General features: G+C 36.9%; 1 protein-coding gene across 1 annotated transcript; it reads left to right on the top strand.

The window, feature by feature from the left end:
* The first annotated feature begins 12,277 nt into the window (after positions 1-12,277).
* LOC105874782 (aldehyde dehydrogenase 1A1-like) lies at positions 12,278-53,823 on the top strand. Its single transcript, XM_076008628.1, has 13 exons — positions 12,278-12,419; positions 17,311-17,415; positions 23,057-23,197; positions 25,038-25,167; positions 26,853-26,914; positions 29,256-29,384; positions 31,059-31,172; positions 37,621-37,723; positions 39,359-39,543; positions 44,264-44,428; positions 46,629-46,786; positions 48,336-48,410; positions 53,230-53,823. The coding sequence occupies exons 1-13, from the start codon at positions 12,357-12,359 to the stop codon at positions 53,300-53,302; spliced, it is 1,503 nt and encodes a 500-aa protein (XP_075864743.1). The 5' UTR covers positions 12,278-12,356; the 3' UTR covers positions 53,303-53,823.
* The last annotated feature ends 18,266 nt before the right edge of the window (positions 53,824-72,089 follow it).

Genomic DNA, 72,089 nt, shown 5'->3' with positions numbered 1-72,089 from the left:
ACTGTTGCCTTTGGCTGGTATAATTGCAGTCACCTCCTACAGGAGTCCCTACTCCACCCTCCTCCCTGCCCCAGGCTAGTCTCCATTCTGCAGCCAAAGTGAGTGGTTAAAATGTCAGTTTGATCATGTTGCTCATGTCCTCAACACGCTCTGAGTTTTCTCATCTCACTCAGTGAAAGCCAAGGTTCTCTCTGAACTTCTTTTCCTACAGCTTGTTCATGCTCACTCTGCTCCAGCTACAGCAGCCTCCTTGCTGTTCCTCAAAAAACCAAGGTATAAACAAACTCACCCCAGGGCCTTAGCCGTTCCCTTTTCCTGAATCACTCATCCCTAAGTCTTTGCAGCTGACTTTCTTCATCTCTTGCTAATCTTTGCTCAACAAAGTTTATTTGACAGCCCATATAAAATTCTATCATCACCCCCAGGTCATTCTGAGATCCCTGCTCAAGTTTGTCTTTTTTATGAGAATTATAAACTTTTAAAATATTCTACAAGATATTTATTTTTAAATATTTATTTGCTTTTATGCTTAATGTTTAGTCTGTGTAAGCTCTAGAAGAGCAAACATTTTTTTTAGAGATGGGATCTCACTGTGTTGTACAGGCTGGCTTAAAATTCCTGGGCTGAGCTATCTTCCTGCCTCAACGTCCTGAGTAGCTGGGACTATGGGCACACACCACTGGGCTGGAGCAAGGATTTTTCTCAGTTTTGTTCAATAATGTATTTCCTACATCTAGAGCAGTACCTGTAGATGCTTAATAGTATTTGTTAATGTATAAAAGTACAAAGGAAGGAAAGAGGAGGGAAGGAAGGAAGGAAGGAAGGAAGGAAGGAAGGAAGGAAGGAAGGAAGGAAGGAAGGAAGGAAGGAAGGAAGGAAGGAAGGAAGGAAGGAAGGAAGGAAGGAAGGAAAGGTGATCTGGGAGACCAAAATAGATGGCTCTTTATCGACTAAGATGAACCCAAAAGTTACCTAGGAGTAGAAGGCTTAGGACAGGGGTCCTCAAACTTTTTAAACAGAGGGCCAGTTCACTGTCCCTCAGACCATTGGAGGGCCAGACTATAGTTTAAAAAAAAACTATGAACAAATTCCTATGCACACTGTACATATCTTATTTTGAAGTAAAAAAACAAACAGGCAAAAACACCCACATGTGGCCCGTGGGCTGTAGTTTGAGGACGCCTGGCTTAGGGTATAGCTGGCTTGGCATATTTCTAAATTCTTATGGCTACAGGAAAAACCACACTTGTATTAAGCTCTCCAACATTAGGAGCTATCAGGCAAATTATCCGAACTCTGATTATAACCCAGGCCACCAAAGCTCTGAATGGACAGAGGATTGGCCTTACAAAGATTCTTTTCTGATAAGCAACTGCAGACCTTGAGGGAGTTTCAGCCAGCGTACAGAGGCTCTGCCCAAATTGCCTTTGTGTCCTACAGTTCACCTTTGACTGAAAGAGCCAAATTGTCCCTCATTTTAATGCTAAAATCCTGCCCCAAAGTGAACATAGGATGTATGTTACATACATGTTTATTCATTGTGTGTGTGCTTGGCTCCCTCATTAATATGGACAGCTTGCCCACACAGCTGATAAATATGTATGACTCTATTGTACGATAAAGACCTGCAAAGTATAAAACCCACTAAGCCCTTCTCCTCTCCAAGACAGAGCACTTTCCATACATGTCAGAGACTATCTCTTCCAAATTTGCAAACCAATAGTGCCAATAAAGCTGTCTTTCTTACTGTTCAGACATCCTGGTGATCTTTTGGAGGATAGAAGGAGAGGGAAAGAGAGAAGATAGAAAAAGAAAGAAAAGTTAAGAAGGAAATGATTTGCAGGACCTCTTCCCATGGGGCCTGTAACTATAGTTCTCTAACCCTCTGGACACAGTAATCCAGTTTCCTGCTGAGAGAAAAGTAATCTTCCATCTTTCTTCCTCAGTGTTTTCCTCAGATTTGGATACTGAACTCAATCCAGCCCAGAGTCCATCGTAAGGCAGGGTTCAGTGAGTCAATAAAGTTTCTTTTTAAGTCATATCTCTGACACTTACAATAAAAAAAAAAAAGATTAATTTCCTTCACATATGTGTCCATACACACACACACTGAAGTAGGAAATATTCCCATATTATGTATGGAAGTATAGGCTCCGAAATTTGGATATTATTACACTTCCTCTCCCCTGCACTGCCATGTGTTTGATATATAGTACACCACTTTTTAATGTTTTGGCAGCTTCATCTGTGAATAAAAGAAAGGGATGGGGCAGGAGACAACAGTAATCATCACAATTTATTCTTTCTTGTCACACGAAAAGGAACAAATCTTTTTGGATAACTCAATACTTTCAAGAATGGCCCAGGTACACAAGTAAAAGCTATCAATGGCTCTTCCAGCCAAAGAGGCCACAAGAACAAGGGTGTCCAACTTTTCTTTTGAAGAAAGTTTTAAATTCATCTCACTATTTTGGAATATGAGAAAACTATTTTTAAATGCTTCTCTTTGCCTCCCTTGTTTGGTTTTGTTTCCTTCCTGCTGATCTCGGGGAGTATGAATGAAGAAGAAGGAATAAATGAGAAGGACAAATCAGAGAAGCATTTTCTTTTCTTGAGTGTTTTGCCACTAAAATGAAAAGATTATAATAATAATAGTCACTATTATATACTGCTAGGCACATCATGGTTTCATTTAATCCTTTTAGCATCATTCAAGGAAGTTATCATATTAATATTTTTCTCAATTTTACAGAGAAGCCTGTGGCTGGGGAGGTGAGCTGGGAACTTGCCCAAAGTCATGGCAGGTCTTAGCTGCTGGAACCATTTTCTAAACCGGGCACTGCACACGGACTATCATGTGAAGTCTCCAGAGTATCCCTAGAATAGATGCGGTAATATCAATGTTTTTATAACTTGTAAGAGGCTGTGTGGTAAATTCAGGGCAGAATTCAAACCAAGGTCTTTTCAAAACATGTGCTCTGTCCCACGAACTGTCTCGTGCTTTGTCAGGAGAAATGTTCTAAGTATTAGCTCAGAGTTTCTGGTAACCATGTATGGTGCACAGTGATAGATTTAACCTTTTACTATGGAGTTTCTACAAAGCAGTTTTAAAACATCCTTCAACAAGCATTTTTGAGGCCTCCTCTGGTCCAGGCCTTGGGCTGGACACTGCAGGCATGGCCACAGTAGAGATGACCCAGAACTTGCCCCCAGGGAGCTCACAGTCTAGGAGAGATGGGGGAGGGGCGGAGTGTAAATTAGAAAGCATAACACACAGTCACACAGTTACACAGCACACACTCAGTAACAAAGAGGCCACTAACCCCTAGAGCAGGGCTTCTCAAACTCAGCACTGTTAGCATTTGGGGCTGCACAAGTCTTTGCTCTGAGGGCTCCCTGTGCATTGTGGGATATTTAGTAGCATCTCTGAATTCTACTCACTAGTTGCCAGTAGCACCCTTCGTCAACCTGTGACAACCAAAAGTGTCTCCACATATTGCCAAATGTCCCCCGGGGAGTTGATGGCAAGGCAGCCCCTAGTTAAGAACCACTGCCACAGAGGTACAATGTGGCAGAGATAAGCAATGAAGTAAAATCAGAGGCTGCTAATACGCTATGTGGGTTTTCAATAAGGGTTTATTTACACACGGAGTAGTTTAGAAACCTGATCTCATGCCACTCATAATGATTTTATGGTGTGTACAAACTGAAATTATGCCCAGTTTATAGGTCAGAGCACTGAGGCACAAAGAGCTTAATGAACACATAGCTACAGGATAGAGACTGACAGAGCTGGCATTTGAACCCTGGCGTGTCATTTTATTCAGAGTGTTAAGAATATAAAAAGCATTTCTAAAGTATTGTTGGGCTCTCTCATTTTTATTACATATCCACAGATATGTAATCTAGCACTGAATCTAGAACTATCAACATAAGAGAATGATTATAATTTTATATGTGGTCTTATCATTTTGTGATTATTCTATTTTATCTATACGGGGCCTAATTAATCTAGTTTATTTTGAATGATTTGGTCATGGGTGTCTTGCTCATATATGCAGCAAAAATATTTATTAATTCTGGAGAATGTGATAAGTTTTCTCTCTTGCTTTATCATTTGGCAGTCTAATTACTAACTTTGTGGGAGCAAAAAAAAAAACCCATAAAGATAATAATATGCAATTGGCTAAGACCAAATACAGCCAACTGTTTCTGTGACCATGTACTCCTTAAGAGAAGCAAAGAGCAGCTCCTGTTCCAGCTAAGCCTTGACTATATTTTATTTCTGTTCCAGATGTGTGTATGTAATTTTACCTGTATATTTATGATAAAATTCTTTTCTCTTGAGCCAGCTAGAATGAGTCTCTGTTCTTTCCAACAAAAGTATCCTAAATCATAGTCAGAAAATGGGGGCAAATTGACATGAAATCAATTGGCTATACTCAGAATGAATATGGTAATAACAAGATAACATTGTAGCAAGATCATCTGAGGAAAGCAGTCCCCTCAGTATTGCTTACCTTTCCTTCATCTATTCTGAAACTAAAACCCTTAAGCAAATTGACTGCCAACATTTAACCCTTTAATCAACTGCCCTCTGACTCCACCTGGTGGAGATATATAAACTTGTGGAAATAAACTACTCCAAATGAAGATTAAAAAGGTACTAGATCTCTCATGTCTCAAAAGAAAAGACATACCCAAAATTTAAATAGATGACCTTCTGGGATGTGCTTCACCCACTCAGAGATACTGAAGAGAAAATAGCTTGGGACAATCATTTGACTGTTGCTCTCAGCGTCCATTTGTGCCTTTCTATATTCTGCAGTGCATTTTAAGAGTTCAGAGGTCCTGAATAGCTTGTTTCCTTTTTATTTGCTGCTATGGTTTGAATATTTATTCCATTCAAAACTCATGTTGAAATATCATCCCCAACGTGGCAGTATTGAGATGTGGACCTTTCAGAGGTGATTGGGTCATGCGTTTATCCATTCATGGATTAGTGGGTTAATAGGTTAGTGTATTAATTGGTTATCACAGCACCGAGACTGGTGGCTTTATAAGAGAAGAGGGACCTGAGCTAGCAGGTCCCAAAGTACGCATCTGTCTTTGGTGGTACTTTCAGAACTGGCCCAGGCAGTTCCCTTCTCCATGGTCCTGGGTCTTTTGATCCCAGCACCTCTGTTTACTATTTCAGCCAGAGGGGCTGTTGCTGTTCCCAGCAGTCATTTAGCACAGAGTTACCTGAGTGTAACCAATTATTGTGTCAGACTCCTATGTTTGAAGAACCCACAGTGGTTTCTGACCCACTTTTGGCTTAAGGCCTGAATATCCTTATCCAGATGAATTTTAGGAAATGAATAAAAATAAGCTGGTGAATAAAAGAAGTTATATATTTTTTGAAAACCACAGAAGAAAACAGAAGGAAATGAAGTAATATGTATATATGTATATATATATATATACACATATATATACTTTTTTAACTTTAGAAGTGACAATAAATTATAATGGAAGTGTGACATGTTTGCCTACATAGATATTGAAGCCTTTCAAAAATTTGAATTCAAGAAAAAAAGCACAGAATAACAAAAGGAAATCTCAGTTTGAAAAAATATCTGTGGTCACTGTGCCAGTGTAAGCCTTTACCAGTTGTGTTACAGCAAGATGCTCCCAACAGCTCTCTCTGCTTTTAAGTTTTTCTCTTTTCAAATCGCTGCATATTATTGTCAACGTTACACTTCCAAAGAGAAAATGAAATGCTGGCACTACCTTCTTTGAACTACTAATCTACAAAGAGATTTTTTAAACTAGTTAATTCCACAATCAATCAAAGAAATGCAGTGAGGTATCTGCTAACTCTTTTCTCTCTTGGATGCAGTTTAAATGCTTCTTTGTGGGGAGCCTTTCCTGACAATCTTGTCCCTATACAATTATTGCAATTTTCAAAACAATATTCTAAATAAGCAAAATAGAGAATAGAAGAATAGAGGTGTGACATAGCTTAGGTATCCAACAACCACTTGAAGTATGAAGCCAGGGCCTGGAAGATAAATTTGGATTGTGATCATAGATCTGGGGTGTGTGTATAACATAAAATGTGGGAACAAATGAAAGCAATCTAATGCAAACTAAAGTGTGGTATTGTCCAAATAAAGTGATTACCACAAAAAATTACTCACTTTCACAAATGACATTATTTATCACATTTTACCTTTGCAATATAATAAATATACGGCAACTGCAACAGAAAGATCTTCAATGCATAAAACACCCAAGAATTTTTTAATTGCAGGGTACGGATAGGAAGCTTCCCTTTATTGGAATAAGAATATTTAGACAGTAACAATAAGCCTGAACCACAGACAGGATGATCAATGATAGCATGTACTTTTTGACATCCTTGAACTTGAGCTTTCATTGGTTAGATTTCCATAGCTGCTATAATAATTGCTACAAACTTGGTGGTATAAAACAACACACATTTATTCTCTGGTAATTTTAGAGGCCAGAGATCTGAAATCAGTTGCACTGGTCAATTCCAAGGAGGGGAACAGAGCCTGCTCCCTACAAGGGTGTAGGGGAGAATCCATTGCGTGCCTCTTCCAGATTACAGAGCTTCATTCCTTGCATTCCTTGGCTTCTAGCCCCTTCCCCCAGCTTCAAAGCCAGCAGCAGAGCATCTAGCTCAGTGGTCACATTGCCTTCTACAAATCTCCTTTGCCTTCCTCTCATAAAATCTCTTATGATTTCACATATGGTCCACTCTGATAATCCAGGGTAATCTCAAAATTCTTCATTTAATCACATCTACAGACTAAGTTTTGCCAGATATGATAACATTCACAGGTTGCTGAGATTCCTTTCAGGGTCATTATTCAGTCTAGAACAATATATAATATATTATCAAGGAAATCAAACTATTTTGGACCATGCATAAATTTATGATGCCAAATATGGCACTGAAGTAGAACTTCAGCTATTTAGCTTTCCAAATGCTGGGGCTGGGGTCAGAGGCAAATTGCAGATTTTGACTAAATATGGAGGAACAAACTCAATTTCTTGGCATGCCTACACATAGCACATGGGTTTATATTCTGCTTTTAATTAAGTAACAATATATCACAAAAGTTACCATGGCCTTCCTTAAGTATTTTTCTACCTTTTTTCTGGTCATCTTGTTGCTAATCCATGATTTACCTAACTATTTGGAATTTTTCTATTTTATAAATTAAATTTGCAATACTTGCTCATAATTCACACACATTTGATTATTTCCTTAAAGTAAATTTCTAGAAGCGGAATAACTTGATCAGGGGTTTTAATATTTTTAATGTTTTGGTACAATCTTCCAGGTGCTCTTATTACCCACCAAAACATTGGTGTAGGAAAATGGCCACTTCTCTGCACTCTCACATGAACTGTGATTGGGATGAAAAAGTGATCCTAACTGATAAAATTGCTAACACATTAAATGCTAACTTATTATATTATTGCTGTTTATTTGTATTTGTTATTTTATGTTTTTTAGGGGGTAATAAATCATCATGTGGGTATATTGGGGTGAGAAGTAGCCCCTGAGAAATGTTCCTTCATACAACCATTGTTTAATTGACTTGATAAATTAACTAGCACCTTTGAATTTCTTTTGTAATAATATTCTAACTGTATAATTTGCTTATATCAATTTCAAAATCAGGAAAAACAGGACATGAGACATTAGGACTTAGGAGAGAGAGGGAGAGAGAGGGAGAAAGAGATAGTGATCAGAAGAATATAGAAGAAAGTAGACTACAAAGTGCTGATATTGCTTTATTTTTTGACCCAATTGATGGTTTTTTTGTTTTGTTCATTTTATAACTATTTATTAAGATGTACACTTATGATTTTTATCATCTTTTTATGAAAACTTTTTAAAAATTAAAAAAAACAAAAATATTTAAAAGGCAAAGGCAAAAAATGTTGGTGCTGACGGTCATGTCTATGAATGCTCAGATTAGGGCACGATCTACTCTGCTTAACAATAGTGAGATCTCTTTTCTCCAAAATCTGATTACTCACTTGTACCTATTATTTCAATTACAAAATTGAATTAAATGTTATTTTAATTATTGATTGATTGGGGTAAGGAGAGTTATTTCTATGAAAACTAAACTATTTTACAAACACTCCATCAAGTTGCTAAACACATTGTTGGATAATATGTGCATAAGACAATCGTTAAAAAAAAAAAGAAGAAAAATGTAGAAATCTCAAAATAGTCTACATTTTAGATTGTCTCTTTGATGTTTTTAGTGTCTTTAAATTCTCTCTCTACTTTATGGAAACAAACCGAAAATTGTAGACCGGTGGTCCTTAACATTTTTGGTACCAGGGACTGGTTTCATTGAAGATAATTTTTCCATGAACCAGGGGATTAGAGGGTGGGGGAGTAGGGGGGAAGGTGCAGAGTTCAGGCTGTGATGTGTGGCCAGTTTCCTAACATGCCACAGATTGGTACCAGGTGGTGGCCCAGGGGTTGGGGACGGCAGCTGTAGACAACAGGACATGAGCACCATTTATGTAAGATTGTTTCATAGTCCAAGCACCAGACCTAGTTCCAAGAAACGGCCTTGACCCATAGCTTTAACAAAAATCTGTTTAAAATAATTTTCTTACAGAGCCTTTTAATCTGCAGTTTCTTTTAGTGACCTTACCAGTCAGTCAGAGTTCCTGGTTGTATCCCATAAGAGGGGCATCCACCATATCTCAGTAAAACTAGACAGAGAAAACAATGCAAGGACATTTGAAGAGCAGGAGAAATCAGAGGTGAGGAAATTTTGCTGATGGGAGAAGAATGGCAGATGAACAGAAATTAGCACACAAATACACATGTTCACATTCTCGAATTCTGCCTTCCATTTCCATTTTGAACGCCAACGTGCCAACCAAGCACAGATTCTCTAGCCACATACAAGATCCACTTTTTCCAAAGTATTAAAACCCAAGTAGACATAAGAGCGATGCAATATCTGCTAAAATTGCAGCGATCCAAAGCATAGAGATAGACCCATGGCTGGGTTTACCAACAGGCAGACTCATCCAGCCACGCTGAAGGCAAGAGTGGATGGTCAGGGAGGGCTGTCCTGACTGGAGCAGGGCAAGTTTAGCTTCAGTAAATGGATCTAGGACTCTGAAATCAGGAAATATGAAAAAAGCTGTATCAGTTCATTCAGGCTTCTGTAAAACAATATCACAGACTGAGGGCACATAGAAAACAAATTTATTTTTTACTGTTCTAGAGGCTGGGAGTTTGAGATCAGGGTTCTGGGGTGGACAGATTCTGGTGAGAGCCTTCTTTGGGGTCACAGATTGGTGACTTCATATTGTTCCCTTTCATGGAGGAACACAGCAAGAGACCTTCCTGGGGTCTCTTTCACAAGGGCAGTAATTCCATTCCTGAAGTCTCCATCCTTTTGACGAAATGACCTCCCTAAACACCCACCCACTAACAGCATCACACCGGGGGGCAGGGTTGGAACATACGCATCTTGAGGGGACATAAACTTTCAGCCCATTGCAGCTATTTTACCATACAATTAACTTTCGTTAACAAATTTGATTTTTTTTCTTTTAATTACTTATGTGGGTGGAAGGTTAGGCTCTTTTTATCTTTTCAGTGACTGAGATTTGAACGGAGTTCTGGAACGGCTCATTGTAAAATGAGAGAGTAGTTTCAGTAATGGTTGAAGTCACAATGTATATATTTCGTGGTGTGATGCCAGCTTTCATAAAGGTCTGAATAAAGTCATATTCAAGAAGCAAATAAACTGTTATATTTCTTATCTCTCTCTCTCACTCACTCTCTCTCTCTCTGTGTGTTTGTAATTTAGCTTGTCTCTAAGAAGGAAAAGATTAAACATCCTTCATCTATTTCCTTCAAGGTAAAGTACCTGCCTCTCTTCTGCTGCATAATACTGGCAAACAATAAAAATACACAACCATGGGTCCAGTCCTGACATACGCCTCCTTGGTCCCCATGTTCTCACCAAGGCCATGTTTCCCTCTGTACAAGAGAGAAGTGATTTGATAAAGCCTTCCACCCATAACCATTGCCAGTAATATTCTACAAGGTAAATTCTCAGGGCAGGGTGATGCTTACATCAAAAATGTAGATCTCACGCCCTGTGGTTCCTGGGCACAAAAAAAATCTTCTCTTCAAGGGAGATTAGGTTGGGGAATTAGATGCATAAGTGGTCTTAGATGCATAAGTGATACTATGTAAATATTTGTTGAAAATAAATGGGCAGATTTGGTCACCTATCTCTAAAGCACCTCCTTTGCCTACATTCAAAATTAGTTTGTAATTATGCAATAAAGTACAATCAAAGCTGAACATATAAAAAGTGGGATGACATGGCAAGTGTGTCATGAAGCCTTGAGCTTTCACTGTTTGGGCATGAAATATCCGGTGCTTGAATCCATAAAAAACTGCAAACTGGAAGCACAAGAAAGCAACAAAAGACAGCTGTCTGGGCATGACCGAAGGTCCACCCTGCAAGTTACATAACAGCTGTTGTGTAATTGTGCGTTTAACTCAAAACACATTTTTGAAAGAGTAAAAAATGATTTTCCAAAACGAGAGAGATTAAGAGAGAGAAAGAGAAATGCTGAAAGAACACAGAGGTTTCTCTCTGGTCCTCAAGTGCAAGGTGAGGGGAGTCAAGGACGCTGGGGTTGGTATTGCCTTAGCATCTAGGGGGTTGGCCCGTGCTCCAAATCTGGCCTGCCGCTTGTTTTTGTAAACGAAATTTCATTGGAAAACACCTACACCCATTTATTTACCTCTTGTCTATAGTGTCTTCTGAGTGGAGTCAAGTAAGTTACAATAAAATCCACATGGCTCAGAAAGCTGAAAAAATCTATTATCTGTTTCTTTGCCAACCCCTGTCATAGGTGAAGAAAAAGTTGTGCTGAAGTGCTTGTCAGGATGACTATGCACTTACAGAAGCTGTTGATTCTTGAACCCATCCAGGAATCCTCTTGTGGAGAACAGGGCAGAGAGAGTCAACAGGAATGAGAGCCCAGGTTTTGGAGTCAGACTGGCCTGGAATGAATTTCTGGCCTTGCTCTTATTAGATCTGAGACCATAAGCAAGCCAATCACCCTCTCTATGTCTATGAAATATATAATGAAAGTAAAGATAGAGAAACTAAGGCTCCTGCACCTGATTTGGACAAACTATCCAATAATTCTCAGTTTCTCTATCTAAATCTCATATTCAGGGGAGCTGGCTATTTTCACTGGAACAAAATTGTTAGTTCTTAATAATCAGAGCGTCCAAAGTATTCTATCTTGTTCCTACTGTAACTTTTATTAGAGCTACCTTACAATGAAGTATTGTACTTAAAATGAGAGTAGAACAATTAAAAATTGTCCAGTTTGAATGTTCCCAGCTTGAAACCTTAAATTAAGAATTTGAACTATTTGGGAGTCTTGCTTAAATTTATTCATTGTACAACTGCCTATATTGGTAAAATACAGATAACTTCCAAAATCAAAGGTTCTTTTCATTTTAAATGAGTTTTAACATGATGTTGCTCTATTGCTAATTGTGGTGCCTGTGTGTGACAGTAAACACTTGAGTTCCCTAAAAGTCCTGCTGACTTTTCTGTTCACGTATAGAAAATGAAAATAATTTAGGGCTTCTGAAATCACAGTAGGTCTTGTTACCTAGCACTAAAAATACACTTGATATGATATTTTAAAGCTAACCAAGGTTACAGTCTAGATAGAGAGCATTTCTTTCCCACACAGCACTCTGGTTTTTCTGGAAGGTGAACTGTTTTCCTGACAGCCTTGTCCTGAAGACACCTGGCCAGGGTTCTCTCCTCATCAGCTTCTACTGAAAACATGTACCATTTTAGACCCTTTTTCAGTCCTTAAATTCTCCAAATCCATTAGAGAAAAGAAAGTTACTTAGTAACATACAAAGCATAAAAAGTAAAAAAAATAAATAACTGGACTCAGTGGGCAGAGCAGCTGCGCTGCATACTCTCATCACAGGTTTCTGCTTTGTAAATTAATTCATCTGCAAATAGTGTAGTGTCTCCAGATGCAACTTCAAGGTTGGAGAGCTGGTTTCTTAAGGATTTAAGTTTAAAGTCAAAGGCTTCCTGCCCCAGGTGTTACAAATAAGTAGTGTCTCTTCTTTTTCTTTTCTTTCTTTCTTTTTTTTGGCTCTGAGTTTGTTCATCCAATCATATCCCAGTATGCAAATAAACTTTAGTCCTTGCAGATAAAAAGGAACAAATAAAGCCAAGTGCTCTGTCAGAGCTAGACCGCCTGTCACCTGTGTTCTAAGAGCTGAACCAGAAATGTCCCCAGGCATGCCAGACATACCTGCCCCACTCACCAATTTGAAGATTCAATATACTAAGGTAAGTACAATTTGTATTTGCTTCTTTGACTTGGGTTCGTAAAAACTACATTCATTTAAAGTATGAAAGGTCAATTTAAGTAAACTTGTATAAAGAGTACTTTGCAAATGTAAAAATAAAGGCTGGAAAAATGCAGGTCTGGGTTTAGTGTCCAGATCAAACAGTGAACCCTAGATGACATCTTTTCTTAAAAGATTTGCAAGTGAAAGGAATCCTCTTTTGTGTGAAAGGTTCTTCTTCCAGGAATCTGGACTTTACTAAGCATCTGTATTAAATTCAGTGTAACCAGAACGAATGATAAGAGAAGAAAATACTCACTAGAAAAACTTACTGGAAAGAGCCAAACAAGTGGGAAATAATAGAAAACAAGAAAGGAGAAACAGAGCATACTGAAATCGCATCGCTTTTTCATATGCTTAGTAAAATGAATGTTCACATAGGAGGACTTAAGTCTGATAATTAGATGAATAAACTGTTTCAAAAAACTTTAAGGGGACTTGCATTATTTTGCATATTTGGGGAAAGTAAGCATTCTTATTTATGTCTCCAGCCAGGTTTGTTGCCATTGGAAAATGTGTATAATTATTACCTAATAAATATTTAGAGAAACAAGAGCAGGAGCCAGGTCTAGGCTTGATAATCTGCAGCTAGGGAGAAGGAGGACAAGGATTCTGCTTGTGCATTTCTGAGAGCATGTCTGAACTTAGCCTGTTTCACACTGCCACCAAGTCTAAATGCCTGCCTCCGTGTCAGAACCAAGAACTCCAAAATAGACAAAATAAACAAGCAAAACACAGTCTAACAAATCTAATCACTTAAAATTATCTTTATGATGTGATGCGGAAAGTAAAGTAAGAACTGAATTATTGCAATTCAGGGAAAAGCCCTTTTACTTTCTGAATTAACCAGTGAAAAACAGAGAGCCTTATAATTTAATGATGCAGTAAAAGTTTCTGCTCTTTTATATTTATTTCCGTACTTATAACCATGAATGGTTTTGCAATCCTAAAACTGTTGCATTTTCATTTTCATACGTACAACGCATGAGGAAGTTGTTCAGCTTATTGGCTGTTTTCCTTGAAGTGTCAGCAGGGATCAGATTGTGCCTTTAACGAGGTTGACCAGCAGCTATGAAGTGTATTGGGTGTTATTTCCATAGGATTTTATTAAAGGGGAAAATGTTTTCCATTTAATTTCATTATAAATGGGAACGTGAAAAATGTGGTGAATCCATACCCTCAAACGACTGGCATTTGGCAAAGGTACGCTCAAAAGATCCCAAGACTCCAGTCTCCCTCACTTTCTTATTCCAAGTTTGTCATTCACAAGAAATTTCGATTCAAAGTAGGTACTCACTAGAAAAGTTTACTCGAAAGAATCAAACAAATCGCAATTATAGAAAACAAAAATGGAGAAACAGAGTATACTGAAATAGTATCACTTTTATATATGCTTAATACATTTTTATTTCTCCTATTTTTTGTTTTGGTCACTCTGTTGTTTTGTTTCCATTCCTTTGATTGCAGTTAAAAAATGTTCCTCCCTTCTGTTATTTCCTGTTTTAATTTCCTTTTACATTTTTTGCTCTGAGTCTCAATGTTTTGCTTTCCTGCCTCGGGGTTTGGGTTGAAAATAGTTGTCAGAGATCCAACCTTGATTGTTTTAAATATTAAGACCTCACCTGACTTCTGGTCAGTCTCTCTCCTTCATTATTCATCCCCTGTCCTGTCCTTTGTCCCCCCATTCTCTTTGGTAATTTTTTAAGGGTGCTAAGGCTGAGGAAAAAGTTCACACACAACACACATGACTGCCTGCACAATGACATCACCACCCTCACTCCTCATGCTGTGACTCAAGATCTCAGGTTTGGAAATCCACACAGGGGATATATAAAGGTCACTCTCACCACCCTCTCTCTCCCTTGGAATGTGCTGAAATCCTTCCTGCATTGAAAGTGTGATCTGTTAAAATCTCTCTGCCACTTAGAAAGTATTGGCTTCCCTTACTGGATCTAGAGCTGCTGGCCCATGGCTGCCTTCCAGAGAGAGTATGATTTTAGGGCACCTGGTGTTTTCTGGGGGGAGTCAGGGGCTCTCCACTTTAATCAACTGGCTTCAAAATCTCATATCAACAGATAAGGAGAATAGATCTTTATTTTGCCCAGTAGTGAAATCCAGCTTAATCCAAGCCAGAAATATTTTGAAAAAATTACTTATTTATTTCAAATTGTAGCATTATACCAAATGCATTACATAATAGATTTTACTATGGAAAGGCAATTGTTTTACCAGATTATGACTTATTCTTGGACACAAAACTACATCCAGGAAAACAGTCACTTATTTATCAAAGATAATAGGATACATCTCTTAAAACTTGACATATCTAAACTTGAAAGAATAAAAATAAGTTTTTAAGTTGCATCAACATTCTCATTGATTAATTCCCCATATAAAAACCGCTTGAAATTCAAGAGTATGCATAGGCATCTATAATTTCCTATCAGTATTGGGAACCTAAATTGACATCTACTATATATACATATAATTCAAAAGTATCCTTAGTTTAAAATTAATAATTAAAACATAATTAATTTAATGGTTAAATAGGACCCAAGAATAATTTACTTTTATAGTATTTCCCTCTCCCCCTAAACTTGCTAAGGCAAACAGGAAATGAAAATGACATTGTTGCCAAGATAGAATATTTCTACAGGCCTAAAACAGATTTTATAATTATTGTTGCAAACATTCATTAGCCTAGACATTCTCCACGTAACCATTAAATATAACTACAGGAAGGGTGAATATGCAAAGACATTTAGTCACATAGCTAGAAGGCAAATAAATGCCAAATGTAAAGCTAATAAAGTTAAGACAGAAAAAAGGTAATTAAGGTAATTCCTACCAATAAATTCTCCATAGCTAAGGGTAGGAAAAGAAAGTATGGTGCAATACCTGGCCTAAAATCCCACAGGGCCTGCGGCCTTGGGGCTACGTTTGGCCTTCTGTATCCTTGAATGTTGCCTTTTGAATCTAAACTTTCCAAAACAGTAATTTGTTCCGTTTAGATTCGGTCAAGGGGCCACACTTAGGGATCTGGAGGGTAACATGTGGCCTTGAGGCCATGGGTTCCAAGTTCTTTTTATATGCTGAAGGACCTCTGTTTGTAGGGGAATGTACACAATTCATAATTTGCAAATTGTATTATTGCATTATTCTACTCCAAAACCTTATGACTCCATGATTGGATTATTACAGTAGTCTCTGGGCTAATCTCCTGGACTTTGGTTGCTCTACTTCAAATCAATTTGGGGTACTTTAAAATCAGTATTCATAACATATCCATTTGATGCTGTCATTCCTTTCATATCTAGAATAAAATACAAAGTTCTCACGCTGAGGATCAAGCTCCACCACAAATGCACATATTTTCATCATCAGACGTTATCTATAATTTGTTTTTGCTGGAACTCTCTGTTCTGTTAGAAGCTGATCTCTTTACTGTGTTACAGAACTTCCCAAGGTTGTTCCCCCTTTGCTCATTGTTTTTCTTTCGACCAATTCAATCCCATCCTTCAAGGATGCTCTCTTCCAGCCTGCGTCCCTCTCTACCATTTATTGACTAAACTACTGCTTTGGCCACTTTACTCTCCACCACCTTTAATTCTTTACTGGCTGATCTTGGTGTAACTACACTCTCCTCTAAGATTATAGAAACCTGGAGAGCAGTGGTCATGCTAACTCGTCTCACATTTTCCACAGTACCATCCAGAGTATGTCTCAGGTATTTACTCATTATTTCACAAACACTTTTCTGATGAAACAAAAGTGACTAGCCAGGGTTATATAAATATAAGCACAAGTTCAAATAAAGATTGGGTCTACTGTGTGCTCTTATACTAAATGTTAAAACTGAATAATAGAGAGCAGTTGCTGGTAATTTGGGATCCGCTATAGCTGATTTCTTTGGCTGCCTGCTGGCTTCCAGATAAACTTGTGTTTTGACTTTAGATTAATGCTCATTTAAAACACTTAATCTGAAGAGGGAGTTTTATGTACAGTATAGATATATGGTTTTGATGATAAAACTAGATGGTACATACATATTGTAATGAGTCTTTCACCAAAAGATATTATGGAGAGTGAAATAAGCTCTTATGTATTGGGAGTATATGGAGAACTTGAAACCACCAATTATCACAGACCTAAAGATAAGAGACTCAAGCACGAGCTGGAAAGTTTCAGCACAGGCCTAACAGAATATAATCAATGCTGCATGTTGTTTTTATTATATATTTTAGTGAAATCATACTGTAGAAGTGTGGCATTCTGGATATATCTCTGACAGAATGATACTGTGTTCTCTTAATTTAGAGATACAACGTCTGAGGAGGTAATACAATCTTCAGGGCAGAGAGAAGGTAGGAGTAGCAAGTGAGAGTAAATCTAATACAAGTTTTGAAAGGCTGATTAAGAAATCTGGGGCAAGTACTATGATATCTTTAGTTTATTATTCTTATTTTTTAAATTTGAACATGGAAAATAGAAGCAACGGTTTTTAAAGATCAAGCCCACTAAAGCCTCCACTGTTGGCTCAAATTCATGGCTATTTCAGGTAAAATTTTTCTTTTCAAGATTGTCTCCTCCAATCTGTATTTTCTAGGGTGGAAATGAGTGCATATCTTCGTGAAACTTAAAAGCAACATGTACTTTATTTTAGAGAGAGTGTGTGTGTGCGTTCATGCACAGAATGTCTTAAACAGCCAATAAATTCTGAAGGGTGAAGGGATATGCATCATTTAGGCATTGCGTAATGCTTGAAGTTTATAAAAATTTCTGAACTTTGCTGCATATTTAAATATCTTTGTACCTACTTTCCATCCCTACAGATCTTCATAAACAATGAATGGCATGCTTCAGTGAGTGGCAAGAAATTTGCTGTCATTAATCCTGCAACTGAGGAGGTCATCTGCCATGTAGAAGAAGGAGATAAGGTGAGTTTTTAAACACTAGTTCCATTTTTATGCCAGGTTTCTTGGTTTCTTGCCATTGTGAGCTACCCAACCCCATTGTAAATTCAAGAGACATGTCATGAAAATATGGCTTCTGATGCAGTCTGGGGAACTTTTCTCAGTTGCTCTTGGTCCATAAAGACACTCAGTAGTCATGTCGTGATGATGATGAGCCTGTGCTTTTGGGTGTCTTGGTGATGTTTTCATAATATTTTTCTCTTGCTTGATTTTAAATTGAAATAGTGTCTAGATATATTATATAGGCTGCCTAAGAAGGGATTAATCATAGGTTTGAAATGGAGAGAAATATTTTATTAACATAACACTGTTCTAAGTTGCTAGAGAAAACTAAGAAGTTAACAGAACTTAAAGGACAATAAATTACCAAGTTATTTCATTAAAAATCATTGAGTTAATAATATTAATCAATATTTTTGATGTCTTAGCTCTGGAGCCTTGAACATTTAGCTTTGTTACTGGAAATAGTTTTATCAGTAAAATAAATCTCTGCTTCTGAAGTTCCATTTGAGACTTTGTCAGGTGGTCGAGGACTTTCCTTGGCATAGTTTGCAGGATTTAACCTTCTTCCTAGCGTGTAGTAAGGGAAAGCTGATGATCATACTAGAAGCCTTGGACATTTTTACCACTAACTTGCTCCGTGCTTATTGACAATTACTACTGCTCAGACAAGCAATCAGGGACAGTCAGTAACATCCAGCAAAGTTTCACATCAGGTCAGGATGCTAATTGAGGTAGTTGGACATTTGATCACTGAAACTCAATTGTTTATGATACAAACTGTTCGTGGTGAGCGGCTGTGTGCTTAACAACCAATGCTTTCCTATTCTTTTTCAGATTATTCAAAACTTTTGTTTTTAAATAATTATTGATGTTTTTGCAATTTTGTTGGCAAATGTATAGGAAACTACGATAACATTACCAAATGAAAGGTACAAATCAAGTAAATTACATAGTCACAGTCAACCTGAAATTCTGAAACTGACTCTTTAAATAATGAGCCAAGAGGTTTTAGGGATTTAATTTAGAAGTAGAATGGTGCTCACAATGGGCTATATACCTCCTTTCAATGGTATTATAAAGAAAGGAGGAGGGAATAGAACAAATGGAGGTTACAAAGCAAAGAACAGATGTGGGTGGGAACTGTTTTCTTTTCACTTCAGTGGCTCTTTCAGGATATATTGACTAATCCTGAAAATTTCTTTTAATACTAAAGCATGACTTAAGAAATAATTGGTGGGGATAAAAGTAAATGTCCATTAAAGTAAGTGGTTGTGACAGGTGTAAAAGTAGAACTGGTCTGATGACTATTTTCTGCATCTCTGAATGAATTTGGTGTGAGACGCACCATGTGAGAGTGATTGAATAGTTTAGTTCTTCCTTAACTGTGCTTAACAGCCTTTTGATATCTCTGTAACATTTGAACGGTCTTCATCCATTTAGCTTGTGGCCCTTTCCTCAAAAATGGAACATTCTAAATGCCATAAATAAAAGTGGTATTAATGGTGGCAAATCCTAGTTTATGTACCAAATTGTTTTCTGGTTAATTAAAAAATTATATCTCTGGGCCGGGAGCGGTGGCTCACGCCTGTAATCCTAGCTCTTGGGAGGCCGAGGCGGGCGGATTGCTCAAGGTCAGGAGTTCAAAACCAGCCTGAGCAAGAGCAAGACCCCGTCTCTACTATAAATAGAAAGAAATTAATTGGCCAACTGATATATATATATATATAAAAAATTAGCCGGGCGTGGTGGCGCATGCCTGTAGTCCCAGCTACTCGGGAGGCTGAGGCAGAAGGATTGCTCGAGCCCAGGAGTTTGAGGTTGCTGTGAGCTAGGCTGACGCCACGGCACTCACTCTAGCCTGGACAACAAAGCGAGACTCTGTCTCAAAAAAAAAAAAAAAAAAAAATTATATCTCTGAAAATGTCAGTCCTGAAACAAAAATCCAAGAAAATCCCAGTCTTGGAATTGAAAAACAACCCTGATGCCTAATAGTTTTGAATAATGTAAAAATTTTTGTTATGTAATGAAATCTATTAAAATATGATTTATTATATAAATGTCATAGAAGATGCATCTCTATATGAAGACAGTGTAACATGAGAAGTTTGTAAGATAGGTAACCAAATTATTAAATATTTATTGACTGCCTATTGTAGGCCCTGAATAGTAAGAAATACCATAGCTTATAATAGAGACAGTAGTAAATATTGAAAGGATTTCATTATTAGTGCAGCCTTGAAGTGCTATAAGAACTAGATTTTGGAGTCAGATATGGGATCAAATTTGGGTTCTACAGCCTGCTGGATTTCATGTCTATGAGCCATAGTCTACTCACCTGAAAACCAAAGTCAGTGATGCTTAACTATAGCAATACTGGTGGGACTGTAAAGGTCTTATCTTGTTCCTGAAGCTTAGCAGGCTCTTGACTAGTAGCTGGATTACTCTGGTTAGAATGTAGGTAGATTAATATTGGAACTGGGTATTAAAGAATATGTAAGATTTTGAAAGTAAAGTGGTATAAAGTGGTGTACTGGTAAAACATTCTAGGCAAGGAGAGTTATAGGAGCAAAGGTGAGAAGGAATTGGGTCAGGCAAAGTAGAAAATAATGTGACACCAAGTTTGAATGGGTGAGGTGAAGCCCAATAATGTTGGGCCTTGAGAACTGGACAGAGGAGTTTGGCCTTCAGACTGTAGATAAAAAGGAACAGTTGTAAACATTTGGAAGAGAAAGTGATAAGATAAAAGTACTTGAAGGTTAGCCTGGTAACAATAGGCAAGACAGTTTAGGGAGAAAAGAAAATGAACTTGGGAAGGCCATTGATAAAATGAAATAAGAAGGGCCTAAATAGTGCAGGACAGTGAAAATGGAAAGGAGGATTAGAATATACTAGAACTCCTAAGAGTTACTGTTAAAGGTTGATTTGACTGCTAGCACTACAATAACAATTGTCACTTAACATCTGTCACACGGAAAATGTGTTTCAAGTGTTACCTTATTTAGTCTTCAACACAACCCTGTGAGGTAACCATGTCCCTATATTAAAGATAAGAAAACTGAACCTTAGAGAAGTCCTGCCAAAACAAAAGTTCATCAGAATGTTTTTTACTGTTTATAATAATGTATTGGGGTGTTGATTTGGTTGTATGTCTCTTTCATTTGATTATTCCAAAAGGGCAGTCTCCTTACTTCATTTTTCTGTCATTAGCAGCCTGATGCTAAGAATACTACAGAGTGGCATGTTTATTAAATCTTTAGATGGATGAATGTGTAGTCAAATGGCTCAAAGCTTACATAGCTAATAAGGAGAAACCAGAATTCAAATCTGGATTGTTTTGTTCCAAAACTATGTATTAACTACCATTATTCTATTTCTGCTCCTGCACAATATAAATATATAAGAAAAGGAAGGGCATGATCCAAAGAACATAAGCACAAGGACATCTTTCTTTAAAGCAGAATTCTCTAGGAATGTGTTTTCCATATAACAGGGTTACCTGTCTTGAAGCCAGTTTATCCATATCCCTTTGGGTGGTCAGAATTCCTAGAATGTCCCATATTTGGCAAAGGCTGATGACAGGACACTGAGCGGAAGATCCAAATGGAAGCTGTGTCACACAGATCTGTTTAAACACAGAGCAGCATATATTTTATAGGCCATGGTATCCACAAATCATACTGGCAATCTCAAATTCTTATGTATTGCTTTTCTTTATTTTTTTTCCACATTCCTTTCTGAATTTAACTTGGAAACAGTTAAAACCTATGAGATAAGACAGTGTCCAAATATAAGCAATCAATGGGATTAACTGAATGCCCCAAATATGCACGCTGTGTGTGTGTGTGTGTGTGTGTGTGTCTGCACATATATATGCACACATACACACACAATCATATATGTATATTTCTTGGAACAGGCAAGCAACAAATGCATGTATTTTATTGTATATCCTTATTGTTCTCTCAAAAGTTAGACAGTGAGATATACCAGTGTGTGATCTATTATAGAGAAAAACTCTTTGCTTATAGTCAGTAAATGCATCACTTGATCATACCATATTGCACTTCTAAAACATCCCTCTTACCCCAGATCTTCTTAGTTTGGTGATAAATCCTACAAAAATTATATTTCATTGGTAGATTTGTAAGTTTGGGGGTTTCTTTATTGAATACGGCCTAAGGAAGGGGATATTATTTTGAGGTCCATGTTTCTCCAAGGGGGAGGTGTCATGCTTGGATGTGCTTTTTTTATAACTTAAAACAGTTAGGGTAATTATTCCCCCCTTCCTCAATTCTCAAAGGAAATTATGTCTCCTGCAAAAATTTGCAAGCCACTGGTCTATCATGCCGTCATGATTTATGGAGCACACATATTCTCATGAAGCGGCCCGTCTTATGTACAAAATAACATTGAAATGATCTATGCCTTAAAGGTGCTTGTGGCTCACTTGATGGAGAACAAAATGGATATATGAAGTAGTAATGAAAGAGGAAGGTGGTGATTCTTATAGTAGGTATATTCTGTGGAGTTCAAAAGAGGTCTGAACAAAGATCTCCAGGGGAATGGAGTGGCCAGGACAACATTTTACATTTTAACTGAGGTGGATTAGGACAGAACCAGAGGAGATACCTGGTATCAAAAAACACAGGAAAGAAGAAAGAGCTTAGAGGGAGGCAACTCAACAGGGAATCAAGGAGGGTAGACTGGGTGGGGAGTCACTTTACTATTTGACTTTTGCTGGAATGAATGTAGTCTGAAGTAGTGCATTATTAATAATAAGAAAATTATTTCATTACCTGTATAGTGTTTAAAAAGATCTCTTTGTACCCAGATGGGAAAGGGGGGCTGCTGCCCCCTGCAGACCTTTTGATATACCAGGTCTGCTCCCTCTGTGCCTTTTTTGTGCCTTTTCCCTCTGCACTAAAGAAATGGGCATATGTTTATAATGTTTACTCTTCAGCAGCAAAGAAAAGTTCTTATTCACCCTTTAATAGGCCCTGCATGAGAATGGGACAGGCTGTAAAGAGTCAACAGTGATCAAAGAAGATATTCAATACTTTGGATCTTTAGCTTTTCCTGCAACTCCTATAATTCAGTCACCAAGGGAGTGTGATGTGTGGTGAGAGCAAGCGAAGGCTCTACAGTGAGATGAGCTCTGCCAAAAACTCATTTGAGCCACTTTTAGTTATTGACGTTGGATAAAGCTCTTCTCTCTTTGCTTTTTTAGTTTCTTCGTCTGTAAAATGGGGGACATGTTTTTCCCTTTAAATGACTGAGAATTAAATGAGTTACTATGTGTAAAGTTATTAGAACATTGCTCGAGACATGGCAAGCATGCAAATGATAGCAACTATTACCATGATATTTATATTCTGGGAAATCAAGCATATGCAAGATGTGTGGACTGGTCATTCTAAAGATGACTCAGCAAGTGTAACTGCAATATGGTGTAGTTGAGTGTGCACGGTGTGCTAGACTTTAGGCTATTGGAGACACAGTGCCAGCTTGTAAGGAGCTTCAGTCTATTTCGCTGAGTTATTGCCATTGGATTTTCTGATCCAGTATGCTCAGCCTACTGAATTAAATTCCCTCTGACCCACAGGAGGATGTCGACAAAGCCGTGAAGGCCGCAAGACAGGCTTTTCAGATCGGCTCTCCATGGCGTACTATGGATGCTTCAGAGAGGGGACGACTGTTGTACAAGCTGGCCGATTTAATCGAGAGAGATCGTCTCTTGCTGGCAGTGAGTATTAACAAAACTGGATAGGGAGATAGAGCTATCAAAAGCATTTATTGTTTGCATTGGCAAGTTGTTTTTGTTTTAGTGATCACTACATGCTCTCTCCAAACAAAATGAAAAGACTTTATCTCCCAGCTCTTGTGTAGGACTCTGACCATTGAGTTTATTCTCAAATATTCATCTGTACTCCAGTTCTGGGTGATGTTAATTTCTGCTCCCATAATAGATTCCATAGTCTAAATGTTGTCAAACCCCAAGTTAAACCAAATTAAAGAAATTTCTTTCCTTTACCTTGCAACTTCTTCTCAAATCCTTTAACAAGGTCACATGTAGTTTGAATCTCATGGAATGATGTACTGGGTTTCTTAAAGTACTTGACTAGTGAACTCTTTTAGGTGAAAACTCATCATTTGTGAAAGGTGCCCAAAATATTTCTCTAAAATAAATCTTATTTCTTTTTAGAGAAATGCATATCCAATAGCCCACCAAGGTATTTAATAAATAGCTACTTTTTCCCTCCCTGAAATGGCTGTTCAAAATGGTCATATTTAAATGATGTTCTTTTTACAAGTGAAAAAGACAAAGATTAAAGAAAAAAATATCCAATCATTGATGTGTTCATAAAAATTGTTTGTACTTTGTTTTTTTAATTTATATTTTAGCAATTAGACAATTCAGTGGTAATGTCCTTGTGGAAGGTATTTCCTTATTTTTTGTCTTCTCAGTTGGGCATTATAATGAAGCCAATATGACCCAAACCAATACCAAGATCAGATTCCATAGTAAATTTTTATTACTTTTAGAGTCTTAAAATGGTATTTCCAAAGAAGCCTACTTCAAAAAAAAATCAACCTTAGCAATTATTGTTAAATATCGCTAAATGGACGATTTATCATAATTCACAATATACAAAAATATGGGACCAGAAGCTATGTACAATTAAATTATAAATGTCCTGTAGGAAGAAAGCAGAATTTGGTTAAACTTGGCTTCTCTTATTTATCTGATCTGTTGACTGCCTGTCAGCATAAGATCCTGTGGGGGAAAAAATACAGTCATATAAAAATTGTATCTGATTAAATTTTGAGATGGTAGACATTTTAATACAGAGACAAGACAGCATTAACAGTTTATCACCAGGATATTCCTGCCAGGTATTCACCCCAGCAGAACATTATATCCCAAAGAGCTCTCTGGAGTTCTGCTTAAGAAGAGAAGGAAAAGAGGAGATAGGTCATCCTATAAGGGATAGGGTGCTAGATTAGAAAATGTTGAACTTCATAGACCATTCAAATGATGATTATGATAATAAGGGTAAAACTGGGAGTTTCATAATTGAAAATTCTGCTGAAGAAAATTATGAATGAAAACTCCAGGTGTTACTTAAGTGTGTGTGAATAGATTGCCTATATAAAAATGGAATGCATAATTAAAAATGATTATTGAGGCATTATTAATAGTCACTGACACTAAATTGTCACACTAAATTGGTTTACACAGTAAGTGAAATCTTGTTAGAACTCTGATTTAGGATGAAGTACCATTCTCATCTGCTGTGTATGTATCAAATTATGACTGATTCATAGAAAATTTGCTAGCTGGAGGATATTCAAATGAGATTAAAAAGCACTAGTCTTTAGAAACCAGAATCTCACAACCCTTTGTACCCAGATCTTGCTATGTGACCTCAAGAAAGTCATTTTAACTTTTTTGAGTCTGTTTTTTAAAAAGAGGAGGTTAGACATTAATTATATTTTCAGAATTCTCTAGGACACAATTATTTAAAATATTGATTATATATTTTTTAATGTAAAATTTTTATGGAATTTGATCTCTTTTTCAGACAATGGAGGCAATGGATAGTGGGAAAATATTTTCCAACGCATACCTGATGGATTTAGGAGGCTGCATAAAAGCATTACACTACTGTGCAGGCTGGGCCGACAAGATCCAGGGCCGTACAATACCAGCCGGTGAGTAGCTTCAGGAAACCACTAGGGGTGGGAGTAGCAGTGACATTACTATAAATCTGAATAATTTTAAACTCTCCCTTTTAAAGATTTCAACCATGTAAGGCAAAATTGTATCCGCTAGACTTTGAGACAACACAGCTCTGAACTTGGAAGTTCTGTTAAGATTCATCAAATGGCTTTTTCAGTTTTTATTTCTTTGCTGCCAAGAAGACTCAGAACCCAGTAACCTTGGATGTGAGCTCCAACAAATGGCTTTTAAAGTTGTTTCTGCATAATCATGATTATGCAGAAACAACACTATGCATATTTTAGAAAATATTAAAATAAGAACATGCTTATGGCCACAATTACTGATTTGATGCAATTGTCTCTCTAAGGGCTCTAACTTTTAAAAGCTGGCCTCTGGAATTATTTCTTTGGGTTTATTCCAATAACCACATTTTTTACCCTTTCTATAATGTAATTATTTGTGCCTCTTTGCATGTCCGGGATGAGTCAGTTATAATCATCCGTGCCTGGTCAAACTCACTGCAGTTAGACCAGGCTAATTAAACAAACTAATTCACATTGATTTGTTTCAAACAGCTTCAAAGCAAGAAGGAACCGTGTTTATATCATGAGTTAAGGATGCATGTTCGTGGACATGTATGTATGTAGTGAAGTATGTACAAAATTGGGTAGAAATATGAAAAACACATTATAGGAAATTTAAAAAAAAGTATCACTCTGGGAAACAGTATTGGTAGAATTTAATTCATGTAAACGTATTGACTTGAGTAATACAGCACCCTCTAGCACTGGCCCTGCTGTGCATTTCCAATCTACTTGGAACGTCCCATGGGTCAGAAATGGTAACCAGAAAGTGAGAAGAGGAGAGTGAAACCATGGCAGTACCAAGAAATGTGACTATTTTAATGACTGTCTCACTTATTCTGGAACAAAATGGTAGAAGCCATTTAAAGCACAAATAGATCTCAATAAAGAGAGTTCTTGCTGAAGCCAGAGGCTTCTATGGAAACCAAAACAGAATTGAACACAAAGCACAACGTAACTCTTGGAATGATCACACCAAACTTTGAAGCACATGAATCAGTCAAATCTAGGTTAAATATAAATGTCCTTTATTTCCGGATTTTGTTTTCATGAATTAAGATAATTTACTTTTATTATTTGACAGGCAAATAGAAAACAACATTTTAGAACAAGTGAGTAGGAAAGGATTATTAATCATAGAGAGATTTTAAGAAATTATCTTGATTTTTAATTTTACTATTTTTTAAATTATTACATTTTTGAAAAAATATTACTATTACTGATAGAACTTTGAGCTGCCAGAAAAACATCTAAATGTATTTCTTCTCTTAGATGCAGACCTCTTCCTTCCTTTGTCATCCTTTGAGAAGGATGATTTAGAAATCAGCCCTCTTAGATGATGAGAGATAGAATTAATTATCTTTCATATTATTTCCAATATTGTGTTTTGCTTTCACCTAACTCAATTTTATGGTTCCTGTCATTCCAAATTACTATTTGAGGACTCCATTTTCATTTTGCGAAGAGTTGGAGATGTGTTTTATATTTTAATTATTGTCTACACTGTTCTCTTATACCAGCCCCTAACCACCATTCTGTGAATGATGAGTACATTTGTGTATACATAATTGTGTGTGTGTTTCACTTTCTAGATGGAAACATTTTTACTTATACAAGGCATGAACCTATTGGTGTATGTGGCCAAATCATTCCTGTAAGTTGTTCTTCTATATAACTCTACATTTTTAATAAAATAATTCTAATTCTATAGGATTTAGTAATGAAGCTTCCTAAAACACAAATAGATTCCTATATATTTGTTTTTATTTATTTATTAATTTTTAATTTCAGAATATTTTACTGGGGTACAAATGCTTTGGTAACATAAATTGCCTTTGCATAGTCGGAGTCAGAGCTATACAAGCATGCCCATCCCCCAGACAGCCCGCACCACGCCTGTTAGGTGTGGATTTACCCATCCCCACCCGGCCCCTCCCACCTGCCCGATCCCCAATGAATGTTACTTTTGTATGTACAAATAAGTTTTGATCATTAGTACCAATTTAATGGTGAGTATATGTGGTGTTTGTTTTTCCATTCTGTGATCCTTCACTTAGAAGAATAGTGTTTAGTTACAACCAAGTTAATACAAGAGGTATTAGTTTACCATTTTTTATGGCTGAGTAGTACTCCATATTATACATATACCATATTTTATTAATCCACTCATGTATTGATGGATACTTGGGTTGTTTCACATCTTTGCAATTGTGAATTGTGCTGCTATAAACATTTGAATGCAGATGTCTTTTTTACAGAATGTTTTTGTTTTCCCCTTTGGGTAAATACCTAGTAGTGGGAATTGTGGGATCAATTGGTAGTTCTACTTTTAGTCTTTGAGGTATCTCCATACTACTTTCCATAGAGGATGCACTAGTTTGCAGTCCCACCAGCAGTGTATGAGTGTTCCTCTGTCTGCATTCACACCAACATTTGTTTCGGGACTTTGTGATAAAAGCCATGCTCACTGGAGTTAAGTGATATCTCATTGTGGTTTTGATATGTATTTCCCTCATGATGAGAGATGTTGAGCATTTTTCATGTGTTGGTTGGGCATTAATCTTCTTATATATTTGTTAAATATGGAGTAAATAAAGGATTTGTTGAACTTGGTCTCCCTGTGACTAAACATCTTAGATGTGAATTAGGTAGTCCAAAAACCTATCTATATCCTGGCATGTCTCTTGAGAGTATCTCAGAACTATAGTATCAACAGAATTTAATCTTTTACTCTATGGGTTGTCTTTTAAAAATCATATTATGTGCTCTCTTTAAGAGCCATGTTTTACACGTGTATGGCAAAGTGCTCATCGCTGGCACATCTGCAAGTCACCATTTTAGTGAAATGTAGTAGGCTCTGTTGGTCTCCAGCACTCTTCATCTCCTCATTGAAGCTTCTTATCATGGATAATAGTACCAACCAGAGTGTTCTAATCTTGAAAGATATTTTTAAGTTAAAATGAAAGAAACAATACCAGAGGCATTTAGAGAACTATATGGAATATACTGTGTCTTAAGATGAGGGGCTCTGATACCCCAAGTTCTCCTTAAAAAGGTACTATTTTTTTAAATTGGAATTGTGAAGATTTCCTTTTAAGATTAATAAACAGGAGACTATCTAAATGATGTCTCTTTAACAACAAAGTATATACTTCAGGAGGCCAAATAAAAATATGGTGAAGTATCTTGAAGTTCTTAGATGAATAACTGGCTATTGTGTTTCACTCCAATGAGATTGAAATGTGTCTGTATCAAAATTTTTAATGAAATTCCTCATTAATTCAAAAATTACAGGAACATTTATAAAAACTAGGTAACTGCAAATACTAATAATGGCTAATATATACTGTGTGCCTATGATGAACCAGTCACTATGTTAAGTTCTTGGCCCACTTTCTTGATTAATCCTCAGGACAATTATCTGAGGTAGAGAGGACCATTATCATCACTTAAAGATGATGCAGTTGTACATACAGTGCCATTAACTCGTGTAACTTCACATGGCTGGTGGTAATTGAGTAATTTGAACCCAAGCACTCAGTTTCTGGATCCAGGATATCTTTGTCTTTAACAAGATATTTGTCCTAGAAATAAATGCTACTAATGATATAATTAGGTAAATAAACATAATAAATCACCTGTGGGGTGGGAGAAATATTCACACTTTTTCAACACTTACAGATCACTTATAATATGCTTAATGGTATGCCAAACCATCAGTGATTTTTGTCTTTTTGATAGAAGAACTCAAATTGACAGTACTTGATTAAATTTTGGAGATCTCTCCTACTCCCTTCCCATATCTAGTTTATTTACAGAATCTTATCATTTACTAGTTGCTTTTAGCAACAAAGTTAATTAGAATACACCAGATGATTACACAACAATACGACAATTACATTTTAATCTCTGCAGGGGGTATATCAAGTGAACTTAGATTAGCAAATGTGCTTTTCAGCAATACAAAGAATCTCTTGTTATATATTGCTTTGTAGTGGAATTTCCCGTTGTTCATGTTTATTTGGAAGATAGCACCTGCCCTGAGCTGTGGAAACACAGTAGTTGTCAAACCAGCAGAGCAAACTCCTCTCACTGCACTCCATATGGCATCCTTAATAAAAGAGGTAAGTCTCCTATATCAAACTGTGCACAAGAACTCCAGTCCTAATTTACAAGAGGTGGACTTCATTTGGTGCTGCTGTAAACTACATTATTTACAAGAGTCTCCCGTCGAGTGTAAGGATGCATTTAGCATGGCTGCTGGCTGGGATTCCTGGCAGTTCACCCAAAGGAGTCTCTGCCCAAATGCAGACAGGAAGTCCAATGCAAGGGCTTGGTGTCAGTCACCTTGTGATCACTTTTTGGTTTCTTTTATCCAACTCTTGTGAACATAAATTCATATTGACATTGATATAGTATTCTTTCAAATTTTGAAACGTTAAATTGGTTTGTCCCTGCCACTAATGGACTTGTGATTTCTGCAAATTTGTTTGTATTACTGTGTTTCCCCGAAAATAAGACAGAGTGTTATATTTATTTTTACTCAAGAAGACACCCTAGGGCTTATTTTCAGGGGATGTGTTATTGTTTTAAGTACGGTACAACAATCTACATTTATTCAAATGTAGTTAAGTCATCTTCTTCTGGAACATCATCATAACTCTCCAAACCCCGAATTCCATCCTGAATTTCTTGTGACTCTATTTCCTTTAGAACCATTGGCCCCAATCTCTCATGTTGAGCAATAGAGCTCTCATGGGGCAGATGAGAAGGGCTGCTCGTCTTCTTTACTGCTCTGCGAGGAAATGCATGGGTTGTGCAGATACGCTGCGTAGCCACGCCCATCACTAGGTCTTATTTTCAGGGTAGGACTTATATTGCGCAAATGCTAAGAAATCCTGTTAGGGCTTATTTTATGGGTAGGTCTTATTTTTGGGGAAATACAATATTAGGCCACATTATTTCTAAACACATCTACCCATAAGTGGACATTTATATTCACTTTTCTAGTATTTTCTCTGCATTTGTCTTCCTGTTCAAAAGTGATAAAAGAGCACATGAAAGTGATTTTTATCAACTACCTATATTGTGTTAATATACTTTTTTTTTGCAAACAATTCATTGTCCTTTTGTTTTCTTATCTTACCAAAACTTAAAAAACAAGCATTAATTACTAGAAAATTCAATTTAGGAAATTTGAATTCATATTTTAAAAATATTCTGTATTTCAAATTACAAACATTCAAAGGAGATATCAAAATGAAATATTTTAATATTTTGATGCAATTAATATGAAATTTTAATATGCCCTACTCAGTTCCCACACTTTCTACCTTAATTCTTTAACTGGAGTTAAAATCAATCCTGAAGTGCAATCATAAATGGGATGACTATGCTTATTTAACATTTTACTGATTATATAATGCCAATAGGGCTCTCACCTCAGCTGTTATGCCCTGAGCAACTGACAACAGCTAGAAACTAGAAACGTGAGATCCCTTTAGCTTCTTAGTTTTGCTGGTGGGGCTGATAAACACATTGCTTTCCTTCTACTACCAAACACTTATACTTTCTTTGTGAGTTACTATAAAGAGATTTGAGACAGTCATCAGTGGAACCCTAATCCATAGCTTTACCCTGAGGAAAAATGGGCCTTCAGTAGTGCAACGCTTCAGGTTACTTTTATGGGGGCTAAAAATAATGTAATATATTGTTGATACTATATAATAACCATAATAACAACAATAATAATAAAAGAATGAAACCACTTAGATGAATTTTCCTTTTTTACCTCTCAGGCAGGGTTTCCTCCTGGAGTGGTGAATATTGTCCCTGGTTACGGGCCTACTGCAGGAGCAGCCATCTCTTCTCACATGGATGTAGACAAAGTGGCCTTCACAGGATCAACAGAGGTAATGTCACTTACTCAGCCCAGAAGTTAAGAGTGTCTGCATCTCCAGCTATCAGAAGCCAGAAGCATGTTTTATGTAACTGTTTTTGAGCCAATACTTCCTTAAAACAAAAGTTCCTTTTAATCATCCTTATTTTAGCCTTCAAATATGTGTACAGAACATAAGCAGATGTACTTTGGATGAAATGAAACACCTATTACAAACTTGGACTAGAGTGAACTATTTTTAACATGTTCTCATTATTTATGATGAGAAATATGGTTGTTGAAATCTTGTCCTATGATTAGTAAGGTTCACAGTAGAAAATGTAAATTAGGCCATAGGTGATTTTTTTATGAATGAATGTAATGTTATCCTGTAGATTAGGAAAATTAAATAGTAGAGCCTCACCCTTAGCTTACCCCTAGCTCCTTGTCTGGGGCTCTCTCCTCCTTAGACATTCAAAAGGGGAGCCAGAAACTCACCTTCCTTCAATGTTACTCTTGGCCAAGCCTAACTTTTCTGTCTGGCTCAAGCTTGGCCATCCAAAGGTTAAAGAACAGGGCCCCAACCATGAGCACTGCCAGGAAAAGCAGGAAGGAGAGAGAGAAAGACAGCATTCTGAAAGGTAGACTTTGGAAAATGGATCCCCCATTTATGGAGATAATTTTGTATCCTAACAAAAGAAAGTGGTGAGATCATACTGTACCAAGAAAAAAAAAATCATTGAGTCATTCTGTTAGATAATGTGACATTGTTAGATGCTGAATGCAATGACTACTGTATGCCTTTCATCAGTATACAGTATAGACCTTGAAGAGTGAGCATCACCCCATTTAGAAGGCTGCCAAGGCAAGTAAGAATCAAAGCAGGATGTGACAAGTACTTAAATGTGTACAAAGTGCTGTGAGGAGGTTCACAGGAAGGAATAATGATGTCCAAATGGGTGCTAGAACTTGCTGTGAGCTTTGAGGATTTGCTACCTTTTTTTTCTCTTAGCTCCCTGGAGATTGAGAAGCAAAAAGAACATTTCAGACAGGGAAGTGAAGCTGATTCCATTACTTTATGATCCCAATGAGCTACTCCAACATAAAGAAACATTAAACATATAGAACAGAAATGTTGGAAGATCAAATTTTCTTGATAGTTTTAAAATGAGATAAATACATATGTATTTTTCTTTGTTTTTCATAGGCATAGAGTAGTAAAAGTTTGCATTCTGTAAATCCCTAATTGAGGCAGGGGAAAGCCAGCCCCACATTCAGGATTTATTGTGAACAAAACAAATGGGAATGTTCAAGATGTGGCAATAAATTTTAAAATGGTGAAATCACAGGTTGAAGTCATAGCAGAGAAAGTAAAGGAAGTAATGAACAAATTCCTCAGCCTGGACTTCTAGCCCTTCCCCAGCAGGGAATCCATGTAGCTTTCAAGGCCTAGAACCACACCTGCTCACTCTCCAGTTCATCTGGACCAGGGGTTGCTGTTCCCTGATCCCAACTCCCGCATCAGTGCCTGTTTGTCTTGGCTCGTCCCTGAGTCTCTGTTGCATTTGGGGAGCAATTTCCCTACCTAAAACATCCCCAAATCCTGGAGATTAAAAAATAAGAAACATGTGTGTTCATATTCTGACTCTATCTCTCCTAGCAGTGTGTCTTCAAAAGTTAAATATCCTGGCTAGTTTAGTTTCTTCATTTTAAAACAGAGACGATAATATCAACCTTACCGAGTTGCACAGAATAAAACTAAGTGAGCTAATGAGTAGTGAAAGATGTAGCATCCTACCCAGCACTCAGTAAGTGTCATGGTTGTTATACGTGTCTGTACTCCTTTCCTTTTTCTCTTTCCTCTCCCACTCTTTAATTTCTCAGATAATTTGGAAGGTGTGAGGGAAGAGCTTCTTCTCCCTATAAATTGTCCCCATCTCTGCCACTCTGCCCCATCGCTTCCTGATTATTCCATGTACCTTTTCATTCCCACATGCTTTTCATTCACACGTGGTCATAACGTGTTCCAACCTGGCTCCCACCACATATTCCCTGGCTGGTTTCTCCTCTCCTCTGCAGTCGCAGGAGCTCTCTGAATTTAACAGTGCCCGTCTGTGTTCCCATTGTCCGTGATACGCAGCTATAAGAGCCCGTGCCTGTGGCCTTTTTATGTGTCTTTCTCTCCCTTCTGGAATATCCACAAAGGCTCTTGTTCATTATTATCCAGCGAAACCAGTACAGTGACTAATTCTAAATAAATATTAAAGAATTGAGTGTGAACAATATGATTTTAGAAGCCACACGGAAAAACCCATCTTAGTTCCAATGAATGGAACTTAGGTCCATGCTTTCTGGAATCTCTTTCTGGGTTCTCTTTTAGCTTCAGGTTTTTTGCTGGGCAGATAGATATCAGGGAACTTAGCAAATGCCATGAAAAAGGCAAACAATAGATTCCCTCCTTTGTGCTCATTGTAGCAATGATTTCCCTTCTAACAACACTTTTATCAAGATAAGATTTTTTTTTGAGAATTTTTAATGTCCTATAAGATTCGTATAAAATAACACTGTACCCATGTTTTGCAAGACATAGGAAGTTATACCCTCTTCATGAGCATTTGCTACTTCTGCCCCAGGTGGCAATGCCACAATATCATAGAATATACTATTTACCCTTAGTCTTAATAGTTTTTCCTTTTCTTCAATTGCAAACCTCTTTCAGAAAAATGATAAATCATTACTTTTTTCTAAGAGAAAGGAATCAATAGACAAAAATGGATGTTTCTGTAGTTTGCCTTTGGCCAAACTTTTTGGAAAATACAAGCAAGTTTTTTATTTGCCACTTAGACTTCCACCAAGCAAAAATGGGGCCTTTCTCCCTCATCCATAATTCTAACCATTCTTCATGCTAGTCGTTTTGACATCTGCAGCTCTCAGAAAAATACTTCAGGTTTTACTCCCTTCCCTAACATAAAAGTTATCTACTTTAATAGAACTTCTTCAGTAAAGCTAAATTAAAAAGAGGAGAAGAAAGAAAACTGGTACTGAAAGAAATTGGGAAACTGAAAATGGGAAAGGAAGAGAATGTTATCTAGAATTAAAAAAAAATTATTAATCACCTTAAATAAAAATCCAGCAAAGAAGTATGTTATGGAATAAAAATGGGATACAAAAGACATTACAGACAGGGTTCCCCAATGCAAGTCTATTTTTATTAATAGTTTGTTTTTATTAATCTTCTTTTAGGTGTTTGATTTGTCTTTTTAAAAATTTTTTTATTTCACCATATTACGGGGGTACAAACATTCAAGCACATATATTGCCTTTGGCCCACCAGAGTCAGGGCTTCAAGCATGCCCGTGCCCCACACGATGCACACCGCACCCATTAGATGTGAATACACCCATCCCCTCCTCCACCCTCCCACCTGCCCAACACCTGATGAGTGTTACTACTACATGTGCGCATAAGTATTGATTAATTAATACCAATTTGATGGTGAGTACATGTGGTGCTTATTTTCCATTCTTGTGATACTTCACTTAGAAAAATGGGCTCCGGCTCCCTTCAGGATAATACAAGAGGTGCTAGATCACCGTTGTTTTTTGTGGCTGAGTAGAACGCCATGGTATTCCTATACCACATTTTCTTAATCAACTCACATATTGATGGCCACTTGGGTTGTTTCACATCTTTGCAATTGTGAATTGTGGTACTATAAACATTTGAGTGCAGATATCTTTTTTATAAAATGTCTTTTTTTCCTTTGGGTAGACGTCCAGTAATGGGATTGTGCATTGAATAGTAGTTCTACTTTCAGCTCTTTGAGGTATCTCCATATTACTTTCCACAGAGGTTGTACTAGTTTGCAGTCCCACCAGCAGCGCATGAGTGTTCCTATCTGTCCACATACACAGCAATATTTATTGTTTTGGGACTTGTTGATAAAAAGCCATTCTCACTGGAGTTAAGTGATATCTCATTGTGGTTTTAATTTGCATTTCCCTGATGATTACAGATGCTGAGCATTTTTTCCATATGTTTGTTGGCCATTAGTCTGTCTTCTTTTGAAAAGTTTCTGTTCATGTCCTTTGCCCACTTTTTAATGAGGTGGTTTGATTTTTCTCTTGATGATTTTCTTGAGTTCTATATAGATTCTAGTTATCAGCCCTTTATTGGATGTGTCACATGCGAATGTTTTGTCCCATTCTCTAGGTTGTCTCTTTGCTCTAGTGATAGATAGTTTCTTGGCTGTGAAGGAGCTTTTTAATTTGATTAGGTCCCATTTATTTATTTTTGTTATTGCCATGGTTGCCTTTGGGATCTTCTTCATAAATTCTTTCCCTAGGCCAATGTCTATAAGAGTTTTTCTGACATTTTCTTCTACAATGCTTATAGTTTCATGCCTTAGGTTTAAGTCTGTTATCCACTGTGAGTTGGTTTTTGTGAGAGGTAAGAGGTGTGGATCCTGTTCCAATCTTCTACATGTGGCTATCCAATTTTCTCAGCACCATTTATTGAATAAAGATTCTTTCCCCCAGTGTATGTTTTTGTCTGCTGTGTCAAATATTAGATGGCTATATGAGGATGGTTTTATATCTGGTACTTAGTTCTGTTCCATTGGTCTATATCTCTGTTCTTATGCCAGTACTATGTTGTTTTACTTATTAAAGCCTTGTAGTATAGCTTGAAGTCTGATAAATTTATGCCTCCCAATTTGTGCTTTTTGCTTAAGATTGCTTTGGCTATAGGGGGTCTTCTCTGGTTCCATATGAAACAGAATTATTTTTTCTAGATCTGGGGAAAATTATGTTGATATTTTAATAGGGATTGCATTGAATCTGTAGATTATTTTGTGTTGTATAAATATTTTAGCAATGTTGACTCTACTGATCCATGATTATGGTATGGTTTTCCACTTGTTTACGTTCTCTGCTATTTCCTTCTTCAGTGTTTCATAGTTTTCTCTGTAGAGGTATTTTACCTTCTTAGTTAAATATATTCATAGGTATTTTATTTTCTTTGTTGCTATGGTGAAAGGTATTGTGCCTTTGATTTGGTTCTCGGTTTGACTGTTGTTAGCATATAGAAATACTGATTTGTATACATTGATTTTGTAACCTGAGACTGCTGAATTTGTTTATTAATTCTAGTAGTCTCATGGAAGAATCTTTGAGGCTTGGTTTATCTTTAAATATGATGAGAACATTAGCAGATTAATTAATGTTTTATTCTATAATGCATAGTAGCAGTTAATTCAGTAACCACATAAAATTTCAACATGCGCTTAGCATGCATTTACTTAGCTTTTGTTCAGTTCGGCTAGAAACTTTTTATTAAAATCTAACATGGGGAGTAGGAAAGGAAACCCAGAGAATAAAAGAGGCAAAATATAGTGAATTATTTTTTAAAAAGAAAAGCAAAGATCATTTTAGTGGATTAGGCTTCAATAAAAATGATAAAGATGAAATAACTATGAAATAGACCAAGTTTTAGAGATAGAAAAACAGGAATAACTTTAGAAAATAATCTTGAAGGGAAGTAATCTATAAGGAAAAAATTGAAAACAATAGAGGCAACTAGCATTAAGAAAGAAACCAGAATAGTAAGTTTCCAGCTAACTAAAGTAGCAGCAGAGCACAGATCCAATTTCTTTCTTCTAACTCCATTGTTCAAATTATGTATGTTATGGGGAAGGAAAGAGAGAGAAGTCTGTCAATCAACAGTTAAATGAGCCCACTGTGGATAGATGCTACTGAGAAGAGGTATGTAGCATTAGGGTATTGTCACTGCTACCAAAATATAAAATAACATAATATATATTATAAAAATACATAATATAAATAAAAATATATAAAAATAATATAATCTGAGGCAGACTCTGAGGGAGTTTCCATGAAATCCTTTGGAAGGACAGGAGAAGAGAGATGTTTCTACCTAGATCATCAGAAGGATTCAAGAAGAAGCTAAGATATGAGCTGGACCCCCAAAAAGAATAGAATATGGAGGCAGCCCAGGTTGGGGTGGGCATATGATGAGAAGAGCAATGAGATTCAGGACGTGGTGAATATGCTAGTTTGGCTGGTAGCATTCTCTGAGTGTCAGTAGAGGGATGAAAAGTCATAATAGTTAAGTTGTGATTGGGTCATGATGTGTCTGGTATATCCATAGAGAGATGAAATTTTGATTAAAATAAAATATAACCTCCTGCATAGCCAATCTGGATCAGCTCTCATGTTCTGTATCTGTGCTGTCTTACCGATGAGCATTTTTCTGATTCTTCTGTGTCTGTATGCTTGGAGAAGGGAGCCTTTTATATTTAAAAGTGCCAAATCTTGAAATATGTCAGTTAGGGTTTCTCCTGAGTTTTAATTTAACTGTGAAGTTTAACTATGGCACAAACGTCATATAAATTTAAAGCACTAAATAAACCTGTCTTCGTGAGTGCAGATTAAGCCTTCTCCCTCTGTAATGCTCCATTTCAGGTTGGCAAATTGATCAAAGAAGCTGCTGGGAAAAGCAATCTGAAGAGGGTGACCCTGGAGCTTGGGGGGAAGAGCCCTTGCATCGTGTTTGCTGATGCGGACTGTGAGTATGACCCACTTTCGCTTTTTGTCCTTTCTGGTGTCTGATAAAGCCATTCAATGAAATTAAATTTTCCAAAAGGGTTTGCTTCTAACATCAAAGTATAGGGAATTAATCAGAGTGCAGAATTACTCTTGAAAATTTTTTAAATCATCCTAAACTTATAACTCATGGGTAAGTTTAACACAGACACAATTTCTTCCTGGTTTGGAAAAGATTGCTATTTCCTCACCTAAATTCTGGATAACATAAACATTTGGCATTTAGGGACCATGCTATGGATAAAATTCCATGCCTTTAATTATTAGTATCATATTAAACGTAATGAGATACTCCACAGACATGTTGCCCTGAGACCAAATGAGGAGACAGCAGTTTCACACTTGGCATCCCCCTTCTCTCTGGCTCATATGCTCATTAAATGAAATGTCCAGAGGAAAATCACACCTACTCTTTAAATAAATTATCTTTTTTTCCCTAGAAAATACAGTTGGGTTTATGTACAAAATCTACAATTATGATAAGATGCCACTATATAATGTTCTGGGCTCATTCTGATTATATTACCAAGTAGAATCCCAAAATTACTTTCTAAATAAAAGTTAATTAGCAGAAGTAGATGGTCAACTCTTTCTTTCATAGCTGTTATTTATTTGAAGCCGTAAACACAAATGCTTCATAGAATAGGCCTGTGTTGTTACTGTGATCTTAACTGAAGTTTTTTGGAACTTATTATTTTATTAAACATTCTATAAACATGACAAGATTCCCAATTTGTCTAAGGTTTTCTGTAAACCAGTCCCACTACAACTTAAGCAGGTGTGAGTAGAATAACACCCAGTTGCTATACTGTTTAGTTGAATCTTCACATAGAAAATTAAAATGCAAAGAAAACTTTATTCTTATTTAGAATCTACTAAGGTAACTATTTATTCCTTTTAAGATACATTCTACTGTCTAAATTAAGTGGATACGAATTTATAGGCATATATGAAATAATATGATACACTTTATATAGATTTTTAAAACGTCTTTGCTAGATTAAGGCCATTAGGTGGGTAAGTGATTCTGAGTATTAGGGGTTTTTTTGCTGGGTTTTTTTTTTTTTTTAGTTGTTTTGGTTTATTTCATTTTTTTTCCCAACAAAGAGCACTTTTCCTTTTGATCAGAATATTTAAGATCTTTTGAGATTATTTCATGCAACAGACATTTCAGATTTTCTTTGTTATCTACTTAAAACATGAGGCCTGAAATAAATATTCACATTCATCTAATAACAAAGGGAGATATTTATAAAAATCATTTGCAATGAGATTTAATCTATGATCAAATCCACATTCTTGATGATATCTATATTAAAGTTGTAAATAACCACTATTTTTTTCAAATTTTGCTATTTTTTGGTATTTTTCCATGGTAAATAAAGGATTACGGATTAATTTGTCACCAGGATGTTAAGAGGTGGAATATGTGGAGCCCATGTCTGACTATAAAACTCATAACTTTTTTTTATCACCATATTGCCTCTAAGAAATATATATACATACATACATATATATATATATATATATATAATACACCCACAATATATAATCTTTAGGAAATATCTCTTCTATAATTTGAATGTCTTCCTTGCAGTGGACAGTGCCGTTGAATATGCACACCGAGGGGTATTCTACCACCAGGGCCAGTGTTGTGTAGCCGCATCCAGGCTTTTCGTGGAAGAATCAATTTACGATGAGTTTGTTCGGAGGAGTGTAGAGCGGGCTAAGAAGTATGCTTTTGGAAATCCTCTAACTCCAGGAGTAAATCAAGGCCCTCAGGTGAGTATACAATACAAGGGATATTCTTGTCCCCACTTTCAGGGGACAAGAATAAAATATCTTCTTTAGGCCTAGGTTTCATTGAATAAGAAGGTTATTTTCCATGTACGTGTCTTCCCAGGTAAAAATACTGTGCCAGTTGGTGATAAAAAAAATCAATTCCCAGTGATAAAGAAATCATTCTGTTTTCGTGTTGCCCAGTTTTCCTGCCTGGAACAGTACAAGAACCATGCTGGAAATTAAAGACATGAAGGAAATTAGCGAATGCTATAAAGTTCTTGCTCTCCTCAATCTGCACACCTCTTGATTACTACATACAGTTCTCTGTCCACTTTGAAGTTCTTCTACTTTCCTATCATTTCTTCCTCTGCATCAATCCTCCATCTCAGCTGCCATCCAATAGAGATGTACACCCCTAAATCCTCTGCAAATTTCAGTCACTCTGACCCTCTAATGGTAGCATGAGTGTTCTAAAAGTTCCCAATTTCTGGGTTTGTGGCAGACTTCTCATTTTATTGCTAAAGCTGAATTATTCCCCTAGGGCTTCTGTGTTTCTTTGAACCATTATCAATAAAAATGCCTCTCTTTATGCAAAGGCCACCTTTCCCTCTTCCTTGCACTGTTCTCTGTTCATTTGTCTGTTATTCAAGCTTCTGCACCTTTGGTTCTGAATTTCCTCCTGTCCTTTAAGGTTTTGTTCTAAAGCAGTGATTCTCAACTAGGAGCAATTTTGCTTGCCTCCCCCAGGGGATAATTGTCAATGTCTGGAGATACTTTAGGTTGTCATGACGTCAATGAGGAAGAGTAGTTCTACTGGCATCTGGTGAGCAGAGGCCAGAAATGCTGCCAAACAGCTCACAATGTACAAGAGAGCCCCCAAACAGAGAATTATCTAGCCCCAAATGTCAATAGGACTGCTGCTGAGAAATCCGGCTCTATAGTCTAGACATTAAGTTTAGAGGCTTTGTCTTTTCACGCTAAAGCTTATACACTGTGCCACGCTGTTGATTTGAAACCAAACACTATTCTTGACTTATTCTAAGCCAAAAATAAATTCAATGAACTAAAATTTAGTGAACACTGCTGTCAGCTAAACCCTGAGATAGGTTCCTGACAAAGCCAAAAGGAACAGGGATGACATGATCCCTGATCTCATGAGTGTACATTCTAAGTAAGTTAGAAGAGTATCTTGGACTTTTGTTACCATTCCAAGATATCCAAGTAGAAGAATCTTAGGACTTAGGCAATGACAAATATTAAAACCTAAAAGCCCTGGAATACTTTCATCAGGAAATGAAGTAATTTGTTTTATGTTGATCCCATTATATTTTGCATTTTTTTCGAATTTAATGGGTACATAAAGGTAGTTGCCAATTTTTATCATATTTGGTAACTTTTCAAAGGGATGCCAAGAAATTTATTGAATTCAATATGACTTAGTCACCCATTCCACAAAAGAATGGATTTCCAAGTTTTCTTTCTGATTATTTCTCTTTCTAAATATCTATATATGTGTCTATCTGTCTAAAAGAAAAGCCCTTTGTCATTTGATTGACAAATAGCTGATAGATAATGGATGGATAGATCTGAAGAGAAAAGAGAAGAGAATATCTATGATACTTCCTACTGAACATTGGTTAAGCAAGACTTTCCTTCATTAGAGTTCTGCACAATTCAACCAGAAGCTCAAAAATTGGGCTAGAATCTTATTATTTTTAAGAGAAAGGAGTTAAAATAGACATATAAAAATTATTCTTCATAGGATGGTAAATAATCCAGTGATCTGATTAATGTAAGAGTTTAATAACTATAAATGAAGAGTTTTTATCACAGGTTGCACTGAGTAATTAGGATAAGTAGGTATGTTGGAACTTTGAGAAACAATACTGAAAAGCCCCCAAGCTTCTTTATACTTAAAAATATTCATTTGTTCTTAAGAGCAAGAGCTTATGAAAGAGGTATACTCTTTCACTGAGCTTTATAGTCTGTTGCCTCCTCCACTGGTAGCTGAGTAAAGTGAGGCTTTTTAAAAATATAGCTATGAAATCTTTTTCATTAAATGTAAAAACAAAACAGTTACAGAGAAAATAATCACCATAGAGGTTTGTTTTGGAAAAAAAATTGTAAGAGTTTTTTTTTTTTTAATTTTGAAGATTACAAACAAAATATTTGGGAGTTAGACCATGCAATATACATACAAATATGTATATTTTATATATTTATATTATGTGTTTATATATATATATTCATCATTTGTAAAGTGATTTTCCTATTTCACTTCATAGACAAAAATGTGCATTTCCTTAAAAACTTGGAAAAATCAGTATTTTAATTTGAAAAAGAAGTGATGATATTCATGTAAACTATGCTAACATTATCAGCACGGTAGCATCTTGTTATAGTGTGGAAAGGTGGGTGTTTGAGTTACAAGCTGAATTTAAAATCTAAGTTTCATGAGATTCTATTTCTTCATCTATAAAATAGAGATAGCATTACCAAGCTTATGGGATCCTTCTGCAGGGAAATGAGATAATCTATATAATTCTTCCATCAGAGGTGTTGAGTTTACTGCATATGCTCAAGTCTCTGTTAAATAAATATAAATAGAAATTTGTAATTTTAATTTGTGGTGATAATTATAATACAGGTAAATGACTTCTTTAGTCTCATGACTCTTGGTGATCTATGGTTTCTAAATAATTTCAGTTATGTGTCAGAGTCTTTTCTCAATTTGTCTTTTTCTTCAACCCATCAAGCCTAAGGAATCAAAGAATTTGTACAAACACATGAAAATGTGTACTCTGAGACTGTTAGAACAATATCATTGATACCAATCATTTCCTAGACTAGCCATGAGCCCAGGGCCCTCACACAGTAGAGGCCCTCCCTTATTCCTATCGAGCAGTGCCTGAGGTCCGGAAAGAAGGCTAAGTTCACATAAGGTCAATCTGACACCCCTGAAGAAGGTTTATATTTACTCTGAATGGAAGTTACCCAAACCAAACACATGTGTCCCTAAGTATAACTGGAATGTTTTGTCACTAACCCCAAGCTCCAGCACAGTGTTCTCAGTCTTTCCTGTGCATCTGAATCATCCAAGGATTCAGTACGTGTGGGGTGGGGTCCGAGAAGCACATTTTGCTACCACGTGATCAGAGCTGCTGGCTGTAGGACCACATTATCAGTAGCAAGCACTGAAATATGAAGTCCTGTAGTTTTAGAAGTTAGCGACCAGCTAAGTTTTCCAACAAACAAATCCTTTCAGCCTCTTTCTCTAGTACATATGCAGGGATTGGATTGTCACTGGGTATCACTGTGCTCACAGACAGGAAAACATTATGACTTGGGAAACATATCTTGAAATAAAAACCAAAAAATCATGTTGAAGTCATAGTCAGATCATATCTTGGAATAAGACAGAAAAGCTTCTCATGGAGGAACATGGATCCTTGACTACTTACTGAAAAACTAGAATATCTTAACCAAGCAGAATCTCTCTAACACTACCCACTTAGCCTAGTTGTATTCAATTTAAATACCTTAAACCCACACTACAACTTTCTTAATCTGTGAGAAATGAAGGAAGGTTTGTTTTTTGAAATATTCTATTAAATATGGTGCATTAAAGAGCATTGAACAACATTGTATCAAATATTGTGCCAAATTTTAGAATGTAGTTTCTGGTTTCAAATAGCAATTAACCTATGATTAGTTAAATATGAGAGCTGGGGCCTGGAACATTTGCAGAATCAAAGAAGAATATAAAGAACACTTTCTAAGTAATGAGAAGAGACAAGTTAAACTGGGAAGAAGCTCTACCCCCATCTTAACTCTTGGATCTCCTGTTTTGCCTTTAATCCTTAACCCCTTCTCCACCTAAGACAGGTAGTTTTATCAGTGATTTGGAGACTGAGAGTTACCCAATCATTTAAACTCCCAAAGCGGGAATTGAAACAATATGTAACCTCCCAATGCCAGTGCATGGGGAAGAGGTATGTGTTTCTGGTGTTCACCACCAGCACTCTGAACACATTTTTCTCCTTATAAAAATTTGTTTAAAAGACCATTTAAGTTGTGTAATACTTGTCATATATTTAAATGTGGCCCATTTATTGAAGCATGATGGTCACAATCAGGAGAGGCCAGAAATTGGAATTAAACCTACGGACTATCACAAAGTGACTTGAACCTGGGGGATGCCTGAACTACAATGATAGCCAAGGGCATGGACCAGCCCAGAGGGGAATGGGGAGATTTAAACATAGGCACAGGAGTCTTCTAAGACAAATCTAAAAGCATGTGCTTTCCAACTGCCATATCTACTAAAACCCAGTATCAAAGTTCTCTTTGTCTCCATTCACTCCTTTTATTTATATTTCAATTGGGAATATAGTTTCTACATAAATGTATTAGATTGTTAACAGACACTTCTTCTAGAGTGAATAAATGCCAATTGTGTGAAAGGTTTGCAGTACTAACATGCTTTTCTTATATAACTGTGAAACAAATACTAAATACAGTTATGTATCTTTAATAGTTCTCTAAAAAGTCGAGAAAAGAAAATCTACCCAAAGAATGAATTTGAGCCTCTGTTAGCTGTTGATTTAATAGCAATATTTTAGCATTTTGAAACCGTCACTAATGATCCCAGCAATGTATTATCTTTACAAGCATATTCTTTTTTTTTTTTTTGACTTTTCATGTTATATTTTCCAAACAGGTTAACAAGCAACAACGTGACAAAATACTTGATCTCATTGAGAGTGGGAAGAAAGAAGGGGCCAAACTGGAATGTGGCGGAGGCCCATGGGGGAACAAAGGCTACTTTATCCAGCCCACGGTTTTCTCTAATGTTACAGACGACATGCGCATCGCCAAAGAGGAGGTAGATGGGTTCATTCTGTCCTGGTGTTGCCTTGCTTTGACTCCACATGTGTATAAAAAAGTGTCGCTTTAAAATTCTCACCTCTTTGAACATCTTTCAAAATAAATGTTACTCTTTATTTCTCATAAAGGTTTATTTGTGATCAGGACTAAAAGGAGTAAGGAATCTGTTGGGCCATCCAAAAATTTTCAGCCAAATAGATCAGGATGCTGAGCAATTTCTAGGTCTTTCCTTCCCACAATTTTAAAGTAAAGGAAGAAAATCCTGTCATTTGTGACAACATAAATGAACCTGGAGGACACTGTGCTAAGTGACACATGCCAGGCACAGAAAGACAAAATACAGCATGGTCTCACTTATACATGGACTCTAAAAGGGTGAAATTAACAGAAGCAGAGAGTGGAATGGTGGTCACCAGGGGCTTGGGGAGGTGGGGTGTGAGAATGGGAGATATTAGCCAAGTATACAAAAGGTATAAGGTTCAGTTAGGTATAAGGAATAAGTTCAAGAAATCTGTTATAAGGATGGTGACTGTAATTAATGACAATGCATTCTATACTTCACAATCACTAAGAAAGTAAATTTAAGTGTTCTTAACACACACACACACACACACAAAGTACTTATGATCTACCTGGTTCTATATTTGCCCTATGGACTTTTTCTACATGACAGCCATCTATATATTTGAAAATGGCATTCATCCCAATATCACTCCCCACCATCTGTGTGCTCTTGGCCCTATGTTTTTCAGCTGTTAGCCTTCCTAATTTTGTATATTGTAGTTAGATATTTGGTAAGTTTATGTGTGTATATAATATGTAAATTATATATAATACATATGTACATCTAGGTGTGTGTATATATGTGCTTACTAAATATTTAACTAAGATATACTAAATTAGTAAGAAAGATTAGTATTGTTGTTCTTGTATATCTTGATTAATACCAGATAGAAAGGATTAGGAAAAAGATCTTCAGTCAAGGAAACATTTATTGTGTTCCTACAATATTCATAGTAGATCAAGCTAGCTTGTTACTTCAAAGTGGGAGCCTGGAGCCATGTGCTATGTTCAATTAAAGTTATGTAAAATATGAACACATTTATTGCAGCAGCTGCTATATGTCTGGTTCCTAGGTTACAATCTAGTGATTAGATTTATGGCCTTAGGAAATATGTGCTCAGTCTCTATTGACTGGTAACCCCCACCCTCTAACATTTAAAGTAGTGGCGAACACCAGAAAACCATTTGTCACTTCTGATTTTTGCCTCCTCTCATTCATGTTTCCCAGAAAATTCTGGTAACACTCAGAGGAACCCCTTCTTTTTTTTTAATTTTAATGAATGTCTTACTGAAATATAATGCAGGAGCTTAATTTTTAAGAGAAAATCCAGTTATCTTTCTCCTACCTGGGGCTGAGATACAGAATAACTTGTTTGGACTGCACTATATAGAGTCTAGCAAAACTGAGAGTACTTTAGGCTAAAATAAACAAATTGTGATTTTTAGTTATTTTCTGCAACTATAGCCATTGCCAATGAACTCAGGCCTTGATTAGTACAGGGTATTTCAGGGTTTAAGTTCTTGCAGTAATGAACCATTCTGTTTAGTATATGTAAGTTGGATAAGATTTGGCTACAGAATAGAATCTGAACAAAAATTCATGTTGTTTTACCTACCTTGATGAATTATGAAAATATCTAAATACAGTAAAATAGTTAATATTTCAACCAATGGTATACTAGCATTTATAAAACAATTGCTATTACCAATCATTGCCTATTCATTTATTCACAAGAACAAGCATTACTTTCTAGAGCTCACTATTACATGTAGTAACTAGGAAGATGAGGAAAACTAGGGAGAGATTTTTAAATTGCTCTAAATGAAAAAGAAGTTCTGAAGTTTATGATTTGATGCACAATTATAACTTCTTGGAAGCTTCATTCCAACATATAGAAAATGAACATTGCCCTAATTATTTTTGCCCTATCTTATTCCAAAGAGAACTTAACACATGACCATTACCTATTGTCACCTACCATTTCTGCATCTACCTATTTGGATTCTTATACATAGGTTTGAGAATAGAAGCAAATAACCAATTTAGGATAGTTTGTAAAAAAAAATTGTATCATGTGAAATATTTAATTTTAACCCATCATTTTGATTTATTTAATCCATTTCTTGTGGTATAGATATTTGGACCAGTGCAGCAAATCATGAAGTTTAAAACTTTAGATGACGTGATCAAGAGAGCAAACAATACTCACTATGGGTTAGCAGCAGGAATCTTTACCAAAGACCTGGATAAAGCCATCACAGTGTCCTCTGCTCTGCAGGCCGGGACAGTGTGGTAAGTCAGACCTCAGCAATACATCTTTTTCAGTGTTAACCACGTTAACAGGTTTCCATACACCTTTTTAGGCTTGGCTTTTTCATTTGGAAATACATGGCTGGCTAGAAAGGCAGTTGCTGCCTTAAAAAATAAAACAAAACAAAAGACAAAGACAAATTTCAGGTTTTTGATTTTGGAAAAGCAGAATATTGCATGCCTAATTGATAAAGAAGCTTGTTATAACATTTCACTGGGTGTCTTCGGAATTCCCAGTCAGGAAAATCTGTACAATTCAGACAGAGGGGACCATATATTTATTGCTATATATCCTAGAGCATAATAATATTGTGGCATTGCCCCATCCTAACAGCTGCTTGGTGTTTTCAGTACGATTGTTGAATACCAGAGTTGATGGGATTTTACCCACATTTGCAAAGTAGGTGTGTGATTTTGCAAGTTAAATGGGTATTGAATAAAGCTAAGACAAGCTGTCTTTTAAACGTGTAAATTTATTAAAAGAACTATTACTCCAGGATGGGAGATCTGGGTAATAACTCTGTGGTCCAGTGAGAATATAAAATGCTGAGAATTGAGAATAGTAAGTGTTTTAACCAATAAAACATTTTTGAATGTTATTTCAGAATCAGAATAATTATTAACATTTTCCAAATATAATACAACTTTACTGAAAGTCACACTGTCCAACTATTATAAGAGCATAAAGGGAGGGAAAATCATTAAAAAATAGCATTGTTTTCTCTTTAAAATATACTTCTTTTCTTTTGTGTATAATGAGAATCATGTAGGTAATAAGATTTTGCTCTTAACTTTGTCCACCAGGACCAGGAAATTTAATGCTAAACAAATTGTTCATGGCCTGCATAATTGCATTCTTATTTCCACCCATCTTGATTTTTAATTGTAATTATTTCTTGAATTCCACCTATTAGTATTTTTGTAATTACATTTGTTTTTATAAGCCATCTTTAAACACTTTATGAAACATGACAGGGAATAAACAGAATGATAATGACGTCCAACCTCTACCAAGGCCTCTGTTTAAGCAATTTATTGAACCAATTAATCGGGGAAAAATGAACTGAGTAATATGATACATATTGCAGTTGCAAAAGAAAAGTGAACTTAACCTATTAAGTACACAAGCCTCAAGATAACTGCAAAGCTTATTGAACATAGGCAGTAAGGAATAAAGGTATATCTACCCAACAAATTCCAGTCTTCAGCAAACCATTTCCTTTCTCCTATGGCATATTAGCTATTCTAGAATTCTAACTTTTATAATTCTAACTATGCCTTCTCAGGGACATGATATACTGCCAAAAAGGTTATATACATATACACACATACATATGTGTATCATTTTCTTTCTTTCTAGGTGGCATATATCCATATACTTCCACATTCCAATTTATAGTGCTGCTTTTTTTGTTGCAATGAGTATGTCATACTGAAATTAATGGAGTTCTTGAGCTTTCTAAATTTCTTAAATTGCCACATAGAAGTTATTTCATATGTTCAGTATCGTCTATAATGTACTTCCATTTAGGGTGAACTGCTATCTCATGTCGTCTGCCCAGTGCCCCTTTGGTGGCTTCAAGATGTCTGGAAATGGACGAGAACTGTAAGAATAACTTTCTATTGATACACTTATTTCATAAAAATTGTTTTTACTCCTAGGAAATTAACTCAAAATTGCACCTTAAATAAAACCTACTTTAGTTCTTTCCTAGAGAATTTATACCACCCAATAGCTTATTAAATGTTGGCTGTACCTACCCCATAAGTACAGAAAGGTGCTGACAGAAGGGAAATGTAATTTATTAAGCTCCTATTACTCATTAGGGTCCATATTAACCACTTTACACTAGTGATCTAAATATTGCTTACATTTAGAATTGTTAGCTGCATATATGAATGAAATCCATGTGGGAAACATCTCGAGAAAGGAGGTGAGAAAGCATAAAGTGGTGATTGCAAGAAGTGTGCAAATATAAGGACACTCCAGTTATTGGAATATGCCCCTAAGTAAGTAAATCAGGTGCCTTATCTCAGAAAACATCAGTGTAAGAGGAATGATTCTCATTCATTGAAATATTATTGATGTAGACTCTAAAATTTTAAATTACCTGAATAAGTTATTTTTGAAACTAAAATATAACCCTGAAGGGAAATTTGACTAAGGAAAACATGTTTTATAGTAGTGAATAGATTGAGAATATTTATACATAATTTATTTATGAGCCTTCAGTTGCTTTTGGAACTGGGAGATATAGACTTTTTGTAAAAATGTTCACATACATATATAAACACAGAAAATAGTGGCAAGATGTTTGGTTAAGTTTATTCAAGAGTTTCAACCATTTTATTTCTCTAAATTCTCTTATGTTTATCAATAAGTTTAAAATTTTTGAAGAAAAAAGGTAGATCGTATGCAATTCTTGTGGAATCAACCACCCATTTGGTAATCAGCCGCCCATTTGGTAAATAGCGAGTAAAAATAATTCTTTCTAAGTTTCTAAGAGTCATGAATGCGTGAAATAGCCATATACTTTGTCATTTTTCTTATTGAATCAGCAAAATCACAATGAAACAAATATTTTGGGGGACACAGTGAAATGAAGGAATGATAGAATGATCCATCAACTTTCTCAACATGCATTCATTAGTACTTACTACAGATAAGGCCCTAGGGACATGACATACTCTACATAACTGTGGTTGCAGGAGGAATATGTAAAAATATGTGCAAAATAACCTGCACACACTAGATTGAGACTCCACTCCTCATGGGGGCAGAGAAGCAATTTAAGTACAGAGCAAAGGATTGAAAGACAGGAAATCTGGACAGCACTAGACTTTAGCATTTAGGATGGCATGACTCTTTCGCTATTTTCATCAGTCACACAAGGTTAAGGATTGTAGGTGAAGAGAGGATTGGGCAGAGGAAATAGAAGGTTTTTTAAGCTCCTTCCCATAGTTCTATGGTTCTCACTCCAGTGGAATTTGGTGGATAAAAAATTTAATTGCACTTGATAGAGTAAGAGAAGACCTTACAAAAGACAAGGGGGTTCATCTGGGGCAGCAAGAGGGCATTCTTGGATGGAACATTATGTGTAGTGTGCTGAAGGGCTACAGAATTTGGTTGGTTAGTGTGGATTTATGTGAGTTAGAAGTATGATTCAGAGTTAAATATGATATAGATTAAGAAGTCCTGAAGCCAAGAATATTGTCTGAGATTTTACTGGTAGAGTAATGAAGAGCCATGGGTATGTTTAGAATGTTTTGAGGAGATAGCAGCAAAAGATCAACCCATGAAAAGCACAAGGCATATCTGAGAAGACATCATTTGAGTCTGACCAACCTGCATTTACATCCCAACTCCACCACTTGCTAGCCATGCTGCTCACTTCATTGTCTAACTTCTGACCCTCCATTCCTCATATTGCAAATAGAGATGCTAACTTTCCTCTTAAGATGGTTATAACATAATGAATGTCCAATCCCTAGCCTTGTAACTGCCACAAACTGGAAACTCAACAAATGGTTTCTTCCTCCTCTAGTTTCTTCTCTTTATAATAGCTATACTGGATAATCCCTTGGGAGAACTAATTTATTTATACAAAAAGCTGGAACAAAGGATAGATTACTCTGAAGTTTGGTTAGTTCATTGCTGACCCAGCTACCTAACCCATTTTCCTGGGAACAGTGAAGATAAAATAATCAAAAGGGATGAAACAACTTCTGTTGAATACAGACTTTCAGGTTAACCCATAAAGGTATCAAATAAGAGAAGGATTGAAAATAGGAATCAACCATCAATAATTTCCTAAATGTAAGGAACATAGGCATATATAATGTCCCAGCCTGAGCAGGACAATAATCACACTTATTACTCTCTGGAGAACTTCAGGTGCCATGTGACCCAAAATACAATGGAAAACCTATTGGTTAAAATCTTGGGTTGCTTTATCTAACTCTGGGAGATAAAATACTTTCCTTTAAATGGGTTTCAGAAAACTGAGGCTAAAGCCTTTAATTACTTTGAAGAACATGCTCATTGAAGCTTTTAAAAGGTGTTTTTAGAAGCTTACTTGCCCAAGAAAATAATCAGTGTAAGAATATTAGGTTACCCAGGAGAAAATGATGCCTTCTACATATCTTTCTAAATCACAAGAAGGGAGGGGTAGAAAAGGATCAAGATCTGATTTTTCCGTAAGCTACACATGCATGAGTGTTGTCATTTTAAGAATATTTTCATATACATGTAATTTGATTCTCTTGTCAGAACAATACAGAGTATAACTGAGCCCCAATCCCTTTAGCTATCTCTTCAGCAAAGGGTAAATCACAGTCAGCTTCTAAAACTGGTTGGAGGTCCCAATAAACCTGATAACAAAATAGGAGGGTCCAAATGGACTGACTTGGATTAATTCCTAATCATTTGGGTTGGACTTTAGTCATATAAGCAAAAGGTAGGGGATAGAGGAGGGCATAGAAAGGAAAAAAAACTAAAAAACTGCAAAACCTCAAGAGCCTGAATGTAGGCCAATCTACCCTTGTTCTCTTCCTTAAAAAGCACTGTGGAGGCCGGGCGCGGTAGCTCACGCCTGTAATCCTAGCTCTCTGGGAGGCTGAGGCGGGCGGATTGCTCAAGGTCAGGAGTTCAAAACCAGCCTGAGCAAGAGCGAGACTCCGTCTCTACTATAAATAGAAACAAATTAATTGGCCAACTGATATATATATAAAAAATTAGCCGGGCATGGTGGCACATGCCTGTAGTCCCAGCTACTTGGGAGGCTGAGGCAGAAGGATCGCTTGAGCCCAGGAGTTTGAGGTTGCTGTGAGCTAGGCTGACGCCACGGCACTCACTCTAGCCTGGACAACAAAGCGAGACTCTGTCTCAAAAAAAAAAAAAAAAGCACTGTGGAGAGGAAGGGCTTGCCTCTAACCTCGCTAGGGAGACGCAAAGACATAAAATGTAACCACAATGTTTGTATCCTCATAATACCCTGAAATAATAATAATAATAATAATAATAATAATAAAGAACATAAGTAGATGGTCAGAAAAAAAAAGAATACAATCAAGAAAAAATAAAAAAATCAGAAAACTTTAATAAAGGTCAGATTTTTTTTTTTTTTTTTTTTGCTGAGAATCAAAAGATGTTGCTAAAACTACAGCTGCAAAAGATTCTGTTTCAAGCCCCTTAGAATGAAAGTTTCACTCCTTCATCATTTCGGTGCCAATTCTGTGCACTTGGTAAATTCAAGTTCTGCTTTAGTTTACAGTTTTGTTGTACTACTATGTTTCCCTGAAAATAGGACAGAGTTTTATGTTTATTTTTCTTCAAGAAGACACCCTAGGGCTGATTTTCAGGGAATGTGTTATTTTCCCCTCAAAGCCTCAGCTTGCAGTACACACAGGATGGCTGGGACCTGACGGGGGGGGGGGGGGGGGGGGGGGGCAACCTAGTTGGTGGAGCTGCCAGCACCTTTCTGGTCACCTCTGGGATAGTAGCTGTCACCATGGGACCCATGAGAAGGGCTGTTCCTCTTCTTTACCACTCCTGAAGAAATGCATGGGTTGTGCAGATATGCTGTGTAGCCATGTCCATCACTAGGTCTTATTTTCAGGGTAGGCCTTGTATTGTGCACATGCTTAGAAATCCTGCTAGGGCTTATTTTATGGGTAGGTCTCATTTTCGGGGAAGCACGCTACTATAGAGTGATTATATATCACTACCTCTCCTCTTTTATTATATTTATCTTAAAGTGAATTTAGACTAGAAATGACAAAATTCTTATTTTGTCTGAATTGTCTTTTGAGTAGATAGAGTTTTTTAAAATTAAGTAGGATAATGTAAACAAATGAACAATATCTACAAAAATCAACCAAAAGTATATGATTTTTATTTATTTTTATTTTTGGTAGAGTCTTGCTCTGTCATCCTGGCTAGAATACAGAGGCCTTAAAACTCACTGCAACCTCAAACTGCTAGGCTCAAGCAATTGTTTTCCCCCAGCATCCTGAGTGGCTGGAACTACAGGCATGAACTCCTGGGCCCAGCTAACTTTTTCTGTTTTTAGTGGACACAGGGTCTGGTCTTGCTCAGGCTGGTCTTGAACTGTTGAGCTCAAGCTATCCTCTAGCCTTGGCCTCCCAGAGTGCTAGGATAACAGGGTGAGCACCATGCATGGCCTACATGATTATTTAAAATGAAAGAGATCTTAAAAACATATTTCCCACAAATGGATTTAAGTCCAGACAATTTGGCTGGCTAGCTACTGTATAAAATGCTTGGTATACATAAAATATTTTCTATTGTTCTTCGCCAGATAAGCAAGAATAAACTTGTAAAAATCTTGTAAAAAAATCGACTATCGTAGATTTGTACTCTATGTTAAATGGTGTTTGTGGTTATTTTTTTCCCCTCTCTCTAGGGGAGAATATGGTCTCCATGAATATACAGAAGTCAAGACAGTCACAATAAAAATCTCTCAGAAGAACTCATAAAAAAACTACAACAGTGGAGAAAAATTCTTCAAAATCATCTCCTATAGTCACTAACAGAGTGGGTTTTCAATGCCAAATTATTCTTTTCATGATTTTCTTAAAACATAAGCTAATAATCAGTGTTAGTTCTATCCACAGAAAACTTGACATGTAGCTTATTCTGAGTCATTCGCCTTCTGATATGTGACCTCAATTCCATCCTAAATAAAAAGGATGTATTTGGACACCAAATCTTTGAAGCTCTGTCATAGTCATGTGCTTTCATTTGTAGCTACTTGTCCAGCATAATCATTTCATAGAAGAGAACCAGTTGTCATTTAGCTTCTTTCCCTTAAGGACTCCTTGAAGTACTTAACATACATGTTAACTGCAGAGTGAGTTGCTCTGTTTCCAGTAGTTATGAAGTCCTTGGAGTGTCTTGAAATGTTTCCTGGATCCATGTCTGCTTGTCAAATGAAGTGATGCCTGAAATACTTAGCTGTAAGCTGAATATGAAGCTTAATAAAAACAATTTTGCATGACTCTTGTTCAGTTTGCATTTTTTTTTAAGTAGAAGTTTTGGTTATGGTGATTTACTGTCCTTGTCACTCAAAAACAGCATTCAATTGAGCCTAAAGATACATTTAAAGTAAAAGTCTAATCCACCCATTCTCAAATGGGTAAAGAAACATTTTATTTTTCAGAGTAATTCTTGATATCAATGGCACACATTTGAGATAGATGGCATCAGTCCTTCTGTAAGCATTTATTGAGATCCTCCAAAGTTCTAGGCTGGGCACTAGTTAGGTGTTTAGAAAATAGGTGAATAGTGAATGGTCCCTTATCTCAAGGTCCTTTAATCTAATGAAGAACAATGATAATCCCTGCCCACAAATAAAGGAGGGGGCATAAAATAGAAGTGAGGATTCTGGAAACCATAAGAGTGCAAGAACATGCCAAATAGGTTAGTGATATAGTCTAACTGAGAGAATTGGGAATGGCCTCATGAAGAAAATTTGACTGGATATGAACCTTAATGATGAGCAGATTTGCAGTTACAAAGAGGGAAAGAGGTTCTACAATATAATCTCTCAGGGTATGTTCCATTGAAAAACAGTGAAGAAATTCTATGCAATATGTTTTCCTCTCTTGAAGTTTCAAATTGCACATTGGCAGCATATTCTAGGACCAGGTTCTGAGAAGTCCTGCAACCTGTTTAATTTTGTTTTAATACGGTATTTTTTTTCCAAATTTATTTTAGCAGAGTTCTTGCCTTCCCTGTACCTTCACTTAACACCAGTTATCGTTGAGAAATCCATGTTGGAAGGTGCTGTTTCCTGCAATGAGGGAGCACTTAGTGTTCTAAGGAGAAATCTGGGATCAAAAGGGAACAGCTGCAAAAATGGCCTCCGTGTAAAACTAAGTACACCATGATTATACACTGCTGCTCTGAGAGCAAAGGGTGGCTGTTTGCGTTGTCATCCTTCTTTATGTGCTCCCATGCAGGAACTGCCTTAGGCCCAAGTCAAATCAAGTGAATATTTGCATATTACTACACGTATTCTAAAATGTTTTTAGTTCAGCAACTTAGGGAAACATTTTTTGCATATTCAGAGTTTATATACATAATCGTTTACCATTTTACATTAACAGATCCTGCAGCGACACTGTTGTTTAGACATGTTACTAGCTGCTGCAGTCATGTTTAATATAGTAGGAATAAATAAAACTCATTAGCTTCTTAGACATGTAATAATTTCAACTTCAGTTTCGAGAGTTTCTCAATCTTGTGTGAGCCTATGAGATTTGCAATTTGAACTTCTTTGTGAAATGTGGGACATAATTATTGTTTGGAAACTGTTGGAACCAAAGTCTTGGGAGAATGGAAAAGTTTTTAGACATTGAAATGGGAAAATATCCAAATTCAGAGGAGGGTTATGTTTTCCTAAAACAAGATAGTGCCATTTTTAAAAGATGTGTTTAAAACCATGTGCAAATAAATTAGTAGCTAGACAAGTTAATATTGCAATGACATCCCACCAGAACATTTTTAAAATTTATAACAAAAAGGACTAAGCACAGAACAAGACAAAAGCCAGAAGCAAGCTTAAATATTTGAAAATTAAATCTTCATTTTATAAATAAGATGTTACAGGATTAAACAGAAAATATCTGTTTTATATTAGCTCATCCTGAGCCTTCTAGACATTTTTTGTATTCCATTATTTGTATTAAGACCACTTTGGCAATAATTCTTAAAATCTTGAAATGTTAAAGGGTATCTTATTAATTAGCACATGTGCTACAGGAAATATAGGTCAGAAATTTTATCATGGAGAATTCAGTTTTGTAGTTATAAATATCTGACTGTCCTCATATCCACATGGCAAGAAGTATTTTGAGCTCCAGGAAAACCAAACTATGTGACAGAAGTTGGAATTCACTGTTTAGGCAGAGATAATGTCAGATTTCAGATAGGCACTCCCTAATGTCTACTGGATTTTTCCTTTTTTTTTTTTTTTTTTGTTTCCTTTCTCCTTTTTTAGTTTCTTATTAGGATACATACTTCTGGCTTATTTTGAAACAGCCAAGAAGAAATGGGGGGTGGGGAGAGTGTTTCTTAAATTCTTGTAACCAACTCAAAATAGAAGCAACTCAAGGTAGGGAATTTTAGCCATTTCTTCACATAATTTGGGAGAGAGTGATGATGTCAAAAGGCCTTTTCCCTTAGTGATGCATGTAACTTTTTGAGTATCTAATTTCCCTTGGACGTTTAGAAGTGCAATTACACATGTGTAACATCAACTAGACACCTATGTTCAGATGGCTTTCTCAGAGTATGCCGAATAACCAGGTTACATTTTTACATAAAGCACAAATGCCCCATTAGAATTTCATTTACTGACTTATCCTGGGAGGATTTTGTGTGTGTGTGTGCGCGCGCGTGCGCTCTGGAGTTGTGTTTGAGCCTTCCTATTCCAATGGTGAAAGGAGATATAGGAAAGAGAATTAGAGATGATAGCTCAATATTCTGGATACCAAAATTCAGTGACTGCCAGGAGGGTGTGAGAACTTTCTGTTGTAGCACATGAGGACTGTGGCATCCTGGAAGATAATGTCCTGAGTCAAGACACAAATGAAGGAGAACGGCCCAGTTATTACTCTGACATTCTGTGGAAGAGTAGAGATGGTATCTCTCTGAACACAAGGCCACAAGATTTTTCTATGGGGGTCAAGACAAATCTAGATCATGTCCCTTAACTGGCCTTTAGACTCTGGGTGGTGGGTTTATCTCAGAGAAAAATAGTCACATCCATAAACATGTAGGATAACTCCCAGTTCACTAGTGAGTCAACTTTATCACCTCATGAAATATCTGTGCCAAAGCTATAGTAGCAATGCTTTTTGAACATTAATGCTGGGGGCTGACTACTTTCACAAGAATTTAGTTTTTTTAAAAATGGACATCTCTGAGTTTTATGAAAATGTTTGTAGAGTGTCATGGTGCTAACTTGAAGTGATTTCACCAGAGTATTTGAATTTTTGCTTGCTTTTTGTGAAGTTATTTCTTTAAAGATTCATCAAGCCTTGAAAATATATACTAAATATGAAACCACAAAACCAAGTTGGCCTGGTAACTGATTTAATTTTATATATTAAAAATAATTTCAAACTTTTAGAGGAGCTGCTAAACAGTGCATAGAACTCCCATATATCTTTATGCATTGTTTTTGATATAATTTCCTTTATTGACTTTATCATTCCCATTCTGTATATTGGTATATTTTTAAAGATAAATGTAAACTTTTTTTTTGTACATAATGTTATTTTACCCTAAAATATGTTAATATGGTTTTCTAGGAATAATGCCACTCTTTCACAAAACCACAGCACAATTATCTAATTCAGGAAATTTAACATTGACAAAATACTATCATCTAATACATGATTTATTTATAATTTGTTCTAATTATTCCACCAATGTCCTTTATGACATTTTTTCTCATTATCCAAAAACTAGTCAAGGATCATGTATTACATTAGGTTATTGCTGTTTCATTTTGTTATAATATCCCTACGGTGCTCACCGGCTGTGAAACCTTGCCCACAGCCCGCACTCATAGTCCGCACGATAGTTTGTGCTGTGCATTGACGACAAATCCATTTTGCTCTTGTGTGATGAGGAAAGCTTTAAAGCACTGAAAGCTTGTTTTACTTTACAGGCAGCTTTATACTTGTAATGTAAATTAGAATAGGTAACATATACATTTATGTTTTTATTATGCTATTTTTAAATGTTCACAATTTTATTTTGATAAATGAAAAATTAGAAAAGTCAATTCAAAATTATAGTTTTATTTCATTCAGATCATAAAGAAATAAGGCAAATTTTTGAGTATTACGATAAATTTTATTCTTTGGTATGATAAATCTGGAAGCATGGGGCTACACATAGGCCAACATTACATCATTTACAGAGGTACTATGCCTTTTATTGTTTTTTAAGCATACAATACATCTTCTTAATGGATTTTTCCTTTTTGTTTTATCACTATTGTAAGGTGCTGGAAAATGTCTTTCTCTAAAGCGCATGAGATTTTCTGATGCGGTACAAAGGTTGTATTGCCTCGATTTGGGGTACCGTTGTAGAAGTTTTGTTATTAACGCTAAAGTTGACGCTTGGCTGTGTGCCTTCATATCACGGCTGTTGGCTAAAGTCGCTGTGCTTGTTCATCTGTGGCTATTGACTATAGTCAACGCTCATACCGAAGTGGTTAATAATGGGGATATGACTTGCAAGCACACATGATACTCAGTCAAGCTGGTTAGTACTGTCTTGGCCTGGGAGGGAGCCTAGTGGACATACCAAACTCAGAGTCTTAGTGAATTGACAAGAACCACCCAAAAGGGGGGGTGAAGGTTTTTAAGAATAAATACTTCATTTCAATATATGATTATTAATTACCATCATCTATGATAAACCAGATGAGACTCCGCAGGTTGAAAATATGTGTCTTGTGCCTTGGACAGTTCTGAGGAAAAGTTGTTATGTTCCCTTAAGGATATTAGTGTCTGGTCTTTGTGTGTATTATTACAATATTGCTCTTTGTCATTCATTTCCTACGTTTCTTATTTGAATATTTTTCCTAATAACATACAGGTTGCCTACATTTTGATAACATCTGGGGAGTTACCTTAATAACAATTAGTTATAAATCAGCCATATAAAACATTTTAAATGACTTTCATAGTATATTTATACTAGAAAAATCTTGACATTTAGAGTCAAATAGGTGCTAAATTATGATTCTACCATGAGCTAGTGGTATGGTCACAGGTCAATTATTAAACCTTTCTCATATAGTCTCATATAGTAATCATTCAGCAGATAATGGTGGCTATTGACATTTGGGAAGAAATGTAATGTTTTACATAATCACCAGGGCCCTTGGAGCCCAGAAATCTGGTTTCAAATACTTTTTCTCATTGGCCTTGGGAGTTGGGACAAAGTATCCAATCTTCCTAAATTTCAATTTCTTTATCTGTAAAAAGGAATTAGTAATAGTACCTATCTAACTGGGTTATTCTATTAAATGAAATAATGTTTGTAAAATACTTAACAGGTTTCCTAGGATATAATAAGTGCCCAGTACACATTACTGACCTACTTAACAAATGTCTTGGCACTAATAATTATATCAACACAAACAATAAGGTGTTTTATTGATACTAAGGTTTTCCTCTTGACCTTGACTTTGTATCTTCTTCCTATATGCTGTTTCTCTCAGTCTCCCTTTGTCCCAGCTGTTCGGCTAATCTCAGTCAGGACCCCAGGGACCTCATAATTGTGATGATTTGCCCATCCCTTCCATCCCTGTCTTTCTTTTTAAATCATTCCCTTCAGATAAAGGTTAAAATTCACCATGAAAGAAAGAAAAGGGTGGAGAAGAATGTGATTCAAAATTGGCTTAGAGTTGAGGTTAGAAATTTAAATACATCTAATATCAAAACAAGCTTAGTTCTAAGTAAATGAACCCAACTGCCTTTCATCCAGAGTTACCAGTCACCAGGATTAATCTTTACACTAATAGTCAGGGACAGTAGGACTAAGGGAACAAGAAGAAGAAGAAGCTGGTTTCAAATGCAGCAAAGGAAGCCACAGTGTTGTTGGTCACCCGATGATTGATTCAAAGACTCAGCCCACATGGATTCAATGGGAAGGATTAGTGGACGGAAGAGCACATGGCTTAGCATTTGTGCCCAATGCTCAGTCATCCAACATTTATGTAACCACAAGATGTCAGAACTAGAAAAGAACCGAGTGTTCTTCTAGCTCAATAATTTCATTTCACAGAGGCATAAAGAAATCAAGTGACACTTGAAAGGCTGCTAAATTATCAGTGGCAGAGTTTAGTTAATACCCTTTGCATTCTGACTCCTAGTTCTGTGCTACTGCCTTGTCCCATGTGGCATTATAAATGTTTACCTGATGTGTGATTAAATATGTAACATCCATTGTTGCATTTTATCTGTATGCATTTTATTATATTTTATTTATTTTGTCTAAAAAAGAAAAAGTTAAGTACAACCTATTGTTACATTTCATTTCTATATATTTTTTCTATTAGAATTGAGTCCTTTTGTCTAAAAGAATAAAAGCTCTAAATGATAGCTTTGATAAGCCCTCAGTGTAAATTACATTCAATCATTTGCAAAACAGTGTCTTGATAATTTAGTTACAAAAGTAAAATTGATAATTAATTATAAAAATTAAACTCTATATTTATTTAATAATTATTCAAAAGTCAAAATACTGTGGACAAAGTACTGAGCCCTGCAAAAGAAATAATGGACATTGAGTCCTTGTTTTGGGCAAACAGAGCTCTACGTGCCACACCCATGTCCCTCTAACCCTTACCCTTTCCTTAATCCTTGGAAATCTGTACTTTATTTCTAGAACTTTGTCATTTCAAGAATCATACCATACGTAACCCTTCAAGACTGACTTTTTCTTTTTATCTTAGCATAATTGCCTAGAGACGCATCCAAGTCGTTGCACATATTGAATCAAAATAAAGACCCACACATGAGTGATTGCATTTTTCCACTTGCAGTGGGAATTGTTTCGTCAGGTCTAAGAGAGATATTTTTAGAAAGAAGTTTATTTATTTTTTTTATTTAATAACTCTGAATAGGGTTGAAAAGTCTCACTGTGCCCCAGCCAAGTGTGAGTATTGAATGGCAGTGCAAAGGTGGGCTAGCAGGCGAGTCTGTTGACAGAAACATGGAATGTTCTATTTCCCTACTTATGGAGGTGTAACTGAATCTCCTCTGAAGTTCTGAGTTATACATGAGAAAACAGAAGGAACAGTTCTTGCAGCATTCTTGTTAGAACTGAAACAAAGCCTTTGAAGGGCCCCCACGTGAGAGAGAGAGAGTACGCGTCTTGTTCTTAGACAAGCACGAATGGTTTGGGAGATTTTCCACCCCGTGTGTCTCCACTCACGAGTCGTCCTCAGAAAGCCTGAGGCAGGAAGCACATGGCTTTTCCCCTGGATCCTTGACATACTCGTCCTCACCCTGCCAAACAGACTGGTCTCTGCCAACGCCTCCCTTGCCCAGAAGAAGTTAGGTTGTCCCCACGTGAACCTGGCTCCGTCTTCACTCCCCAACTGCTGTATCGGGCTAGATTACCCCAGCACTCAGCAGCACTCCTGGACCCTCCCTGAAGAGTGAAAGGTGCAGCCATCACGGAATAATCCAGAACAGCAGCACCCCTTACTGAGCAGTAGTTTATGCCCAGCACTGTTCTAAGAGCACTCAACGCAAGTTATCGCATTTCCTCCTCTCAACTGCCATGTGAGACCTCTGTCACTTTCTCCATTTTGTAGTTGAAGAAATTGAGGCTCAGAAAACTTAACTAACTTGACAAAGTTACACACTGGTAACGAGCAGCTCAGGGATTCAAATCTAGGCAGTCTAACTACATAATCTCCTTTATTCTTTGATATCAAACTGTAATCACTGGGTGTCATGGCCAGTCAAGCGACTGCAAACTACAGAATATTACTGGCCAAACTTAATTTTGTTCTTTTGCATTAACACTTCCAAGCCAAGGAGAGAGCCTCCAGAAGAAACCAAACCTGCTGATACTTTGACTATGGATTTCAGGCCTACAGAATTGTGTGAAAATGTTACCCAGTCTGTGACATTCTGTTATGCCGTTCCTAGCAAACTAACACATGGTCCAAGGGAAGCACACATGCACCACTGTTAAGCTTTGGAGGTATGTGCCTAACAGCAGCAATTCCCCTTCATTCTACTTCTTTAGCAGCTAGTCAATTTTTTTCTTGTCCTCTTCATTTCTCAGGAGGGAGTCAGATACTAGTCAGCTACAGGGGAACTAATTACAGAGGATACATATCAAGTTTCCGGAATGATTCTTTTAAACCTCCCCACCCCTCTTGCTCCAGAATAGCTTTCTCTGAAGAAATCCTTCTTCTAATTCTTTCTTAATACTACCCAAGCTAACCTTTTTTTGTAAGGGTGAGAGATTTCCAGCATTGCATAATTCGTTTTTTGTTAACTTTTTGGATTCCGCATATGGTTTAGCACCTCCTTAGTAATGCAATAGCTATAGAACCTCAGTGACTCAGCTGAAACATTTATTTACCGGCCATACCCGAACAGGTTCTACCTTTGCACATTTCAGTTAAATGAGCTAACTTCAGAATCAGTGTTTTCATTTCTTATGTCCTCATTTCTAAAGTTTCAATTGAAATAAAACAAATCTCTTGGCAACGGGCTTCTTTTCCAGTGTTTTATTATCGGTTGGCTTAGTCCCATCTTCCCATCAGGAAACTGGCAGTAGCAGTTCCAGTAGCTGGAGAGCTGGGTGTGGAGCCAGAGTCCTCACTGTTGCCCAGAGTTCCCATTATTTAGAGGGCCAGGCAGAAACATGCCTTAGAGCTCAGGAGTACTGTTACTGAAAGTTCAGTATGTATTCCCGTGGCCAAAGAATGAGGACAAGCAGTTGGAGGAAAAAGGAAAAAGAAGTTTATTAATTTGCCACCAAATGGAAAGGGTGTCAGACTCCTATCCTAAAGTACTATTATCCTATCTATAAGCAGAAAGAGCTTTTAATAGGAGTTTTCAGCTTCGGGCTATTGCTGTTTAACTATAGCATCTCTGGTGAAGACAATCCCATGACTTCTGCCTGGAAAATTCTGTTGAGCTATCTTCTGTAGTATAAAAAAACAAAGGGCTTTCCCATGTCCCTCTGATTACTGGCCTCAAGCAGGGTTATAAGTTTTAGTTTCTAAAAATAGTAGGGAGGAGGTTTAAAGAGACAACTCATAAAACATTTTACCCTTTCCAGGTCATTCCCTGTGTTATATTATCTCTAGGTGTGGAGGTTTGAAAGACTGAGGCAGTCTGAAGTAGGGCAAGTGACCATAGCCAAAATTTTTGAGCTTTGAAACTGTAGAATTCCCATTTGACTGAGTTATTAAAATCTTCGATGCTTCACAATAATTTAATCAGTTTTCATTTCCTGAAAAATACTTTCACTGTAATTGTTAGTAAAAGATAAGGAAGTCAGTTAATCAGAGACAAGTCACAGAACAGATACCCAGACTAATGATCTGTTGGGTAAACTGAGGACCTGCAGGTGTGGGTTAAGCTTTGTCTTGCACAGCCTTAGGCCTGTTAATGAGTCACAAAGGATATCTCCAAGAAAGGAAGAAGGCATGAGGAGTCATGTCTGATCTCCCTTCTCTCTACCAGCAACTCAGCTTTCAGGGTATTTCCGGGATCTCCTTGGCCAAGAAGGGGTCCATTTAGTTGGATGAGGGGAGCTTAAGATTTTCTTTTAATTCACAATTCACCCATTTTGATTAAGATCTGTGAGAAGCAGCATCGACGGCCAAACTCTCATTGTGTCCCACATTGCCAGGGTTGTGTGAGTACCTGCCAGGTCTCTCTGGGCCCTTGATGGGACCCTTGTGGCCAAGGGGACTTAGGAGGCAAAAAGAGCTTACAGTCAATTAAATGTTCTGGGCCAGACTGTACTGGATGTGGACAGGCACTTATCAACCCACTAAAACCTTCTAGGCAATATAAGAATAAAACCCAAAATGTCAAAGGCAAGGCTTCAAAATTAATTTATCTAAATGTTAAGCTACTGTATTCTCGGGTTTAGTTGCAGACTTGTAGCAATTTGTTATATGAGACATAAGCATGATTAAACCATTTATGCTTAAGAATTTAGAGACTTTTGTTGTATGGCAATTTGGTTTTTGGAAATCACTTTAGTAATTTGTTCTATGGTGAACCAATAAATTTATTATCATACATCTATATGTATAAACCCCCTAACTGGGAACAATGGCATCCAGGGAGCTTTAAGCCTACTGGAAGCAGGAAATACACTATGGTTGGGATGAATGGCCCGAAAAGGCAAAGTCTCTCATTTAGCATTTGTTTAGGCATCTGCGTGTCTATCCTTTACCTAGAGGGTCTGAACTAATTCCATTCCTGGAAATCTGCCTTTACAATCTCAAAGGCCTCCTCTTTCACAATAGTCCCTGGGCCTAAAGGGAGGACTGTAGTTTTAATAGCAGGGGTTTGGCAGTGAATAACAGGTTGGGCTTAGCAGGATTCAGTAGTTTTAAATCCTGGAGATGTTAGATATACTGTGCTATTTACTTGATGCTTATCATGACTCTGGAAAACAATTCAAGAGAATCAGTAATTATTTAAATAAAAAGTCATAAAAGTATTTTAGTTCTTTCCATGTCTTTTTCTTAAAGAAGCAGATCATGGACTATAGCCAATTGTAAACTGTTGTTTGAAAAGAATCAAAGTAAAACAAAAATAATCTTAGAATAGTCATGGTTAAAGATGCAAAGGAGATTTGGTTATTTCTGTGGCATATAACCAATTAGCATAATAATTATAATTATTATGGATATACATATACCAAGACATATTGAAATTTTAGGAATCTCATACAGTTTTGGAACAGATATTTATAATATATTTGTACAAATATAACCCAAAGAAAGTTAAATGCCATTTCATATTTGACAAGGCTTTCTGTATGGTTTCAATATCTCAAATAAAGCTAATATGTCTCTCTTGGACTTTTAGTGGCTCTGTTATTAAAGAGCTAGTTTGAGGTTAAAATGACTGAATTTAGAATTTTGTTTGTAAAAAGTCTGTCAAATACTAATGGTTTAAAACATTTGTTCAAAATAGAATCACAAGTCACTGTAAAATAATGGTCATTTATTTAACCAAGAGTGATAGTCATCAAAAGGCTTTAAAGGCAATACAGAAAGTTATATGGGTGTAAACCTTAATCCCTTTAAAGTTTCGTTTTTCTAGTTAGTCAAAAACCTAATAAAGACAACACATGGATTATCTTGATAAGAATAAAATCTTTGTTTCTTTTTTTTTTTTTAAGCCAGTTACCCAAAAGGTAAGGGAAAACTTTCTGTAGTATGTAGCTTTATTTGTTTTTTGTGGCAAACCCATTTAGATAACTTGGAAGTTAAACCTGATGAAAAAGGCACTTGAATTAATCAGACACAGCAAGGGTGTGTGCAGGGTCATGAGTGTGCAGTATATTATAGAGCAATGTAAATAAGAGAAACTAGTACCTGGAATACTAGTTTATGGGAATAAATGACTCTTAGAAACACCACGAGAAGCTTGCTGGCCACATTAAGTAATTTAGACATGTCAAGAAAGGTCAAGAGTATATTATTAAGTTATATTGGAGGAAAACATTGTTTTATTAAACATTTGAGATAAAACATTCTATTTTTAGTCTAAAACAACAGACTTAGAACCAGAAGGGAAAAAATTATAGCTGCAGACTAAAAGTTGAAGGTGAGAGATACCATCCTAGGCTTTTTAAAGGGAGAAAAATTTGAAATCAGTAAGACATAGAAGAAGTTGAACTTTTAAGATAAAAGTTTGATAATTTTTTAATTAAAAACAATTTATAGAATTTAAATTAATACATCATGTCATTTCATTAACAACAAATTAATATTTTTAGAAAACTTTGTTGTTTTAACCAAAAATTTTCCTTTTTAATTATAGCCAACTTGATCACATATGAAATTCCTTCCTAAATTCCCTTCTATGAGCCTTATCCCACTTTGCACAGACCATTGCTTTCTCTTTTGTCATAAGTTTCCCTTTTCTTAAATAACCAGTTATTTTATTTTAGGACAAAAGTTTATCATATAAGATACTTTCTTATACAATATTATTCTCCTTTCTGTTTAACCTTTCTTACCAAAAATATATTTCTATATTCAGAGTATTTTTACATCTCTTTTCTCTTACTTCAATAGCTATTTTATATCTTGTTTTTATCTTCTTTATAAGTCTATATTTTGAATCAACCTTTAAATAACCTCTGCATTAGACAAAATTATAAATATATATATAATCTTTAAACACACATTTTAAGCCTCTTTATTATGCAATTGTATGAAAAATTGTACATACAGGATCTTGTCCCATTTACCTGACCTTTGACAAAATAATTCCAGTTGTAAGATGGTATAATAACTATAATAATTTAAAGTTCCATTAAATGATTATCTCTCACATTCTAGCATGTGCATGGACAAAGCAGTATCATAATAAAACATTATTCCCTTTTTAGACATAGGCTTATAGCTGTAAGTTGACCATTCAGCCAAGATTCACTGCAAGGAACTTGTGGATGGAATAGAAATGGAGCTTCCCATGTTGAAACAAAACTCACAAACAACAAGAACAAACACAAGTTGACAGGTAGACAGTACAGGGAATTCCTAATGCAATCAATCTCAATGGGAAGGCCTACAAAACAAATGAGAACAGCACAAAAGAGAATGAGTTCTCCTAACCCAAAAGGGGGACAAACCCTTCAGGTTCCCTAGTTGTGCTCAACTGTGACTTTTACACCAGTGGCACCACAAATGCCCTATCACAGGACTGGAAGGTTCAAAACCTTCCCCAAATGGGTGGAATCAAGGGTCTCAGTGTGCACACTTTCCTTACTCTTTCACTCCTAAAAGATGATGCTCCTATTGACAAAGATCCACAGTTTGACCCGGGGCTGTTCCCCACCTCTTCCGGCAATGGCAGCATTAAATCTTGGGGTGCTGTTCCACCGGGGCAAGATTGGGCCCACCCAGGAATGCCAAATTTTGTTACCAAAATTTTGGTACTTGTCCCAGAGACGTTGAATCAGTGAGAACAAAAAATTAGGACAGGTGGTTTAAGGGAAAAGGGAAGAGAAGTTTATTAATCTGCTGGCAAATGAAGAGGGTGGTAGACTAGCATCTGAAAGACCACCATTGTGCCATTAAGGAGAAAAACAGGGCTTTTTGAAGGGGACTTTTTGGCTGTTGGGCTTGGGTATATGTGACCAGTGTCACATGTCATAGCTTGGACTATCCTTGCTTAACTATAATTGGTGGTTTCGGTTGACTTTATCTCTGGTGATGAAAATTTTTTGACCCTTATCCAGACAATTCTGTTCAGATATCTCCTATGGTTTAAGATAATAGAAAAAATATAGCAAAGAACATTTTTTTGTCTCTTTGATTATGATTACTGGCCTTAGAAAGGAATGTAGGCTTAAATTCCCAAAAAGGGTTGTAGGTTTTAAAGAGACAAGTCATGAAACATAATTGCCCTTTTGTAGACTATTGTCCCTGTTACACAATCTCTTTTATTTCTGAATTTGATTCTCCATTCTATTAGGGTCTATTCCAAGTGTGTTTCTTAATAACTCTCACTTAAATTCAAGTACACATTTGTTTATACACACAATTTTGTTTACAATTTCATGGGATTACTCACCTCTGAAATCCATTTTACAAGTTAAGAATTTCTCTTTTGTAGACTGGCCTGAACTAGCTTTGACTGTCATCCTGAGCAAGGCAAGATGAGTTTTGGTGTTATTTTCTATTTTTAAACCTAAGATGCTGTCAAGCATTGTATTAAGTACTTACTATATGCCAAGCACTATGCAAAACACTTTGATTTTGAATGAATGATTTCATTTGTTCTCACCACAACCTTCTGAAGTGCATAGTACTTTTATTCCTACTTAGCAGATAGGTGAGAAAGCACTCAAGTTATGCAAAGTCCTAGTCTATGGCAGACCCTGGACTCAAATTTGGGTCGATTGCTTAAGGATGACATTACATTGCCTTTCTTCTTGCACCCTCTTTTCTTCTCCTGTGGGCTTTGTCTCATGAGCACGTTCCTAATCTCCCTGGAAGCCTTTCTGTCTTTGTCAGAGCCCTGGAAGTGAACCTAGCCAGGTAAGCAAGCATGGCACAATGTTCTCCCTGTACCCTTGCATGCTTCCATTCCATAACTAGTTCATTTCATTATTCATTCATAAGTGGGCTTATTTATTCACTTATTAATTCAACTTTTCTTCTCTTTTATTGTTTTCCCTACTTCTGAATGCTTGTCTGTTTGCACCCTCCTTAGTCAAACCTCCACACCCAGAGGGACTACATTGAGAAGAATATTCATGCTCAGCCATCTGAGTACCGAGGACTCCAGACCTGCATTACCACACCCAGCTCCTCAGTGGCTGTGACCACTGCTCGTTTTATGAAAGGACAGTGAGACAAAACCAACTGGCAATAAAACAGTTGTAAAAAAACTCATCAAGAGATTGATTTTAGGCCGGGCGCTGTGGCTCACGCCTGTAATCCTAGCTCTTGGGAGGCCGAGGCGGGCGGATTGCTCAAGGTCAGGAGTTCAAAACCAGCCTGAGCAAGAGCGAGACCCCGTTTCTACTATAAATAGAAAGAAATTAATTGGCCAACTGATATATATATAAAAAAAAATTAGCCGGGCATGGTGGCGCATGCCTGTAGTCCCAGCTACCCAGGAGGCTGAGGCAGAAGGATCACTCGAGCCCAGGAGTTTGAGGTTGCTGTGAGCTAGGCTGACGCCACAGCACTCACTCTAGCCTGGGCAACAAAGCGAGACTCTGTCTCAAAAAAAAAAAAAAAAAAAAAAAAGAGATTGATTTTATTTCAATTGAAACTTTGTAAATGGGGAAGTAAGCTTGAAAGCCTGAAGGCTCTAAAGCCAGACAGCCCTGAGTCCAAATCCTGGTCCTACAAGTTCTTTTTGTAGGATCTTGATCAAGTTGTCACTTTTAATGTGGGGATAAGGATGGTGCCCAACTCATAGGATGAGAGGATCAGACAGGATCATGTAAAACACTTAGAACACATGGTGAGGCACATGACATGACAGTCACAGTTCTAGGTGCTGGGGACACAGCCAAGAAGAAAACTGAGAAAGTCCACACTCTTAATGATCATAGGCTCTAATAGGGGGTAGGGGTGGAGATAATAAACAGACAAATAACTATATAATATTCTGAGTGGTGGTAAGTGCTAAGAAGAAAGATAAATCAGGATAAAACCTAAAAGTCGCTATGGAGCAATTGGGCTACCATTGAGAGAATGTGAGGGAGGAAATATCAATCAGAACATCTCCTTCTTTATCTGTTTACATATTGTGCTTCAACAACAGGTTTTTAGTAGAAAAGTGTTATAAAAAAAAGTGAATGTTTCTAGGCTAGACTGACCCCTCCTTAAATAGGCCTAAAAGTTTCAGAGTGTTAGGACTCAGTGCTCTGCAGGAGGCTTTGCATACCAACCCTGCTACTCAAATCAGAGCCCACTAATTTGGCTTCTTTCTTCTTTCAACAGAGGGTTATTAAGAAAATACTCTGTGGAGATGAATCTAAGCATGGAAGGACACCTCCAAACCTTCTCCGAGGAAGACAAAGTAACATAGATCTGCCCTCCTTTGTGTTAATGTCTTCATCCTGGTTTCCAGAGACCAGATTCAGGCTCCAAGATCCCTAAAAAGCATCTCCTAGGAGAATTTATAGGGCTCATGTCTGCCTGGGCATCCCAGAGGTCCCTGAGGCCTGCTGTACATGACAGACTCTGAAAAACTCAGGTCAGGGTGACTAAAACCAACTTGGGGATGTCATTTAGCAAATGTAACGCTTAACAGATATTTCTCACACCCACCAATAGATTATGATGTTTTTAAATTTCCCATTTCTTATAAAAAAGGACAGGCCTCATGTAAGAGATAATAAGCTCAGTCTCACACCTCGCCAAAATCAGAGACAGAGAAAGAAACAGAGAGAGAGCGCGCAGGCACCCAAGTGAGCTGGCTGAGCTTCAGCCAAACAGAGCTAACAAGACACCAACAGGCGCATGCCCCCTCCTGACTCCTGCCCATTGCCTCGACACAGCTAAGTGCCAATGATGTTAAGGAGCCTTCAGTGCATCGCTGGGAATCTCCTCTACTCTCACGTCACCGTAGTTAAAGCAGTGGCTCTCAGTCATCCCTGGGAGGACAATTGACAATGTCTGGAGGCATTTTTAGTTGCCACAACTGGGTGCTGAATGCTATTGGCATCTAGAGAGTCAAGGCCAAGAATGTTGTAAAACATCCTCTAATGCACATGACAGTCCCCAGCAACAAGGAATTATCTGCCCCCAAATTTCAATAGAACCAAAGTTGAGAACACTGCTTTAAAGGGAAGAAGTTGGGAAAGATGGCTTTGATAGACATGTGCCATCCATTTTTACTTTAATTACCACGTTTTTCACCCTCTATGTAAGTTTGGCCTTCTTCATGGAGCCTTTCATAATGAATCTCAGCCAGAACCATCCATAGCTCCTTTCATCAGACTTCACAGAAGTTTTAATATTAATAATGTTGCTATTATAACTGACATTATATCTCCACTGAATGCCAAATATTTTGCATACTCATTTATTCTAAAACTTTTTAATAAATACCTACCATGCATAAGGAAAAAGTACTCAGAGATGGAACCACAAAGATACGGGAGACAAGTTTCCTGTTCTCAAACAGGCTATAGCTCGGGGGTAGATGGTACAATAGTTTGCTAGGGCTGCAGTAACAAAGTGTCATAAACTGGGTGTTCCAAGCAACAGAAATTTACTGTCCTACAGTTCTGGAGGCTAGAAGTCCAAGATCAAGGTGTGGGCAGGATTAATGCCTTGAGTGCTGTGAGGGAAACCCTGTTCCAGGACCTGCTCCTACCGTATTTCCCCGAAAATAAGACAGGGTCTTATATTTATTTTTCCTCAAGAAGACACCCTAGGTCTGATTTTCAGGGGATGTGTTATTTTCCCCTCAAAGCCTCAGCTTGCAGCATGCACAGGATGGCCGGGACCTGACAGGGGGAGCGGACCTAGTTGGTGGAGCTGCCAGCACCTTTCTGGTCACCTCTGGGATAGTAGCTGTCACAATGGGGCAGATGAGAAGGGCTGCTCGTCTTCTTTACCGCTCTGCAACTAAATGCATGGGTTGCGCAGACACGCTGTGTAGCCACACCCATCACTAGGTCTTTTTTGGGGATAGGGCTTAAATTGTGCAAATGCTTAGAACTCCTGCTAGGGCTTATTTTATGGGTAGGTCTTATTTTGGGGGAAATACGGTAGCATCTGGTGCTTTCCTGGCAATCTTTTGTGCTCCTTTGCTTGTAGAAACATCACCCCAATGTTTGCCTTCATCTGAGGAAAAAGTCATATTGGATTAGGGCCCCACCCAACTGCCTCATCTAAACTGAACTATTAATAGCTATATCTGCAATGGGCCTATTTCCAAATTCCAAATTCCTATTTCCAAATTTTCAATGGGCTTCAAATTCCTGGGCCGAGCTATCTTCCTGCCGCAACCTCCTGAGTAGCTGGGACTATGGGCACACACCACCGGGCTGGAGCAAGGATTTTTCTCAGTTTTGTTCAATATTGTATTTCCTACATCTAGAGCAGTATCTATAGATGCTTTATAGTATTTGTTAATGTATAAAAGTACAAAGAAAGGAAGGATGGAGAGAAGGAAGGAAGGAAGGAAGGAAGGAAGGAAGGAAGGAAGGAAGGAAGGAAGGAAGGGAGGGAGGGAGGGAGGGAGGGAGGGAGGGAGGGAGGGAGGGAGGGAGGGAGGAAGGAAGGAAGGAAGGAAGGAAGGAAGGAAGGAAGGAAGGAAGGAAGGAAGGAAGGAAGGGAGGAAGGAAGGAAAGAAGGAAGGAAGGAAGGAAGGAAGGGTGATCAGGGAGAACAAAATAGATGGCCCTTTATCAACTAAGATGAATCCAAAAGTTACCTAGGAGTGGAGGGTTAGGGTATAGCTGGCTTGGCATATTTCTAAATTCCTATGGCTACAAGAAAAACCACACTTGTGTTAAGCTCTCCAACATTAGAAGCTATCAGGCAAATTACCCTAACTCTGATTTACAATCCAGATCACCAAAACTCTGAATGGACAGAGGATTGGCCTTACAAACATTCTTTTCTGATAAGCAGCTGCAGACCTTAAGGGAGTTTCAGCCAGCGTACAGAGGCTCTGCACAAATTGCCTTTGTGTCCTACAGTTCACCTTTGACTTAAAGAGCGCAATTGTACCTCATTTTAATGCTAAAATCCTGCCCCAAGGTGAACATAGAATTTATGTTACATATGTGTTTACTTATTGTGTGTGTGCCTGGCTCCCTTCATAAATATGTACAGCTTTTCCACACACCTGATGAATATGTATGACTCTATTGTAGGATAAGGACTCTGTGAAGCATAAAACCCAACCAAGCCCTTCTCTCCTCCAAGACAAAGAACTTTCCAAGTTTGCAAAATAATACTGCCAATAAAGCACTCTTTTCTACTGTTCAGCCATTATGGTGATCTTTTGGATGACAGAAGGAGGGAGGGAGGGA

The sequence above is a fragment of the Microcebus murinus genome, chromosome 12, assembly GCF_040939455.1.
Source record: "Microcebus murinus isolate Inina chromosome 12, M.murinus_Inina_mat1.0, whole genome shotgun sequence".
NCBI classification, from domain to species: domain Eukaryota; kingdom Metazoa; phylum Chordata; class Mammalia; order Primates; family Cheirogaleidae; genus Microcebus; species Microcebus murinus.
This window is presented reverse-complemented; position numbering and strand designations above follow the sequence as displayed.

What these genes read in the sequence shown, in the direction of transcription:
- LOC105874782 (XM_076008628.1), top strand. Translation starts at nt 12,357, where the DNA reads ATGTCCCCAGGCATGCCAGACATACCTGCCCCACTCACCAATTTGAAG. An exon ending in TATGTGGCCAAATCATTCCT is followed by an intron (nt 26,915 to 29,255) that starts GTAAGTTGTTCT and finishes ATTGCTTTGTAG; the next exon opens with TGGAATTTCCCGTTGTTCAT. An exon ending in TGGCATCCTTAATAAAAGAG is followed by an intron (nt 29,385 to 31,058) that starts GTAAGTCTCCTA and finishes TTTACCTCTCAG; the next exon opens with GCAGGGTTTCCTCCTGGAGT.